Source organism: Haemaphysalis longicornis, unplaced genomic scaffold (genome assembly GCF_048455015.1).
Source record: "Haemaphysalis longicornis isolate Haplotype H1 unplaced genomic scaffold, Haemaphysalis longicornis Haplotype H1 scaffold_1, whole genome shotgun sequence".
NCBI lineage: Eukaryota > Metazoa > Arthropoda > Arachnida > Ixodida > Ixodidae > Haemaphysalis > Haemaphysalis longicornis.
The window spans coordinates 301,091,160-301,158,400 of record NW_027526203.1 but is presented as its reverse complement, the minus strand read 5'-3'; the positions used below and the strand labels follow the sequence as shown (position 1 = coordinate 301,158,400).

The 67,241-nt window shown below is 47.0% G+C and overlaps 1 protein-coding gene across 3 annotated transcripts; it reads left to right on the top strand.

Annotated features, from left to right (window-relative positions):
• Window positions 1-9,179: 9,179 nt before the first annotated feature.
• Window positions 9,180-49,276, top strand: LOC144149261 (G2/mitotic-specific cyclin-A-like). 3 transcript variants are annotated; one of them, XM_077680824.1, is made up of 8 exons: window positions 9,181-9,591; window positions 21,463-21,604; window positions 21,690-21,817; window positions 31,436-31,659; window positions 34,005-34,209; window positions 35,377-35,490; window positions 43,402-43,535; window positions 47,651-49,276. In XM_077680824.1, exons 1-8 carry the CDS (start codon window positions 9,478-9,480, stop codon window positions 47,697-47,699), a joined length of 1,110 nt encoding a protein of 369 aa, XP_077536950.1. In that variant the 5' UTR covers window positions 9,181-9,477; the 3' UTR covers window positions 47,700-49,276. The 3 variants fall into 3 exon arrangements, with proteins under 3 accessions (XP_077536955.1, XP_077536950.1, XP_077536943.1); XM_077680817.1 differs by having other exon boundaries at window positions 9,184-9,591; window positions 21,687-21,817; XM_077680829.1 differs by lacking the exon at window positions 43,402-43,535 and having other exon boundaries at window positions 9,180-9,591; window positions 21,687-21,817.
• The last annotated feature ends 17,965 nt before the right edge of the window (window positions 49,277-67,241 follow it).

Here is a 67,241-nt window from a genome sequence, read left to right as displayed (position 1 = left end):
CTGTACAAAAAAGAGATAAAAAAAATCCCGCCATCTCCACGAAGTGAATGATGATGAGAGGGGCGAAGCTAAAATGCTTATCGGTAAAACCGTGAAACAATCGCCCACACATCATATAAAGACTCAACACGTCAAGCTTTCCACCACTCCGTTGACAAGCCCATCGATGAAGTCGATGTTTGTGGTGATTATGTAGGGCTTGTTTGGGACGATGAGAATCTCCATGGGTAAGTTGGCGAATTTGGTGTGTGACATTTTAGCCACCTTGGCCGTCGCCTTCTGCAGAGCGTCTTGTGTAGCGTACCCCCGGTACGTGTCTTGAGCTCGCAGGCAACTAACGACAACCTCTTCTTCTCCCTCTCCTCCTTGTTGGGTAGCAATTAACGCGTTGAACATTTTAACCTCTTCGGCCAATCTTTGGTTGGCAAATTCCTAGGGGGATCCTGCTACAATCATCATCATTCCGCCGTGTATGGCAGCAACGAGGGACGGGACAGGGCGCGAGCAAGAGTCTTGAGCTCGCAGGCAACGAACGACAACCTCTTCTTCTTCCTCTCCTCCTTGTTGGGTAGCAACGAACGCGTTGAACGTTTTGACCTCTTCGGCCAATCTTTGGTTGGCCAATCCCTGGGGGGATCCTGCCACAATCATCATCATTATTCCGTGTACGGCCAGGACAGGGCCCGAGCAAGAGGAGCTTCGCCCCTAAAATAAATTAGGGAATTACACTCCCATTAGCACTGTACCAGTATTTTCAGAAGCTTTTAAGAAGATAATACTTAAGCGATTCGACGCATTTCTCAACTCAGTGTGATTGCAGATTGTCAATAAAGATTTAGGAAGGGTATGCGCCTATATGGATTTAGGAAATGTATTGCCGTGTGTATAACGCAAGTGAAACGTGCGCGAAGTGGATATTTTTTAAACGGACTCAGCCTGAGAATTCTGCCCCCAGATTTCAAAACATATAGCCACCAGGCATAATAAAACTCCGTTGAGTTTCCAAATAATTCTACCGCCACAGAAAGCACAAAACGATGGGGATACTGAGGATATATATATATATATATATATATATAGAGCGAATCGGAAAATGGGAAATGAGGGGCTCCGTGAGATAAGACAGAAAATAGGGGTTGGCAGCCAAGAAAACCTCGGAAAGCAAAGGGGAGGTTGTGGTGGGTCATAGAAAGAGATGAAGAATATTTTGAGTCGAAAAGAAAGTGGTGAAAAAATGCCCGCCGGGTGGGATCCGAACCCACGACCTCCAGAATACCGGTCTGGTGCGATAACCACTACGCTACCGGCGGGGCTGTTTCCCCAGCACTTTCTCGGGTATTTATGTTGAGGTATTTTTGTTTCCTGCACTTGCAGTTTCCTGCACTTGCAGTTTCCTGCACCAGTTTTTTGCCTTACCAGTTGTAGTTGTAGTAAATATAAATACCCCAGAAAGTGAAGGAGAACACAGTCGCCCATATAGCCGAATTGGTAAGGCATTCGAGATCTAATCGAAAGGCGTGGGTTAGGCCCCCACTCTGGGCGCGTGTTTTTCTTTCTTTCTTTCTCACGTAATTAATAAAAAAATAATGTAACGGCTCTAACGGTAAAAAAATAGTCTAACCAATCCCCTATACCTTCTTTGGCTTTGTGCATCTTTGTGCATCTTAAATTTAAGAATAAGGGACCTTATAGGATGCACAAACTGAACAAGTCTGCTCGCGGCGAGCTTAAAAAAGGAGTTTTTTCCGGACGACTCATGGCCGACTTTGGATTTTGGGATGCAGGGATCTTGTAGATATGGGATTGTCGATTTAACTACCAGCGCGAACACACATTCCTAGCACAATTTTCAACACCCCATCAGCACCTTTCTCGCATGTGCAACTTTTTTTATATTCAGGAGGGCGATAACAAGATCTAGGCCATCACTTTGGCTTTTAACCAAATCTATGACTCACGTCACTATCTCATGACTATAAGCAGGGAGCAAAATTTCATTTGTCCCACGTAATTCCCCTCATCGAGTCATTTATTCTGATACCACCCACTAGCGGCATCACTTTGATTTAAACCGAATCCATGGCTCACGTGACTAGCTCGTGACTATAACGAGGAAGCCATTTTTAATTTGCCCCACGTGATTCCCCTAATCGAGACCTTTAATTTGATATCTCGCAAGCCATAGTGGCATCACTTTGACTTTTAACTCAATCTATGACTCACGTGACCATCATGACTATAACAAGTAAGCAAATTTTAATTCGTCCCACGTGATTCCCCTAATCGAGACCATTAATTTGATGCCCCACAAGCCCTAGTGGCATCACTTTGACTTTTAACCGAATCCACGACAAACGAGACCATCTCATGATTATAACCAGGAAACGATTTTTAATTTGTTCCCCATGATTCCCCTCATCGAGGCCTTTAATTTGACACCTCACAAGCCCTAGTGGCATCACTTTGACTTTTAACTCAATCTATGACTCACGTGACCATCATGACTATAACAAGTAAGCAAATTTTAATTCGTCCCACGTGATTCCCCTAATCGAGACCATTAATTTGATGCCCCACAAGCCCTAGTGGCATCACTTTGACTTTTAACCGAATCCACGACAAACGAGACCATCTCATGATTATAACCAGGAAACGATTTTTAATTTGTTCCCCATGATTCCCCTCATCGAACCCTTTAATTTGACACCTCACAAGCCCTAGTGGCATCACTTTGACTTTTAACTCAATCTATGACTCACGTGACCATCATGACTATAACAAGTAAGCAAATTTTAATTCGTCCCACGTGATTCCCCTAATCGAGACCATTAATTTGATGCCCCACAAGCCCTAGTGGCATCACTTTGACTTTTAACCGAATCCACGACAAACGAGACCATCTCATGATTATAACCAGGAAACGATTTTTAATTTGTTCCCCATGATTCCCCTCATCGAACCCTTTAATTTGACACCTCACAAGCCCTAGTGGCATCACTTTGACTTTTAACTCAATCTATGACTCACGTGACCATCATGACTATAACAAGTAAGCAAATTTTAATTCGTCCCACGTGATTCCCCTAATCGAGACCATTAATTTGATGCCCCACAAGCCCTAGTGGCATCACTTTGACTTTTAACCGAATCCACGACAAACGAGACCATCTCATGATTATAACCAGGAAACGATTTTTAATTTGTTCCCCATGATTCCCCTCATCGAACCCTTTAATTTGACACCTCACAAGCCCTAGTGGCATCACTTTGACTTTTAACTCAATCTATGACTCACGTGACCATCATGACTATAACAAGTAAGCAAATTTTAATTCGTCCCACGTGATTCCCCTAATCGAGACCATTAATTTGATGCCCCACAAGCCCTAGTGGCATCACTTTGACTTTTAACCGAATCCACGACAAACGAGACCATCTCATGATTATAACCAGGAAACGATTTTTAATTTGTTCCCCATGATTCCCCTCATCGAGGCCTTTAATTTGATGCCCCACAAGCCCTAGTGTCATCACCTTGACTTTTAACCGAATCCACGACTCACGTGACTATCTCATGACTATAACCAGGAAGCGATTTTTAATTTGCCCCACGTGATTTTCCTAATCAAGGCCTTTAATTTGATACCTCACAAGCCCTAATTGGTACCACTTTCACTTTTAACCGAATCCATGACTCACGTGACTATCTCATGACTGTAACCAGGAAGCAATTTTTAAATCACCCCACGTGATTCCCCTAATCGAGACCTTTAATTTGATATCTCGCGAGCCCTAGTGGCATCAATTTGACTTCGAACTCAATCTATGACTCACGTGACTATCTCATGATTACAACCAGCAAGCGATTTTTAATTTTTCCCGCGTGGTTCCTGTCATCGAGACCTTTAATTTGATACCTCACAAGCCCTGCTGGCATCACTTTCACTGCTAACCCAATATATGACTCACGTGATTATCTCATGACTATTACCAGGAAGCAATTTTTAATTTCTCCCACGTGATTCCCCTAACCGAGCCCTTTAATTTGATACCTCACAAACCCTAGTGGCATGACTTTGACTTTTAACCCAATCTATGACTCACGTGACTATCTCATGATTATAACCAGGAAGCGATTTTTAATTTGTTCCCCATGATTCCCCTCATCGAGATCTTTAATTTGATACCTCACAAGCCCTGCTAGCCTCACTTTGACTTTGAACCCAATCTATGACTCACGTGATTATCTCATAAGTATTACCAGGAAGCAATTTGTAATTTCTCGCGCGTGATTCCCCTTATCGAGACCTTTAATTTGATTCCTCACAAGCCCTAGTGACATTACTTTGACTTTGAACCCATTGACTAATCAATAAGTAACTAATCAACCTAAATTAGGTAATTAACTTTCGGGCCCTACTGCCTCGGACAAAACTCGCGGCAAGCAAAGACAGCGATCGCGCGCAAAAAAAAAAAAAAACAAAAAAAAACAACGTGCCACAGCTGTGGACATCTTGCCCACAGCAGCGGCACGTTCTTTTTTTTTCATCCACAACTTCCGTTTTCCGCCACTACGGCAAAAAAACGGCGCTAGTGTCGCGCGGCAAACTAAAGCGTGCCGAGGATAAAGACGTGCCGAGAAAGTTTTGGAACCATGCAAAGGAACTAAGGAAAAGGACCGAGAAAGTACAACGTCATGTCATAAACGGTGAAGGCCAGGTACTAAAAGGGGCAGGGGCGGTAGTTCGCATTAGCTCATTTGTACAAGTGAAGTTCAGAAGAACGGAGAGAGGACTACAGCATTTAGAGAGTGAAGCAACTGAGGTGCGTACAGATAGAGAGCTAAAGTTGGAGAATGTAAACTGGAAAAAAGCCGAAGAAAATGTTCCAGCTAATACAGCAACAGGGACGGATGAAATTCCTATACGGCTGGTCAACCTACTGGGTCCAAAAAGCAAGGCACAACTGATTCGAGTAATCGAAAAAGTGATAAAAACTAAGCAAGTGCCGGACAATAGGCGTAAGAGCAGGATGAAGATGATATATAAAGGTAAAGGAGACAGGGCTGATGCCAATTCGTAGAGGCCTATTACAGTTACCTCAGCTATGCAAGCCATAAAAGCGGAACTACAGGCGTGGATAGAGGGGAACAGCATACTGGGAGAACTACAAAATGGTTTCAGACGAGACAGACGCTTAGAGGACAATTTATTTGGCCTAACCCAATGCATAGAGGTGTCAATGGCTCAGGAGCGACCATTATGGATAGCATTTCTCGATATAAAGGGAGCCTACGACAACGTAGATAGAGAACTTCTATGGAGCATACTTGAGCGGGAGGGATTAGGCCAGGACATTATACAGCTGTTGCAGGGAATTTACAATGAGAGCAAGGTGCAAATTACCCGTGAGGACCAAACCTGCACGGAACCGGTAGTCACAAATAGAGGTTTAAAGCAGGGTTGTCGTTCATGCTGTACATGGCTAGACAAGAAAGAAAGCTTGAAGGCAGTAAAACAGGTTTCAATCTACGTTATAGCCGCAAAGGACAGGAAGTGAAACAACATATCCCGGGACTGATATATGCAGATGACATAGTACTACTAGCAGATAGCAAACAGTGTCTGCAACAGCTCACAGATATCTGCGGGGAAGAAGCCACTGAACTGGGGTTAGAGTTTAGCACTGCAAAGTCGGGAGTTCTAGCTTTTAATGACAACGCCCGTAACGAATCGGTATTCGTTCAAAAAGCAGTAATACCGTGGGTAACGGAATACAAATATCTGGGCATATGGTTAAAAGAAGGTCAGGCGTATCTAAACACTCATGAGGAGCATTTAAGAATGAAAGACAGAAGAAACGATGAAGCACAGAGCACTGTGGGGATATAACAGATATAAAGTAGTGAGAGGAATCTGGAAGGGAGTAATGATACCAGCACCCACCTTTTCAAACGCAGTAGTGTGTGTCAAATCAGAGATTCAATCAGGGCTAGAAGTAAATCAGAGGGCCGTAGGTCGATTGGCATTAGGAGCACACAGTAAAACAACAAATGAGGCAGCGCAGGGAGACATGGGATGGGCATCCTTCGAAGTGAGAGAAGCACAGAGTAAAATATGTTTTGAAGAACGACTTAGAAATATGGATGATCAGAGATGGGCGGCCAAAGTGTTACGGTATCTTTACATGAAAAGCATGGACACACAATGGAGGAAAAGAACCAGAAGGCTTAGGACAAAGTATATGAAACCTGGAAGTGCAGGGGAAACGACCAAGGCAATAAAAAATGAAGTGAAACAAACAGAAACAACGACCTAGAAAAAGAGGATGGATGCGAAGAAGTCCTTAGATATCTACAGAATCGGGGAGCAGGAGATCACAAGGGAAAAATTATTCGATAATACCAAAGGGAGTGCATTGCTTTTTGAATCCCGAGCGGGTTGCTTGCGGACAAAAACGCTTATCCGCGAGCCGGTACAGGAAGAACTACGCGCAGGCTGCGGAAATGAGCCAGAAACCATGCGACATATTGTAACGGAGTGCAAAAGTATTCGTCCAGTCCTCAGTGATGAAGCCATCCAGCTTCCGGAAGCCCTTGGCTTTAAGGTTAGCGTAAAAGTGAACTTTACAGCAGTAGAGGTTAGTAAAAGAAGGTTAGAATGTTGGTGGGAAAAGAGCAAAGAACAATCTGGGAAGACATGCGAACAAAGAAGTCAGACTAGCACAAAAATCTCGTAAAAGTATTTTCTTTTTATTTTTGCATTATTTTTATTTATTTTGTTTGTATTTTTTTTTGCGAGGTGATTGTACAGTGGCGTTGCGACTAAGGCCGCTGTTCAACGCCACCCCGTTACAAAGGGGCATAGAGTTTCTTACAGTATACACGAGAGAGGAATCTGGCGCTAGCGTCTATTCGGCTCACATCAAGGTCGTCAACCTTTTCTTTCCTCCATGAGGTCGTCTGTGTCGTCATGGACCGCCATTATACATCGCGCTCGCCTTAGTTTCATCATTGGCTTGGATTTAAACGTTTTAGTGACCGCAAATTTAAACAAAGGGCCACAAAACGAGAAGAATAGTGTTTAATTATGTAAGTGGAAAATAAAAACAGGCTGTTTTAAAACTAAGAAAAAAAGAAGTAAAGCGTATTTTTGCCGGAACGGTTGTGCCTGCTATTCCGCAGGCCAATTAGTTACGAACAATGTTATTATTTGGGGGGTTACTCATTAGAGACTGTGATTTTATTAATTTTACCATTATTTCAAAAAATAAGTTGTTTGAAGAGTTTCGAAAGTTTTTTGAGCGTGCCTATGAAAACGTTGCCTTCGTGCTGAACCGGTGCACCGCGACCGCCAGCTAGTTTAAGAAGAAAAATGAAAAGGTGGCGTTAAACAGTCGTGGACGATGACAAGATAGGACGCATACAAGCGCCCGAATCTGGGGCCCTATTCTCGACTGCACAAATTGCTGGCAATTCTGGCAATTTGCCGGAAGTCTTTTCTGATTGGCTTTCAATTTTGGTCACGTGCTTCTGGTTGACAAAGCGGTTGTGTGTGCTGTCGTCATTTTGACGTTTCATGTCGTTTATGGACACCCGTTCTAAAGTTCGCCTTATTTCTCGTTACTAAAGGCGCATAATTCTTGGCCGGCAATGAAAAACCAGACTAAATGCAGCGGACATGACAACGTAAGCCTGTCTTTGCTATTCAACAACAATACTGCTTGTAATACACACTCCCTCTGTTATTGGCTGAGAAGTCGTGACGTAATTTAAACAGTTGGCGGGAACGATTACGTCATGCATTGGCAACTTTAGCCTGCGTAAAAGTGACGTAATGCTACGCAACAGCTATGTAATGCTACAACAGCTATGTAATGCTACGTAATGCTACGCAACAAATAAAAATTATTTGTTTGGCGTAACCGCAACATAAGAGGGCAGTACAAGCCTCTCCATGACAAAGAGAACCCAATGCATGGCATTTGTCCATACTCGTCCTAGTAAGCTGTTGGGTCACATGATCGAACTCAAGAGAAAAATAACAAAGAAAAGGGACTATTTGGTTCATTACAGCGCTGATTGAAGTCGAGCTTGACGAATGAGTGAATCGGCGACATCGGTGCGCTCCGTGGTTATCAGGCGTAGCGCTTCGCTGCTCTTATGTGTCATAGAAGCGATCGTCGCGGCCGTCTTTTTCTGTGATCACGCCATAACCTTGTAACATAGCAGCAGACGATGGCGTGGCGGCGGTGGCGGCAGGGAAGGTGATAACGCAACAAAGCTTGCATTGAAGCAGAGAGCCCAGCTATGTTACTAAAAGCGATTGAAAGAAATAACTAGATACGGTAAAAAAATTGCGTGAAGTTCTTTAGCTCGACATCCGCCTTTCGCTCGCTTTTGGATCAACGTTACTCGATCGCCTTGTGTTGTTGACGCCAAATTTAACCTCCAGAAATGTGTTTTTCTTGTCAGCCTCAGCTACCGTCTTAATTTTTATAGTACATGCGAAGTGTTTTTATATCTTTCTTGCACAATATTTGATACCTTGGTAGCGATCTTTATGAGTGACTCGTCAAATTACACTGCATGTCGTCATAACTATAGGTGCAGCACGTCACTGATTGCTTACGTCGTGCTTACGCAAAAAAACATGGGCGAGTTGCCGGCAATTTGTGCAGTCGAGAATAGGGCCCCTGCCGTATCTTGTCTTCGTCGAAGTATGTTTTGTTTGTTCTTTTCGTCGGCTGCAAATTTCGCGGCGGCATATTACCGTATTACCCGCTCAGTCATACGTCCTTCGACGGCGGCATGAGCAACGTCAGGTGCGATCACGCATTGCCTGCTGTTTCTCTGAACACGGCTACCACAGAAACGGGAGGATTTCGGCTTCCTTGTAGCTCGTAAACGTGTGAATGCATAGTGAAGAAAGCAAATCCCAAAAACCGCTTAAGAATCCAGTTGTCATGCCAAGCCCAAGACAAAAAAGATGTATTCCCATGAACCCCCATGACGACATGGCTTACGAGGCGCAGTTTCCTCTCTAGTATACTTACTAAGAAACTCTATGACAAAGGGGAAGCCACTAAGCATCATCATCAACTCCAAGTTCCGGTCCCTATAGGGCCCCAAGTTGACGCCAAAGATCACGGCGATACGAGCCACTACCTAGCGCTTTCATAATCAGAGACGGTGGGGCCTACGAGTATACCGTGACGCGCAGTTCTGCTCGCAATAAATGCGTCTAAAAAAGGGAGAGGAGGCTACAGCATCCTTTCCGCGCTAGCTGCTACGACGTTTCGAGTTGATCAGCGGTGGCCGATAAGCACGCACAGGAAGCAGCGGCGATCACCTCGACCGGCGCGTTTTGCTATGCGCCCTCCACGACTGCGGTTGAAGCAGACACCCCACCAAGGGGCGTCGCCGGCGCGAAGGAACTTACCCTAGTGCGGGACCTTCAGTTACGCCGACGCGCCATTATGTCATTTGAGCAGGTCACATATTTCGAAATGGCGCCAGCGGCTCCCAAGAGGAATCGACGCACCCAGGCTGCCACCCTTATGGAGAAGAAGTTCTTCGATCGAGACAAGCAGGTAAGGCCACCGGGCGCAAACACTGTCGCTTATGTTGTCCTACGGGCCGCGAAAGCGGTGGCAGCCCGTGTCCCGGTACGGTCATCGCAGAACTAATTATGCCTAATGTGGCAGAATGAAATGACATCTAATTACCCGCAGTTTGGGATGTTTTATTACCCCGTATAATTACAAGTCGCTGTTCAAACCTATGGCACCACGGTTGACCGAGCAGTTTGGAAAGCCACACTGGTTTCGTAGATACGCTTCAGAACTAACTTGCGTTATTCATGGTTGTTAACGGTGACAAATTGGTTCGGTGAAAAGCATCCGACTGAGACTGGAAGTTTCGAATCGATGTTAAGTCGTAGTTTAAGCAACAGTAGCTTGTGACAGACGTTGTCGAATGTTTGCTGAAGCGTGGAAAAAATGGAGTAAATGAACGATCAAGAATCATGTTTACCTTGTGCGCGAAGAATGCCAATGGAGTTCCGCATGAATATGATTTGCGAAAGCCATGCTGGAGTGAGGGGGAAAACAAGTTAGATTGAAGAAAATTTGTTAGCTCTGAAAACAAGACATTTTTTGCATGTAATCCTAGTAAGCGAAATGAGACGATAATTGAGAGGGCAGCGGGCCGCATTTATGAAACTTTCCATTATAATGGGAGGGAGCACTCATTAGTATACTTAACAAAAAGTTAGTAAAAGTAAAAATAATTTTTTCCCATAAAGAATTTTAGGTTAATTCTATCCCAACATGAGTTCGTAACATGAGAAGTTCTGTGAAATGACATCGTTAGGAATGGAAGGCACACCTTTCATTGGGAGTATAGTCACCCCTGCTATCAAGTTAAGGTAAACGCGGGTTCGATTCCAGGCCGCGGCGGCCGCTTTTCTGACAGTGGGGAAAAGCGAAAACGCCCGTGTGTTCAAGATTTAGGCGCACGTTAAAGATCCCCAGGTGGTCAAAATTAATCCGGAGCTCTCTACTACGGCGCACCTCATCGCCTGCGTTGCGTCGGCGCGTTAAACCCTACAATCAATCGATAAGTATTGGTCGTCGGTGGCGTTTGTGACTCGACAAAATGTTTTGTTGGTTGTAAGCATGGTTTGTAGGCTACCAGGGGCAATTTATTTTTGGCGCTAGGACTCTTATACCCTAGTTACACGGCGGAAGTAACCGCAGTTAAGTTTAACCGTGGTGACTAAACTTTAACCGCGGTTATCACAAACTTCGGTTTTGGCTGTTGCACGCGAAATTCCAAGTGTGGTGACCGCGGTCACTTGGTTGTGATCGTAACAAAAATAAATTACACTTTTAACTTCACGATAAAAAACAGAGAAGCCGTGTAGACAAAAGATGTCGTTAAAGTCGCTTCAGACCCAAACGCATCGCACTCACGCGCGGCGAGAAGGGCTTCCCCAACAGCTAGCAACCGGCTTGGTTTGCGTAGGTCTGCTCGTTGTTGGGAACTTTCGGCTTAGCATCGCGGTGGATATTTCACCACCGCTATCTCTACAACTGCGAATTACAATCGATAGCATAATTTTTCACCGCACTAACATCCACTTTCTAACACGTGGAAGTTATTTTCCGCGATAAGATTGATTTCGAAGAGCGGCAATAAACAGTTGCTGCCGTGGTCTGGGCCGGTTCGAGCCGCTTGCAGTGCCGTGCGGGCAGGCGCGCCGGCGTGTTTGCAGGCACGGCCGACGTGCGCGCAGATCGTTTCCGAGTGCTGAAAACGCTTCACGATTGCCTGCTTTATCCATCTGTTTGGCGGACGACGCGCGGAATTTGCAAATTTTGCACGGCTTTTGTCGTGGTCGATCGGGTGGATCGGGAAACGAGCCGCTGTTGACTGGCAGTCGCGCTGATTGCGAGAGCGGCGCAAAGAACGCAAGCGCCTCTTGGGGCAGCTTTGGGGCGCCCGCTATTTGAGAACCTCCGTCTCCTCCGAACGCCAGGTGATTTTTTAAAGACGATAGTCTTTCTTGGGCTACTTAAACCCAGAAATTTTGGTCTGTCTGTCTGTTTGTCTGTCTGTCTGTCTGTGACTCGATTCAGCCACCCGGCCAAAGCAAAACAATGCCTGCGCAATAGTCTTATATAGTCACAGCTAAATCTACCCGTCTATGTCCGGTGTAATGTTCATACTTGTCAATATTGTTGAAGAACAAAACATTACACAAATATGAGACAACAAATCAATAAAGAAGTGATATTTGCAGTGTTTCTTTATAAAAAGATCAAACATGCTTGAATTTGCGCAATTAAATGCTTCATCAACAGCAGAAAAAGAATTCACTCCGCTGTCGCCCGCGCCCCTATTGCTTCTGGCGCCATTTTAAGAAATCAACCGGCAACAGTTACGCAAGGTTCCACTAGATAGGTTCCACGTTCTGCTTGCAACGCACGTGGAGTAGAGAAACGCGGTTCTATAAACGTTGAAGTAGGGCGCCTCGATTAACGCGCGTCTTAGCCGTACGGCAGCGTTCGCATCGAGACACCCGGTTTGGAGCAGTGGAACGAGGGAAATTTAAAAGGATTTAAGCAAACCTTTGGCGTCTTTACCTTGGGAGGAGTGCGACGCAAGAGGAACAACATGAGAGGTGAGCGGGAAAGCGAAGGGAGGCATTTACTTCGCGAAATCCGATAAAGACTATCGTCTTTTGACGGAATTTGCAACGAAAGGAGCAGATACGCGGCCAATTTTTTTTTCGCCTCCGCTGATGCGCCGCCACTTGCGTCCGCACTGACTTGTGCGATTTCGAGCACTACGGCTGCGGGAACTGCGGTTAGCGTGACCGAACTGAGGTGGCCAAGCTCAGTTTGCATTAACCATGGTTAGCGGGGTAACCGCAGTTTCGTCTGTGCCCGTCTATCTAGGGTGTTGTATACGTTCATCTGAGACAAGCTTGTCACGTTGCAGACTGGGTTAGTAGATTGTTTAACAGTCACCCGGTACTGGCGTTTTACTTTTTTTTTCGATGAGAACGTTATACCACGGAGTATGGAAGTTAAGCGTCATAGCGGGAGCAGGTATGCATTCAGTGACGAGTTCATAGACTTTTAAACGGCCGTGAATTTGACTCGAAAGTTTATTGCGGAGAAATTGGTCCTGTTGATAATATTGCGCGAGCAATCGATGGGGCATGTCAGGAAAAATTTTCGCCGTTGATCCGTCAGCAGCTAAACTAGTGACCCTCTATTAAAGAACGGGAGAACGTGTGGCTGCGGCGGCGTTGCTTTCGCACCGCTGCCGACGTTGCTAGGGGTACGTGAAGTCGAAGCGCGGCTCCGAACCTGCCTCTGCCAACGCACTGGTCGCATGCTGTCTCGATGGGTCCAGTGGTTCCCATCACCACTGACACCTTTGCAAAATGCAGACTGCAGCCAGTGCAGTGCGACCAAAGAGGAAGGAATGGGAATGGCGTCGACGAAATGCCGATACTGGTGGGCAACAAAGGGAGCGGCAGACAGCCAATGCCGCAGCTAAATGAAGAAAACGTGACCACCGCGACGGTGAAGCATGGTTGTCACAGTACCCGCCGCGGTGGCTCAGTGGATAAGGCGTTGCTCTACTGAGCGCAAGGTCGCTGGCTTGATTCCCGGCCGCGGCGGCCGCTTTTCTGATGGAGACGAAAGTCATAATTAATCCGGCGCGCCTCATCGCCTGCGTTGCGTCGGCGAGTTAAACCCTACAATCAATCATCAATGGTTGTCGCACTGCAGTGTGCGAGGGGCAGGCGAGAAACGCCGCGTTGCGGGCTGCTGAAGCCGGAGCTAGGCGTGCGCATCGGGCCGAGATCCAAGTTGGCGCGCGCGAGGACGCTCACGCATTCTTAATGATCCACCAGTGAATCTTCCGTTAATTTGGGCCGAGGTTACATTGCACATAGCCTTGCACTGACCTCAGTGTATCTGCCATATTGGAGCACTCCTTAAACAGGGGAAGGTCGTGAACTTCTCGGCCGCTATTATCACGAGCAGCACCAGGGATGCTGAGAGTACTCCGGAAAGGGCTATGGTGGCGTCACATCCACGCTATGTGTTTATAACCATTTATGATCCCTTCGGCCTGGAAGATAAATGTTCGAAACAAGTTCAGGGCGCAATGCTAGGACCGGGTCAGCGATGTTAGAAACCGACTGCGTAGTTCTTGGTTCATTTGTGATAAGCTGCGTCAGGCAAAATTGAACGGAAATTCAGAATTATTGCCAGTGAAGAAAAGCGTGCTAAAGCTTGCGGTCAGTTTTACTATTCGATACTGACGCTGTGGAAGTCGTCGAGGGAAATTAGGATGTGCTTTAACAATACGTCACCTCATTAAGTAAATCAGAGATCAGTAATGAAGAATGATGAGTAATTGATGGACGATAGCACCTGCATCAAAAATCCTTTGGTGACCTATCGGCACAACAGCCCAGACCATTTCTATATCGTTAGGGGTATAAACAATGTTGTATTTATCTTCGCATACAGCCAGTCGAACGCCGCTACCGTGTCGTGTTTGGGATCGTGCCGCAGGGAAGTGGCCTGCCTAATGAAATGGCTGATGATCCTGTATTTGTGGATGCAGCAATGTCTCGATGAATACTATGGTATCCAAATGCCAGGTGCCGATTTACAAGCATGCAAAGACATGATACATTAGGTTAGACTTCCCCTGCCTCTAATCTTTCGACGCATGTACTGATTGCGGCTGTGAAATGCTTGCTATATATGCGGGCGCCCGTTCATTGATGCTACCAGCCAAGCGATGAGGGGTTTGTGGCAGCTAACATAATTGAAACGAACTATACATTTTTAGTAGGATAATGGTGGGGTAAACTATAGAAGTTCCGAACGGACATGTAAACGTATGCGCACCGCACACGGACCTATACCGCCGTTAACGCTGCGAAACACTTGTCATGCAGCCGATTTTCTGACAGGACACCGGCTAACTGGACAAGCGACACTTCCGCGACCTTGTTTGTAGAGTTATACATCCCCAATTTTTCACGAAAGGCTTACTATGAACCGTAGCTCGTGCAAGTCCGACCAGACGCGAACGGCACACGGGAGCGGGGCCGAGAGGCATCCCTGCACCACCTTGGAAGGCCGACACGTGCATACTGTTGGGAATCAGCCATCCCGACGCTGTCAGTGCACTCTTGCGACTGGCCATCCGAACGCTATCACCGGTGTAGCGAAGTTGCCTTGCTCCGTCCGCTATCGACACGGCGCAGAGCAGAGCGATTAAGTCCTCGAGCCGACAAAAAGTTGAAGCAATATTTATATACAGTATGTACAAGGGCAACAAAAGCATTACATGGCTCGCACAGAGGCGACAGCACGTCTCCACTCGGTGCCTCCGAAAAGTGCCGCGCTCGCTGTGCTTCCGGGCGGGTCTTATACCCACCGGAGTCCGTTGCAGCCGCAAGAAGTTTGATTAACTCCAATCAGGACTCTCGCTAGCCGAAGTTTGAATCCTACGAATGGAGGCGAAGCGATTGCGTCAGCCGAGCCGCCAAGACGTGGAAAGGGAATGCGACGCCGTCGCCGTCTCAGCGGCGCCGTCTCCAGGCATATAGCGCCGTGTCTGCCACTGGCGGTTTTGCCGACGCGCGAATCGGCCCCGCTGTCGGCGCGTCGTCCCGTGCAGCAAATTTGGGCTGGGCGCTCTGGCATTATAGGCCTCCTGCAATGCCCAGGGGGCGCTGCGCAAGCGGCTTCCGGGCAGTACTTCCGGGTAGTACAAAGCTGCGCGGGTCCCATAGGATCCCGTGTTGACAGAAGCAAAATGAGCTCGATGCTCCCGATTGTTTTGCGACACGGTCACAAGCCCATCCCCGACGCGTCCGATCTCTTCCGGCGATCAACTTGGCATTAGGGAAAAAAGCTTTGCAGCACTCAATACGTTTACATCGCCGACGAAAGTGCCGAGACGGTGACGGCGCTCTACCACTCGCAGGTCCACCGATCGATGGTCGCATGAAGTGGAATTTGAACTGAAACTTCTAGTTTAAACTAATACTCTAGGTGACAAGGACTTTTCAACGACAGCCAATCAAAAAAAAATTACACCATCTTCTCGTAGGGGAACCCTGAGTAGTATGCGAAGCAGCCACGGGGTCGATTTAAGTGCCCACTAGTTTTCAGTTCATCGTTTCCGTTAGGTTGAGGTACGTAGCTACCGTTATATTTACGTTTCGTTTCCATGGTAACTACCACACTTTCCACTTACCGGAACTACGAACTGGGAAATTGCGTTGACCCCATGGCTGTTTTGCATACTACTCAGGGTTCCCACTACGGGAAGATGGTGGAATTTTATTGGAGGGGGGTGGGGGGCTGGGGTGTTAGAGTGGAGAGGCATTAAAGTGAGAGTGAGAGTGAGAGTGAGAGAGAGAGAGAGAGAGAGAGAGAGAGAGAGAGAGAGAGAGAGAGAGAGAGAGAGAGAGAGAGAGAGAGAGAGAGAGAGAGAGAGAGAGAGAGAGAGAGACGTTGTACGTGGTATGAGATTCTTTAAGCGTTCTCATCATGTTCAACGTAGGTGACGTCGAGCTGTGGTTGGCGTTCCGCTTTGATTATGACCGCCTTATGGTCTGTGAAATGTAAAGTCAAGGGCTGTTGTAGTGGATGAACCCTAAAGTTGCTGAAGATGAGGTCGATGCACGTTCCCCGGATGGTCGTGGGCTGCTTGCAATCACGGCGGCCCGCCGAGACTCGCCGACGCTCACCGCTGCCGACGACGATGAAACGTCGAAGGCGCGTGAAGCGTGCTCGCCTCGTGCCGGCCCAGGAAGACGCCGGCAACACTGTCGCTCCAGGAGCCCTTAAAGGGGTGACAGTCTGTCAAAATTTTCTGGGCTACGCGAAAGGTTTCTGGGCCGCAAATAATTCGAAGCGTAAGCTTAACATTTAACTTTGACCAAAATATTTCATGACAGTAAGAAAGGTGTTTTCTCCAGCTTTCCGGTATAAAAGATTTCAGCCTCACACGAGACATAAGCTTGTATTTTGAAATTTCTGTGGCCTTAGTACTTTCGCGATGGCCTAGAAAATTTCGAGAAAGACTGTACTTGCTCCGTTTTACGTGTCTGGACGAGTATTGCTGCCCTCTTTGCTGGTCCGTGGTGTATACTGCGTAATCTTGGAGATGCGCTATGTCCGTAGTCGTTTCTCGTCTCGCAATGGTGATCGTCGTGTTCTCGGGCGCGATGAAAGACGTAGGCTTCTGATGGAGGCGAAAAGCAAAAACGCCCGTGTGTACGAGATTTCGGCGCACGATAAAGATCCCCAGGTGGTCAAAATTAATCCGGAGCCCTCCACTACGGCGCGCCTCATCGCCTTCGTTGCGTCGGCGCGTTAAACCCCACAATCAATCGAAAGACGTAGGCTGGTGGCCACGAAACGAACGACCGTTCCACTGCCGAATAACTGTTAGTAGGTTCAGAGGATACTTAGGGGCCTCCATCACAGGACTCCCAGTCTCCATTTGATGCCATGGCACCGATAGATTGGCTTGGCAGGGCCGGGTTGTCGCTCGGTGTACCGGTCCAGTTGCCGAGGCTCTGGTGCTAATTCTTCTTGCGGGTTTTCCTTTTCTCTGGTTCTACAGCCTCTTGTCGTTCAAGCGCAGCGATACGGCGTTCCATATTTTCGGTCACGGTTTTAATTAGGTGCTCAATGCGCCCGAGGTGAAGCGATGCTGCGGTCCTGAAAGTTGCCTTCGCTGCGATGGAGGGCGTCGCTGTTTCTGGGGCTTGCTGTGTAGGCGTCGCCTGCAGCGTGACAAGGCGGGTTAGTAATTTCTCGATGCTACGCTTTGGGGGTGAGCCGTCTGCATCTCGAGTTGCTTTTTGAGTGAGGTGTGCGTTTTCCAGTTCTCGTTGTTGCATGCGAGGCTCATCGCCAAAGTGGGTATGGGATGGGTTGGGCTGGCAACGGGAAAAAAAAATCTTGAGGCTCCGTAATCGGCAAGGCAGCTGTGAAAGCCCAGTTGCTGAGAGAAAGAGAGAATAGTCTTTAATGATGCCAGAGAGTCCTGTTTAAAAAGTCTGATCAAGTCCTGTGCTTCGCAGGAAAGACAGTACGTCACTGAGAGTTAGGCCTCTAGACAGCGGAAGACCCAAGGACACTAAAAGGGACGTTCTGGCGGCTCTATACCGCGTACACTCACATAGCACGTGGTTCAAGTCCTCGCGCACGTCACAAAGAGTGCACAAGGGGGAATCGGCCTGTTTCGTCTTGAATCGAAAGTAATTGGTGTAAGCGACATTTAGCCGCACACGGTGAATAACCGCTTCGTCATGCTTGGAGAGTCCTTCAGGCATCCTAAAGGTCCCGTGCGGGTCTATGGAGTGAAGCGGCGCGTAATTATGCGGCGCAACAGCCCACATGGATCGCTGAAATCTCCAGGCAGCCTTGGACGCAAGGGCAGAAGCGTCTTTTCTGGAGAACGGTATCGGTATCACTGGCCCGTGCAGATAATGCGCTATCGATGCCGCAGTGTCCGCCTTGACGTTTCCAGTTATACCGCAGTGGGCAGGAATCCACTGAAGCTCTACATGATGGTGTGCATTTAGAGCTTGTAAGTGCAATGCATGGATGTCTAAAACAAGCTGTTCTTTCGGGTACGATTTTAAGCACTGAAGGGCCGCCCGAGAATCCGTGAAGATTGCCCACTGACGTGCTGGTTGCTCGATGATGTAGGCGAAAGCAGCCCGCAGAGCGGCAAGTTCGGTGACCATGGATGTCGTCCTGTGGCTAAGCGTTGCGCTGAAGGCGGTACAGGAGGACGGAAACCAGATTCCTATAGCCGATGAGCTAGCTGTCACAGACCCATCGGTGTATAGATGGGTGTGGGCCCTGTATTTTTCGAACAGCAGTTCCAAGGCGAAGAACTTTAAGGCAGGGGTGGCGATATCCTGTTTGCGGGTAATGCCGGGCACTCCAGTTGTAATTTGCAGACGCGGGTACATCCAAGGCGGTTGTAGCGACGGAGAAGGGTGCTGGAAATGCAGAGGCAGAAGGTCTTGCACTTCAGTGGCTGAGCTGAGTGCTAATGGGTGACCTTGCTGCCGTGCTGCAAATCTCAGTTGAGCCCGAAGTACCTCCTGCGTGCCAAGAGCAAGTGGTGCCAGTCGTCGACACTCCACCATAGTTCCCACCGTGGATGTGGTCTTCGGAACTCCAATGCACACCCTCAGGACCTGCGCTTGCATACTTTGCAGGGCTCTGGCATTTCCTTTTGAGAGGGGAGTTGCTGAGGTGCACGGGTTGCTGATGGCGAGCCTTGTGGGGGTGTAATGCGATGATAGCGGACGGCAGGTTTACACTTGTGACGAAGGCTGGCGATAAGGAAGCATCTCTGCACGGGCGAGGTGCTCTCGCGCATGGATGGGTGGCGAGGGAGGGCGGCGTTCTTTCGGCATTTTTTGCTGGCCGTTTGGGGAGCAAGTCCGCCTAATTTACACTTAGGGGTGTGTCGAAGATCAGAACACAGTATAGGTTTATTACAACCCGGAGAACACTGGCCCGAGCCGGCCCTCAGCTCCAGGCACGAGCCACGCGGGATCCCGGCTCGCTCAGCGCGTCACGTGAGCGTGCAGGCCGCATTGCAGCCAAGCCACTCGATGTAGCTACTAGCAGAGTAAAGCACTGAAGGACTCTGCTACTGCCTACAACAGAGTACAGACGTGGTCTCCAGCGGGGTCATGCTAACGGGCACACAAGCCCCGTTGTTACGTGGGACAAACGTCGCTTCGGTGCCCGATGTACCCCGACATCGGTCCGTGTGGGCGCGGATGTTGACGAACACGTCAGGGCCTTCAAAAGTCACTACTGCGGAGGTCTATTTGCCGACCATTCGTGCTCGCACGAAACGGGGTCCTGACGGCGGAAAGGTTTGCACGTAGGGTAGAACCGTACAGATCCCTGCACCTAGTTGAATTGACTTAACATCCCTGGGAGCGTCTGCGAAGTCCGTGTTAGGCGTATTCGCCACTATTGGATTTTAGCAGGCGTACCGGATGTTGACGGTGCTCGTAGACTTCCGGTGGCGTGTGGCGTCTGGCACTCAGCATCTATTTCTAAGAGCCGGGATGCGCCACTAAACTCGTAAAAACCCATTGCGCTCTCCTGTTTGTGGTGACGGCTGCAGCCACCTTGGCAAGGCCTACAGGCATCGGAAGGTCCTATGGGGTTGATACTGGTTTCAATAGATCGGGCGTACCCGCCGCGGTGGCTCAGTGGCTAAGGCATTGCGCTGCTGAGCACGAGGTCGCGGGTTCGATTCCCGGCCGCGGCGGCCGCTTTTCTGATGGAGGCGAAAAGCAAAAACGCCCGTGGGTACGAGATTTCGGCGCACGATAAAGATCCCCAGGTGGTCAAAATTAATCTGGAGCCCTCCACTACGGCGCGCCTCATCGCCTGCGTTGCGTCGGCGCGTTAAACCCCACAATCAATCAATAGATCAATCAATAGATCAACCACAATCAATCAATAGGACAAAAGGTGAGGATACGACGACGCTCCTCATATTTCGTCCTCGTCAATTCTATTGTCAATTGTACCTTCGCGTATGGGTCATACCCAATACAGGGATCAGTCAATCATCAGTGGTTGGAGAAGAGGAAAAAATACGTTTGTTGTCAAGTTGCGGGGTGCTGTATAAAAATAATTTAAAGTGGTTGGAAAGCATTTTTGGATTCATAAACAAGGGTAAAAATAACTGAAATTGTCAAAGCGAGAATAAACAATTCAATGATAATTAGAATAAATTAGTATTTTCAATTACGGAGTGTCTAGAGTTCCGTTCGACGGCACTCCAGCTCAGCATTCCATGCAGGCATGGCTAGAATGCCGTCCAGCAACAATCGAATATTTAAGACTGGGCTGATACTAGTCCACGGTGTCTGCCGTTGTGGTGTAGAGGTTCCGTCTCAGGTTCCTTTTGTTGAAGTCGGTGGTTCGAGCCCGGTTCGCAGTACGTTTAATTTTTTTTACATTAAGTTTTCATCATACTTTTTATGGCTTCGATTATATCACGTTTTAAATAATTTTTGTCACTTCGTTTGTATATGTTAGGTTAGTTTACCATACGTTATCTTAATGGGGGCGATGTAGTGCCAAACGCGGCATTTTTTCATCGTAATGACGGGGGAAGTCGCTTTAGGTGTGTGCTTCCAGTACCATCGGACGGCACTCTAGCCACAGCCTTCAATTTCAGGATTGCAAAGCAAACATCCCGGTGGCAGAACCCCAGATTTCTAGAGGTAGCTCTATGCAGTCTTACAATTGGACACGCGCACATCACATACTCCTATCTTTTAACGACAAAAACAGTACACACCGTAAACAATGTGTAACACCGACAGAAAGCGCCATTTTAATGACATATACATCCATTACGTCCTGTTGCAGCCATCACTATTATAATCACTGCCCCATGTTTTGACACCAAGGAGTTTTTAAATACTTTGCTGATGTTCACTTTTTTAAAACGAAAATCATCCCATCCACAATCTCATTTAGCCTCACGATCCTTGGTAAAGCAAGGACAGTGTAGTGAGGTTTTTTGAACACTTACATTAGTAAAAGTTTATTGTAATGTATTTTATTACAGGCCGTATTTTAACATCTCGTATCACCGCTGTCATAGCGCTCTTTTGCTTTGTTGGCCTCACGCCATCTTGAATCATCATCATCGAACTGAGCTTGTGCAGGCCCACCTGAGCCTCAGGGGTGTCCCCAGATGTGAGAAACAGCCGGTTTGGAAATGAGTTATAAGGTACTGATGCCATTATCCTGCGTCTGTCCTGTGGCCATTTACAGTCATCTGTGTACAGCGCAGCTGATGACATGAACTGATGTTCTGGTCTACCAAATTTCTCGCAGGTTCTAGAAGAGCTTCCACGCAATGGGCCAGAACGACCTGCAAGGGACGACGCATTCCTGGCCCAACAAGCCACCGCATCGTACCCGGTGGGTTTCTCAGCTCCCATGCTGCCCGACGGCTGCGTGGAGCACAACGATACAGGCGAGTCGCCGCGAAAGAAGCACAAGCGTGCAGCACCTCGGAAAAAAATTTAATCGTATTCATTGTGCCTTTTTTTGTGCAGCAGCAGCATTGGAATCTCCGATGGTTGTGGACACCTCTCCCCGTACACACACGTGCTATACGGAGGCTCGACAGCGTGAAGCAGGCAGTGAATATGCGCAGGACATATACAACTACATGCGGAGACGTGAGGTGAGTAGCAGACACTGCGGCTCGGCGGTGTTCTCGTTCTTTACAATTCTCGTCAGTTATGTGCAGGCATACAGCGTCGCCGAGCAAAAGTGTCCGGTTCAAGCTCACCAAACAAATGGCCCGCCCTTTTTCCCAGATGGGCCAAAGATAGTAGAAAAGAACAGCAAGGCCGCGTATCAGCTTGCTTCGGTCCAAATGTTTTCTGTGACGCCTGCCACGTAACCACATCTTCTCTCTCATCCTTCCGCACCTCATGCTGTTATTCGCCTCTCGCTCCTCCCATGATGAACGCAACAGAGGTTCGCTATCACACTAAACGTTTTTACACCCTTTCTGGCCGGAAAAGGTTCTTGTCCCAGAACACTTTTAAAAGGTGTTTTGGATTTAAAAAATGGTGTAAGGATGAAAAAAAAAGGTGTGCTTGTGAACACCTTAAAATAAGGTTGTAAGACTGCTTAACAGCGCACCTACGCGTGCCTGTGTGATTCGGCTGAGCGCGCAGCACGGCATACATGTGGCACATTCAAAACGCACAAGTCGCACTCAGACCACAAATTAATTGAGCAAGAAAACCAACGGCATGCATAGAGAGAGTGAGTACATGGTTACCTTAGAAAGGCATCTGCTCTTCTTGTTTTTGTGGCCAGCAAAGAAATTAAGTTTGATAGTCAGTGGGCTTGTCACAAAAATCAGATATCTTAATACTAATTTTTAAATGACGTATTTTAATGTGAGCAGTCAAAAGTGAGCATGCCGTTTTCCAAAAACTTTTTTTAATCGTGAGGTGGTTATTACGTTGATTCATGAAATTTTATTAAATGCCAAACACCTATTCCACGCCCTTTGAACACCCACCGGGAGGGGTGTTCATTATTCCAACACCCTTTTTGCTACATAGGTGTAAAGCTACAAACTAAGGTGTTGGAAACTAAGAGAAAGGGTGTAAAATACCTCCAAATAAGAAAGTGTGAGACCAACTAACAAAAAGGGTGTAAAAGACCTGCAACTTTGGAGGTATATTTTCTATGAGCGGATGAATGTTTTGTACATCACGGTTTTTCAAACAGTATAGATTCGCATAATTTATTACCAGCGTACCTGTTTGATCTTGAGCTTGGTTCGGCTGCGTTAACAAGAATAGCAAGAAAAAAACTCCGCCGCCCGTAGAGGGTGCAACACCGCAGATATTCCTACTTGATTGTCGCAAAAGGGGCGCATGCGTATGCGCACCTCTTATTATACCATTTTAAATGTGATAGTCTTTTTGAGCGACTAACACTCAAATTGGCGCAGCTTGCACTGGTGGTGCAAGGCTGGAGAAACAGCGGATCTGTGGGTCGACCGAGCTTGTTTCCCCCTTGGATCCGCTGGATTCAGCGTCTAAAGCTCCGAGACGAAAGGTCCAACGAGACAAAAGGTCCAACAGTGGCTATTCCGTCTCGGTGGACCTTTCATCTCGTTGGACATTCAGGCTCGATTGAACCTTCTGTCTCGGTCGATCTTTCGTCTCGTTGGACATGCAGGCTCCTCCGTATTATATGAACGTCCGAAGGACTCTACAATCACCTTCACTACCAAATTCAGTAAATTAATAACGAGAACGTCTGCGTTTCAGATGCGAGTATATAACTTCGCTTAAGTACACGATAGTTTAAATTTTAATGTATTGGCCTTTCCACGTGTTCAGGAAAGCTATTTCCGAACAGCTTCAAGATGAAATGACTAATTTACTAGATGTATGCTATCACTGTCATATCGACTGAAGAGCGCCCACAACCAACATTTTTGCGAATGCGCTGGATTCTCCTTTATGCCTGTGTGTGCCTGTGTTAGGGTGCGTGATATTTATTACATTCCTCTTAGCAAGAACGCCCCAATCGCCTATCTAAAAATTAATATCTTCCTACGAACGAACTCAAGTTCCTTCCCGCCGCATCGACACGTGCAGCACTTAAGCAGGCCTACCTGAAATCTGCGAACATTCACTTCTTCAATTGTGCACTTTGCTATTTTCATTTATAATTTAGATGGGTTTGCGGGAGAGCACAAGTCCCCTTTATACCATTCAAATAACTTCACTCTTTCTACCTGGGAGCCTATTCATAAATATCAGAAATTGCCCCGTTTTACTGCGCTGCCTTTCGATCCTGCGCAAGACTGCGCAATACCGGCCTCACCAGAGTGAATGTATAAAGCCTTGAAGGCTATGTTTGGTTCGTCTGTGATTGTTGAAGTGTTTTAAGGGACTGAGTAAGTTAAATAACGGCGGGATATTGACCCTCAAGGGCGACAGTGCAGTGTATTTACGCCACCCTTTTACAAAAGTGTTGTTCTCGGGCCTCGATTTCCCAGCGACCGACCATTACGCTGTTGGGACGGTGGTTCGGTGAATGCCTATCGAGTTTTTTATTGCAGCTCCAAGACGAAGCTTCGCGATTCATTTTTGTCAACTTCTTAAGAGCGGAAGGTACATATTTCTTTGTAGAAATGCGGCGGCACGTTTTAAGCGGTCTGTGGGACGTCTGAGCCCGTATTCGACGGTTTAGCGGACGGCAATACCTGCGCGATTTGTGTTGCCCATGGTGTCGGCAGAGGGTTGCGAATACCCGCCAAATCCTTCAAGCATTTAAATGTGACTAACTGAATCCAAAAAGCGCAAAAAGACGGGACAAGAAACGATGGCACACGGCACTGTTTTTTGCACGTCTTTTTGTGCTGTTGCGAATTCAGTTAGTATGTACCAAATAGTCCAAACCACCGTTCAAACGCAGTCCAAATATGACGAAGAACGGATTTCTTTTTTTCGGAAAGCAGGAATATGCACCCTCAAAAAAAAAGAAATGACCATAAGCATATGCGGACCACCTGTGGCGTTGTTCCATACACATCACCTTGTGTATGGAAGTCGAATTACCTCAAGGTGAAGGTGAAGTGATTTGTAAACATGGCGGGATTACTTGTTGAGATTATAGTCTGGAGTCCCTAGACTAGGTTTCGACCACTCTGGGTGCGTTTACGTGACTTTCTTAGTAGAAAAATTAAATTTAAAGTGTTGTCCTAATCTCTGCATCCTCCTTGCCCATTTTTTATGACGTTTCGTATGACGTTTACTCTTGTAGGCTCAGTTTGACTGCGCCCACTGCGGCTCGCCGACCCTAGGCCGGCCGCCCGCGGGTCGTCGCAATTCATTGCATAAGGTAAAACTAAGCCATGACAAGAATTGTGTCCGGAAGAATGTGGCTTTGTTTGGCTAGTTTGCAAAAAGTCCGAGTCAATGTATCTCTACGCTAGCGCACATGCAATACGTATATTGGCTTACGACGCTTCACTGAGTTCACTTCACGGGTGCTGTAAGATGCATTTGCCCGCGCGACTGGTACGCTAGTAGAAAATCTAAGGCCAATAAAAAGTGGGAGAAGATTCACCGAATTTAATGTAAGTAATAAGTCAAAAAGTCAACTAATACTCTTTTTGTAAAGCGTAAATCCAAGGTACGGGCAACACTTCTTGCGCAGGGTGAGCTAGCAACAAGGTTAGCAGCGCGATCGCACATCTGCGATCTCTTTGTTCCTGCCTGAAGAACGCAGTCTCTAGTGAAACATCTGTGGAGATTTGACGGACGCAAAAAAATTTTCCTTTAAGCTACTTACATCAAAACTCTTAGTGAAAACATACTTGCGCGACAAAGGAATGTCTATCTCTTGCTTGAATAATTTCCGCTGATATCAACTAGAAGCCATTATTAGTTGCTTTGTTTTGTGCCGGGTTTTTGGGATACTTTGCAACAAACTGTTAAAAGGGACATGGACACGTTTACGTGTGCATGTCCCTTCACACAATGCGGCTCTTTCCTTTTCTAGATACTGCTGGAGTGCCCTATGATATATTTTTTGTGATGGGATTGTATAGCTTGTAGAATTGCCGCATGACGTACCGGCATGCGGAACTCCCCCGACCAACGAAGTCCGCTTTTTGGGAGCTGGCTGCGTTGGTGGAGAGCATCTACGCGGAGGAAAGTTACCCACCAGAGTGGCTGCACCTGTTGGACGCGCGTGTCTGCTTGAAGTTTTGGCGGCTGCCTTATTGTAGCTGCTGTGGTGTTATCCTTCTTGGATAACTGCAAACTTTTGTATTGCATAATAACCGCAAGTTTTCCATACAGAAAAGAAAGAAATGTGGCATGGACGAGTGCTCTGAAGTACTAAATCCAGTGCATCGTAGCAAGGGGTTCGCATCTCCGGTTGAATTTGTTTTTTTTTTTTTTTTTTTGGGGGGGGGGGGGGGTTGGGAGGGGGCAGTTTATTTTTATTTTGTATAGGTAACATTTTATCTACTGAATTCACCATTTTGAGCTGCAATCATCGTTGCATTATGAGCGAGTATAAAGACTGCGTGCAGACAGACGCTGGCGAGTTTTCGTTGGCGTGGTGTTGACATATCACCGGCAGTTTGGAGGCACAGTGCAGTGCCGAATCGGTCGACTGCTGGCCTCATGCGATTAAGACACAGAGCGAGCAAGGCAAACTCCGAAGTTGAGGGAGAAGCTGAGCGTCTCCAATGCTGCGAAGGGCGTGCAGCCCCTGCAAATGCCTCAGCTAGTGAACGTTACGATTTTAAGCGCGTCTGGCATCCTTATCTGACCTATCATATGCAGCCGACAATGACATCCAACCAGCGATAACGTTAGACGCCAAGCATGTTGCTGCGGGCAACCAAGACCGAAACTGGTTTGAACAACTCTCCAAAAATAAACAACTACATTCCTATACATGTGCTTGTTGCCAGTAGTAGTACAGCTACTTCTAAAACAATAACATTGACAATAATCTGCGTATACATAAAGTTTAAAATCCTGGGCATCTTCCAAACACGTCGCGTGACGTTTCCTGTGAGGATAACTTGTCTTGAAATACGATTGGACGCTGCTTAGCGTAATAAATTTCATGCATACGCAATTGCGCTTTTGCCAATGCTATTTTTTAGAAAAAACTTTAGTGCTATTGGCATGAAGTTAAATTGTAAGAATGTAGTTTTGTGGTACATTTCGTGGGGGTTCGAGACAGTTTCGGTTTCGGTTCCACCGTGCAATACGTCTATGGTTTCTGACGTTATCTGTAATCGCGCATTGGTCATACTTCAGAAATCTACAGATCCGCTGTTCACATGTTATTGACTTCAGAAATGGGCCGTATAAACTTCCCTGCACCGTTTCAAGCTAACAAGTATCGTTTCATGCCGTTAGGCCGAGCCGAGGTGGACGCATTGGCTGAACTCCGGTGCTGCAGTTCATCGGAGATGGTGAATCGTGGGGCGTCTCTCCCGCAGCTACGGATCTCACCTGCATGCCTTTTCTGCGTACTATCCGTCGCATCGTCGGCGGATCGGGCAATTAAACATATTCGGCCAATAAAAAAGGCCTCTACCTCTAGATTTGAACCCACACTGAATGCCAATGCTTCGTGCTTAATCAAATGAGGCTTCGGTAACATGCAACGAGGCTTACAAATAACCAGTAGATTTGTTGAGGCCCACCTCCGTCATATCAGTCATTTGCGACATGTTTTTAGCGGCAAAAGTAGGCGAACACAAGAAAGAGGACAGGACAGTGCTGTTTACTTGTTGGATTGCAGTACTTTGAGCTGCTAAGCTGAGCATTGATTGAATAACGTTTGTGCAGTAGCCTTTACCCTGGCCCCCGCAAATATCTGATGAGAAGCTATATACTACGCGTTTTCTGGCAGAATTATCGAACGAAAATGTGTGGTCGTGGTGAAGACGGGTCTGGTGTTTCACCCTGCGAAATGGTAAACGGTTTGCGATAAAAATATTCAGTTGGTTTCATTTCCTTATTACGTTTATTACTTCACTTTTAATTTGCTTTAGATTTTCTACAGGCGTACCCGTCGCACACGCATGTGCAGCTTACGGCGAAGGGTTGTACGTCAATTATATGAAACAATACTTGCTCGCTAGAAGCGGTCATCATCATCATCATCATCATCATCGACCTACTCAGGTCCACTGCAGGACAAAGGCCTCTCCCATTGACCTCCAACCGCTCGTGTCCTGCGCTGCTCGAGTCCCCGAATTTCTTTTTTCATCCGGTTTATCCGGTCCGTCTCTGAAGTCAAACATGTGACTAGGGGGTCATGGTGACACCTGAAGTATGGCTAATGCACAATCACAGATATCGTTGGAAACTATGGGCGTGTTTCACGGTGAAACCAAAACCGACAGTAGTTCGAACTCTCTGAAAATAAACTACAATAACTTTATTCCGACACATACTTGTTGCGAATTGCCCTAAAGTATTTCCTAAAAAACATTCTTTACACAAACGCAGGTGCGCATGCATGAAGTCTAAAATCTTGGTCGTCGTCCATTCAGTGCAAGATGGGTTTGCGTCATTTCGCGTTACTGCTGCAGTTGTTGTGGCCGCCGCAGACCTCGCAGGGTATTTTTTCTTCTTTCGAATTTTAAAACTCAAATACGGTATTAGCGACTGCATAAACGAAGAAAACCATGTTTATTTGGGCCCGTCTATGCAATGCAAAGACACACTACTTAAAAAAAATAAAAAAAGTGGTTGGTTGCTACTTAGTAACCAATTTATCGGGTGTGTAGTAATTTAAAAATTCCAACTCGATTTTTTTCTTGTCGTGTGCAATGTTCACAGTACTCTTCATGGGCTCCAAGCAGCTCAATGATTGGTGAAAAATGGAGAAAGTCACAGATTGGTGTGACGATTTGGCGCCGATCTCAGAATAGTGTAACTGTGTTGCAAACATTGATAGTAGAAATGCACTTATATAACAATCTCATTCTAAACCATTTTATCTCTAGAATATGACAGGTAAGTGCATGAATAAGGTACTGCACTAGTGAACACGAAGTTTCGGCTTGGTTCCTGGCAATGGCAGTCGCTTTTCCCATCAAGTAAAAACAAGGCAACAGAATGATAAAGTACCATAAGCAAAAACGTATATGTACCTCAAGTATTGAGCACGTTCAAATCAATTAGGCGTCATAAATTAGTCCGTAGCCTCTTCTCCCCCTCCCATGGCTCTCCGCAAAGCCTCGCAGTATCTTTTACTCGGAAATTTCCAGTTTCAACTGAATGTTAACAATTTGAACATGTTTGCCATCCTCGGATCACTTTTCGCCTTCCGCCCATGTAATACACGACTGTAAAATAATGAACAGTTCTGTTTGAAGCTACGGAGCGAAAAAGTTACAGGTTAGTTGCCGATGCTGAACTTATTCAATTATGCATTGCGCTGTCTCTCGAGCTGCTTTTGCCTGCGCGTTAATTCCCGTCAAGCTTAACTTGAATCAACTTTTTTTAGTGCACCGGCCAACTCAATAGGAGGTATTCGTTGAAAAGTTTAGCTGTCAATTTCTTCGCTTGGCAATACTGGAAACGGACAGATAAGGCCGATGCGCCATGGACATGGCGTGGCTAGCTTGGCCACTGCGCCCGCACGTCGAAGAAAAAAAAACACCGTCGTGCGTCGTCTGCTCCGTTTCAACCCGATTCTCAACGGTGCCGTTAACATAGATGTTATTAATCGCACTCACATTGGAGTCGTTGCATTACTTTGCGTTCAGCGAGGTATAGTTTGTAACGTGCAACACAATCATGTGCTTAGCACGGACAAGTACCGCCACCCGCGGAGCCCGCGGTAACGAGTGACGGCGCACTCACACGGTTGCCTGCATGCGCGCCTCGCCAGTGAATACAAGCAATAGGATCGATCATGCGTTGATTTTAAAGAAAATGGCAAGTGCAAGAAGCTTGTTTTTCTAGCCTACGGGAAATTATCCAAATATGATTATCTGACAACCTTGACGTGTATTTAGTGACGTGTATTTGGGTTCCTCACTCTGTGTGTGAGGAACCCAACGGATTAGACCCTGACGAATTGCAGTACTCAAAACGAAACTTTATTGTTTGTTTTATTGACGGACGATATTGCTGAAATTGTCCACTGAACATCGCGGGACAATACGCTCACGTTTGTGCTGGTGAGCCCGAGGTAGCGGGTTCGATTTACGGCCGCGGCGGCCGTTTTTCAGATGGAGGCGAAAAGCGAAAACGCCCGTGCGTTCGAGATTTCTGCGCACGTTAAAGGTGCCTAGGTGGTCAAAATTAATCCGGAGCCCTCCGCTACGGCGCGCCTCATCGCCTGTGTGGCGTCGGCGTGTAACCCCCCACTTAATCAATCAATCAATCGATCGATCGATCGATCGATCGATCGATCGATCGATCAATACGCTCACGTGCAACGGGTTACATGGACGCAAAACTGAGTCCTACAGGAATAAGAATAACAAAATTGTCAAAACGGTCAGTTAAATTTGATGGGGTAAAATTTTACACAACTGTTTGAAACCCATGCTGTCGAGGAGTGGATTATATACGTAGCGAGCTGAAGTCGTTGCCCCTGATAAAAACAAAAAAAAAACTAAGTTTGTGTATACGGGCCGAGCGTCGTTGGCGGATAAGCTCATCCAGCGTGTTTTGCTGAGCTTCATCCTGAAGAGGTGGGCGTCATTTGAGGCAGGTGATGGTGCCCATTGCAGCCCTGTTAATTGGTTCAGGTGAGACCCACTCCGCGTGGGTCGTGCGTTGGAACTGACTGCTAGAAATTAACTTCGGCTTCGTGGTGTGCACTAAGCCCGGTCAGACTACGGACATCTGAGTGTAAAGAATTAGACATTAACCGCCATTCACCGGATGAAGGTTCAGTGAGGTCGAGCTGAGAACCCGGGCACAGAGTCGACGTCCCTACACCTTGATATGTCAAAGTAGTTTCATCGTAGTACTTATTGCTTGTAAGTATAAATAAAGTTGAGCATAATGAACCTTGATGAGGTGAGCGGAACCGTAGGGCGTGCGCACTTTTCATTCATGTGCAGCTACATTCGACTTCTCGTACACGTCTACGGCGAGAAATAGAACTTGTGAGCACTCGGGAATGTCGTTCGTTCGCCATCTGGCGATCAGATTATGAAGCTTTTGTTTTTCCTTGTAGGGTGTCGTTCGACACGCCAATTAAGCCAGATGTGATGTGCCGCGTAGCAAAATAGCCCAAGCATGACCTTCGATAGCACGCGCATGGGCAATCGCGGAGGCCTAGGTCGAAGCGTATGTACAGAGCCCGAGGCGTGTCCTCCGCTACACCGCTTCAGCACAAGTTAGCGTGGCGCCGAAGTAGACGGCTTCCACTGTTTGTCGAAGTGCCTGATATACAGCTAAGGTTGTCTCATGCAAAATTGAGGTGCTTTCGACTGAGTGGTTGTCACTCCAACCGTAACTTTGAGCAGTCATTACAACAACCTAAGGTAAAGCTCAAGTTCGCTTCATCTGCCCACACTTCTAGCCAGACCCGCACATTATGCCTGCTACACAAAAAAATGACAGCCGACATTATAGGCAAACGAAATGTTTCACCCCACTATCATGGAAAAGTCTCGACCAGGCATTGGGCGAGGCACTCTTCGAAAGCCTGGTGTTTGTTTTAGCACGGGGTGCTACTCAATCTTGTAGATAAGGCAGCCGACTATGCTGATGGTGCTCTCCTCCTCCTGCTCACCGCTTTGCCGTTCTCTCTCCAGGAAAGGCTGACGCCCAGGGGAAACTACGTGCGGACGCACGCGCAAATCACCTCTGGAGCACGCTCAGTGCTCATGAACTGGCTGGTCAAAGCAGCTGCGGATTTCCAGCTGAACGGAGAAACCCTCTCCCTTGCAGTGAGCAACGTCGATCGGTTCCTGTCGACTGTGATCATACGTCGGAGCAAGTTGCAGCTACTCGGCATTGCATCTCTTCTCATTGCTGCGTAAGAGCGATACCCGCACTCGTGCACGTGTCACACAGGGAAAGCAAGGGCAATGCGCACATTGCATAACAGCGCGCTACCGCTGTTTGTGTAGGTCGAATTGTTAGCGCACGTTGAGTAAAGCGCCATTGTACTGAAGTAGTTTCAAACTTGCAGCCTACCAGTTGTCTGCGGTAAACAGTAGCATTTAAGCATTAAACCTGTTAAAGCTGGGTTGGGCAATTTGTTTCATGGTGCTTTTCTGCGAACTTATCCGCTGAATATTTTAAATTTTGCAATATAAATAAAACTGCGCATGGCAAGCATTCTCAGGTTTCCGGGGGGAAAATATCTCATATATACTTTAGGAATCAGCACTGTGAAAGGCCAGTGGAAAACTGACTTTTTCCAACTTTTTCCGTAGAATGGAAGGCGGCCAGCCCTTACTGAAAAAGAAGTGATTAAAAGTTAGCAACGTTGGAACTTGCAAAAGCAGATCATAGAGAATTTCACAAGATCAAATCCAAGAAAAAAAGATTAGAGGGAATACAGTAAAACGCATTTACTATAATGCAATGTCATAGGAGGAAAAACACATCAACGTACAGGCGGGAGAGGGTGCAGTAAATGAAACAAAATAGATCGAGGATACTTAAAAGAAGCAGGAATTATATGCCTAGAATATCTTTGGGGCTACTGAGAAATATTTAAAGTATAAGCCAGGATTACTCTTCATTGAAAGCAAACAAAAACAAAGCAACATTCAAATAAAAACGTAAATGTCGCAATGTATTCTAGGGAATTGATCTGAGCTGTCTTCCGCAATCAGCATTTCTTCAATGTATTTTTAACTTTTATATTGTTGTGGGTATAGAGCGAATGGTAGGGTGCAGGGCATTTCATATGCCGGTGCCTGAAATCTATCAGTTTTCTGTTTGCCAAACTGGTACTGGTTAGATTCGGAAAGTTATAAATCCAGGTTTCATTGAATGTACTTCATCTTCAAATTCTGGGTACTGAATTCTTGAAGACTATGTATGTAAATGGCTAATTTCCCACCGTGCATGTTGCATTGTGAGCAGGTAACACTTGTGGCAAAGCTTTGGGGTGACCCGCCGCGGTGGCTGAGTGGCTAAGGCGTTGCGCTGCTGAGCACGAGGTCGCGGGTTCGATTCCCGGCCGCGGCGGCCGCTTTTCTGATGGAGGCGAAAAGCAAAAACGCCCGTGTGTGCGAGATTTCGGCGCACGATAAAGATCCCCAGGTGGTCAAAATTAATCCGGAGCCCTCCACTACGGCGCGCCTCATCGCCTGCGTTGCGTCGGCGCGTTAAACCCTATAATCAATCAATCAATCAATCAAAGCTTTGGGGTGTTTTCATACGGTATAATTGTTCAGTCCTACGTAACATTCGTGCTTGGAATTAACATTCCGAAAGAATAAGCCTGGTGCATGCCGCATGACAGGTGCACGTGACGGCACGCGAGAAGAACAGGGGGCACGCGGAGAAGAGCTTCGATCCTGGAGAAGCTGCCGCGTGAAGCTTGCCTGTCGAAGTAATTGGCGCCAAAAGACGAAGACGGGAAAGCGAAGGGAAACATGATGTAGCCTTGAAGAATTCTGATAATCGCTAAGCTTTCGCCCTCAAACCCCGTGAAAAGGCTTAAGCGCCGGATAATTTTTCTTCGCTTTAATTAGCTGAGTTTCTTGCTTAATCGTCTTAATTAGTTTAATCAGCCAACCTGCGAAAAGCAAAAACGCCCGTGTGTACGAGATTTCGGCGCACGTTAAAGATTCACAGGGGGTCCAAATTAATCTGGAGCCCTCCACCACGGTGCGCCTCATCGCCTGCGTTTCGTCGGCGCGTTAAGCCCAAGGAGATTGTAGAACCACCTTGGTTAAGCCCCACAATCAATTAAAGAATTAGCTAACCTGCCCCCTTTATTTCGCCTAGCTATCCTCCTAAATCACTGAGTCGTCCTGTCTAATCACCTAGTCATCCATCGTAATTCGCTGATTAATTCACTTTATTAGCATAATTATTCTTAAATTCATTTGATACACTTATTCACTATTATTCACATTAATTTATTTAGTCATCCACGTGAATTCCTTTCAATTCACTCTAATTTCTCGTAATCCCACCTAACGTCCCCGCTAATTGGAACTATGGTATTACTGGGCTGGTGTCCTGTGTAGTTTACGCTCGTTTACGCTTTCCGAAAGCGGGCGGAATTGGCAGTCAGCGCCGTTCTCCAGAGTTCCTAGTGATAACTACTGCATGCAGAATGTGCAATGAAGTAGACACCAAAAGCGGTATGGTGCAGTGTTTCTTACTGTTCGTATCTTTTGTGCTCGCCAATGACAGGAAGTTTGAGGAAGTTCTTCCACCGGAAGTGCCCGACCTTGTGGCCATAGCTGCTGGCGCCTACTCCAAAAAAGAACTTGTGCGGATGGAGCGACAGATGCTGAAGCATCTTTACTTCGATGTTGCAGTCCCAACAACATACTACTTTTTGCAACGCTTCGCAGAAGTTAGCCGTGCTGCAGATGTGGCGGTCTACCTCGGTCAGGTAAGCTCGTTTCATAATAAGCTCACCCAAATCATAGGCCATTTTGACCACGGCGCTTCTTGTGATCGGCCTGGTCGACTAAGGCGAAGGCCACAGAACTAAGAACTAAAATTTCGGTATTTTAAAGCAAAAATAGTGACTTTTTTTTCTGAAAAACCACAAACTCGTTTTAAAGGGGCTTTAAACGGTAATGGTAGATTCACCTATATCAGAGCACTATATACGTGGGTAAGACCTAGAGTACAAATATACCAATCGCTGTCGACTAACCTACAAACAGCTGTTTAATAATGCATACGGTGTCAATGAACCAGAAGGGCTATCACATTACAGGAGATTTTTCAGAACTATTTTTTACAGATTGTGAAACGACTTCCGGAGCTTGTTTAGGCGTCTTTTCAAACATTTTAAAACATAAACTGTGCGAATTTTCGGAGCAAATTCGCAGCTGCGGTGCCTCTCGTGCGGCAAAACCGTATATTATCGTTTCCGGGGCAAATTGCCGAATGTTTGGAACTGTAACTTCTGTGAACGCCGCTTGACATTTGGCACTTCGTCGCCGCAACGAAATATATCGTTTTGTCTTACAAGCGGCGCCGCAGCTGCGAATTCGCACGGGAAATTCGCACCATGTATAACGGGCTTCAGACCTTGTGAATTTAAAATATATCTTGCAACTATTCCTGCTCGTGCGTTTAGGACACAACCTTCAGTTGTGAACACTGTTGAATGGATCGCTTATTACCATATCGGGCAAGTATTGTTAGGCGCGATATCCGTGGGATATGTATGTTACGCACACACGTGAGCGTTGGGGGGGGGGGGGGGGGGGGGTGCGTGTGCGCTCGTCAGATATCGTGTTTACATACTAGGTGACACACTTCCGTTAGCATTGTTCGTACCCACGCTGGTCAGTTGTGCGAACGTTAAACCTATCCAATAAACCAATCTCCCTCCCTCTCTCTCTCTCTCTCTCCTCTCTCTCTCTCTCTCTCTCTCTCTCTCTCTCTCTCTCTCTCTCTCCTTCCTTCTTTTGATCCTTTCTTTGTTTCCTTCCTTTCTTTCCTTCTTCCTTTATTCCTCTATATCTTTTTCTCACTCACTTTGCGCCAAGTAATCACAGAACTGGCTGTTTGAAAAGTCTCCTGCTTATTCGTTTGCTTACAGTACTTGTGTGAGCTGACCTTCACAGAGGACGATCCTTACCTGCAATACCTGCCCAGCGTTGTTGCCGGTGCTGCTCTTTGCTTGGCCAACTACACGCTGGACTTACATCCATGGGTGATTAACATTTCTTTTTCAAGTCATGATTACGAACTCTCGTTCGGCAGAGTACTGTGCTATCTTCCCATATAGCGGTGCATGTAGTCGGTGTTACATGTCAGATCCCTAGATAGCCTACTTTTTACCCATTTCCCACTACTTATGGATAATAATCCAGGGCTCATGCGTAGTCGTTAAATAGGTATACGAATTATTTAAAGAAGTGCTGTAACTATTGCAGTCGCTTGTCGCGGACCGCTGTGTGCGCGCTGCAGCGTCAGCCATACCACATTTCTGAAGAACTCAAGGCTCCCGCATTCGGATACGCACGTTGCGAGCAGAACGGCTTCCTCTGCCTCATCTTCCAGGCTTCAGCCTCATCTTGCCATGCCTCAGCCTGCAGTAGCCACCAAAACCATCGCTCCCGAGGCGGCCACGAAAGCTGTTTCCCTTAGGAGTAGGTTTCGGACTGCGGTTTTTTTGGCCCTCGAAACTTTATTGCGCTGCATTTAACGAAGCCATACAGCTTCGAAACTAGCTTAAAGTGGGATACAGTGCCAACATTCATGTTTAAAGATCCAATGACTCATCAGTGGCTTGACAACTGGAGGTTTCACTCGCCGTTCTTAATTGCGACGTAAGGCGTGCAGCCGCACGTCATACAGTCGCCGACCGATTTTTTACACCGCAGCTGTTTAAGCTTGAGTTCCATCCGTGCCTGGCGTTGTTCAAAGCTCGGCGAAGCAAAGGGGAGAGGAGGAAAATGCTAGGCCAAGAAGAAAGTGGAAGTGGCGAGGCGGCAAGGAGCCGACGAGCAAATCTGGGGAGTTCGCGTCGTGGCGCAGATGTGCGGGTGGGGAGGCACGCGTCGTGTATTGGCTGTGCCTAGTGATGACGTAATTTCTGGCATTCAGGTGTTCTCCCAATTGAGAGAGACAGCGTGCGCTCGGCTGAATCATTGTCTGATCTACCGATAAGATGGGCAGACCTAAGAAAAACCAAGTTCAACCTTGTGAAGACCGCCAGCTCTGCGGTTTTCTCAGTCATCGCATCTCAATTGCGAAGGTGATCTGTTTTTTTTTCGGACCCTCAAGAGGCCGAGATAGCGTCCGGAAAATTGGGAAGTCCGAAAAAAAATTCACGCAGAATAGTCAGTTTGCAAGGGTTAAGGCTTGGGCGAGTTGGTGCATGATTATAAAAGGGGAACAGCGCAAACTCAGACAAGACACAAGAAGAAGGAGGTGACAAACACGAGCGCTGACTTACAACTGAGGTTTATTCCTTGGCTTTTCACATATATATGCCAATAGTCAAAAGCACAAGAAGAACCAAAAATTTCACGATAGGAGATACGAAGCCGCTCGTCACGCTTCACCGACGCCATGTGCCACAAACACTAGCTGTACTATTGAGGGACAGATAATTAATCTCTTTCTGCGAGAGGGACAAGGAAGGAACGCTAACACATTTATCTTTTCTGCGCAATATTTCTGCGGCTTCAATTATTTCTCTTGTTATTTTATCTTTGTGTCGTGAAATGACCTGCGTTTTTTGAAATATTGGGGCGCAGTCGCGGCAATGCCGACAGTGGACACCTAAGTGGCCACTAATCGCCGTATGTACGTTATAATTATGTTCTTTTAATCTTTCATTTAGGCATCGTCCAGTTTGGCCTACGTACGTTTTCCCACAAGACAGCGGAACGGAATAGACGACGCCTTCAACACATTCAACAAACCAGTTTTCGTGCTTTACAAGACAGCGCTCAACAAGCTCCCGTGTTTTCCGCTCCCAACAAGCTTTCCTCCATGTGTTCGAGAGTAAACAAAACCAAAAGAACAGTGCAGTCTTGCTCCGTAAAGCACGAAAACCGGTTTGTTGAATGTGTTAAAGGCGTCGTCTATTCCGTTCCGCTGTCTTGTGGGAAAACGTACGTAGGCCAAACTGGACGATGCCTAAATGAAAGATTAAAAGAACATAACTATAACGTACATACGGCGATTAGTGGCCACTTAGGTGTCCACTGTCGGGATTGCCGCGACTGCGCCCCAATATTTCAAAAAACGCAGGTCATTTCACGACACCAATATAAAATAAGAGAAATAATTGAAGCCGCAGAAATATTGCGCAGAAAAGATAAATGTGTTAGCGTTCCTTCCTTGTCCCTCTCGCAGAAAGAGATTAATTATCTGTCCCTCAATAGTACAGCTAGTGTTTGTGGCACATGGCGTCGTTGAAGCGTGACGAGCGGCTTCGTATCTCCTTCTATCGTGAAACTTTAGGTTCTTCTTGTGCTTTTGACTATTGGCATATATATGTGAAAAGCCAAGGAATAAACCTGAGTTGTAAGTCAGCGCTCGTGTTTGTCACCTCCTTCTTCTTGTGTCTTGTCTGAGTTTGCGCTGTTCCCCTTTTATAGTCAGTTTGTTTTGCGAGCGGCTTGAAAAACCAGGCAATCCGTTTCTACGGGGCGCTACGTTGCCGCACCAATAGGTCTGCTTGCACGTCGGCGACGGTGACGTTCTGGCTGTTTTAAACAACCCAAAGCGCCATGAGGCCTCGCGTTAGTTGAGAACTAGTTGACAGCACAGGCACTGGCTCCTCACTGCCGAAGCCCGATTCATCTTCCAGCACCTGGCTAACTATTTCATCGTCGGTAAGTTCCGCACAGAGCTCGGTCTCGCTGTCAGCGTTAGCGAACTGCTCCAGTGTCGCTTCCACGGGAACGGCGCCTGCAACGGGAAGCAGATGAAGAGGGCTGATAAGGTTGCTATCGTCAGGCCTTTCACGTCTGAACGTGGAACCCGCGTGGCGGAAGCAATTCCGGATTGTGATCTCGGTCATCGCCTTCCATCCGTCTGAAATCGTATGCCGAGTGCAGCGACGTTGTTTGCGTTTTCCGCAGCTTTGGACTCGCGATCAAATGAAGAAGTCCGGAAAATCAGACGAGAAGGGTTTCAAGCGTCCGAAATTTTGGCCCGTGTTATACATTCACTATGGAGCGTGTGACGGTGCCATGGGAGAGTCGGGACATTCAGACAGGTTGGGACAATAGGGCATCCGAAAACTGTCGGCGGCTGTACAAGTATGGAGGAGTCCCGTGTTATGGGAACATAGAAGTTATTTTGCAAAGTAACACTTATAACAGCATTTTTAGATAACTAACGTGCTTATATCTCCAGGCAGCGGCAGAGCCGTGAACGCTTAGAGATTAAGGTGACGCGTTGCGGAGATAAGGTCACTGGTACGATTTCCGGCTGCGGCGGCTGTCTTCCTGATAAAAGCGAAAAACAGCCATAAATAAGAGACTAATAATGCATAAGTGCATGATAAATATCACAATTTCGTCTTAATCTAAGGAAGCCCAGTTCTAGCTTATCGCTTGAAGCCCAGATTCGAACTTCATTTCTAAAACCCAGACGAAAACAAACGCGCCCTTCTCGGCCGCCTCATGAACTGTCGATTAGCCACATGGGTTTAAAATAACTAAGATATCTGCTTCCTCAGTTTTAATAAAGACAAACAGCCGTCCTGACGCACTCTTCTCGTTGAATATAACCTACATGGTTCCAATAGTAGGTTACGTTCCACCGATACTGATGTCAGCGGCGGGTCGGGAGGTTGTTGAAATGAAATTTATTTATGAAATCAGTGCCACCATGTGATTTGACGAAAGGCCTTCGGGAACAAATGCGTTCAAGAGCAGGCACCCACCTCATCGTTAACTGTTTGCGAAAGAGAACGTAAGAAGGTAAGTTTTGAACATTCATTTCATCAAGATAGTCAAAGCATAAAATTTCGTGAACTTCAAGGGGAAGTCAAAATACATGCCTAAACAAACGTTGTGAAAATTAGTTTGCATGCTTAAGAATGTCTTTGAAGTATGTAAAAATGTCTTTCTTTGCGCGAACAAGTTTTAAATCATTGTCCATCTGCATGTGGCTCCGTGCGCTACAGCTTATCTTACTCCATGGCTACAGCTTTTTGAGCTTGAGTTGTTGCGTAGAGCTGACTATGGATAGTGTGTAGGGACTATTTCTTCAGCGGAAATGGTCAGCTGCCAAAAATATTTCTGCCTGGGTCATTGTTTTTCTCTTTTTTTTTTTTTGCACAACCCAAGCGCTCACGGGGGCCCGAAATCGACCGAGAGTGCGCTCTATTCTCATACGGTCTCATAGGGTTCAGGTTACCGATCGGGGAGGGCAATTAAAGGCGCCACGTTGAAAATCAAATGCTCTTTTTTACAAAAAAAGGGTTTACATTTCTAGAATCCTTTTGGGAAGTTGCTTGCGTCCTCTTCGGTAAGAATACAATATTCCTTTCGTCCTGGGTTCGATCGGCGCCGAAAAACTTCCTAAACGGGGCAAATCGAGAATCTCAATACATTTGTGAGTGACAGAAAACGTTAGAAATACCCCTGTATGGATGTCCTCCCGAGAAGAGAAAATATAAAAATGCTTCTTTCTGGGAGGAAGATGGTTGAAACTCGAAGCTATATCCGATACAAATTCAAAGTCCACAATTCAATCAGCATAAGTCCAAATCAACGGCAACTCTGAGCTGACCTATTGGGATTTTATGATTTTCTATCTATATTTGTGATTGGGTCATCTGAATTTTGTGATTCGGTTATCTCAGCGTTGTCGTTGATTTGGACTTAGGCTACTTTGCATTTGTATTGGAAAAAGCTTCGCGTTTCATCATCATCATTATCAGCATCACCACCTCCCCCATAATGTTCTCTTTGTGGAAACCCATACTGTAAAGTCAGCTTTCCTTCAGTGCGTTTTTTAACCACCACAAGTGACATAGTAAGCTTTGCTTTAATGTACGAGATTTCGGCGCACGATAAAGATCCCCAGGTGGTCAAAATTAATCCGGAGCCCTCCACTACGGCGCGCCTCATCGCCTGCGTTGCGTCGGCGCGTTAAAACCCCACAATCAATCAATCAAGCTTTGCTTTAATATCTACAGCTTATTGTATAACTGTATAATGGAGTAATTTGGATATTTTGCTTTAATTGCTCAGCGGAGGATGCGCATGTCATCGGGGCTAGTTGCTACGTTTGCAGGATTGGGAGCCCAGAGGCGTTGTGCGTATTACATTCCTTCATTATATTTAGTGCGTATTATATTCACGTATTCCTTCAAATGCGATGTAATCGTTGTAAAATACGGCCTATGGAAGTTCCTTTATGCATAATAAAATATAGCTTAACCTGCGAGGATGATATGAGTGTTCAACAGTTACTTTAGAAACGTTGTTTTCCTATTATCCCTTAAAGTTCTGTTTTACATTTTCAGGATTGTCCTGCCTATCTTGCAAGTACAGTCACGCTCACTATGACCTACACCGCTCATTAGTATTCACAGCTTTATATTACCTTTGTCTGGCACCCGGGGTTAAAGACCAAGTGCGCATTAGAACAACTTCCTAATGAATCAAGCCTTATCCTAACGTATATGCCCATAGTCATTGTTTCGACGATATAATCGTCTGAATACTAATGAGCGGTGTAGGCCATAGTGAGCGCGACTGTACCTCCGGAAGGCTTCGAAAACAAGAACGCCTGAATAAGGTGAATAACGAAGAAAACGCAAATTTGACCAACTTCAGGTTGCTAATCAAAAAGCAAGAAAACTGGTGTGAAGAGCTGAAAGTCTAAGCGATGTGATTGCCAGGAGGAAAAAAATAACAGTTGCGACTACTGAGGACGTGCTTGAGCCGCAACTGAAGCTTCTATTGCCTAAGCAGCAGGTGGCTGTGAAGCAATGCATCGAAGCTGCGCGACCCCGCAAGGGCACCTTAGATGACGGTAGTAGCGACACCGCGCACTCTGAGCCCGTGTGGGTTGGACCCACCCACGCCCTAGGCTGTGCGTGGCTTTTCCGTTTCCGGTTGAAAAAGGCATCCTGGTGGCTGAGCCAAAGTTGGGGTTGTTTTGGACCTTCATGGCCCCCTGGCGGAGGCAACTCTCCACTTTGGCCCCCGCTTCTCGTAGACGGTGCCTCCAGTCTGACCCGTCCTGGGGGGGATCAGCCAGTCGCCTTTTTTTATCCTCTTCTTCACTCTCTCCCTTTCCTATTTTCTTTCCTAGCACTGTCCTGTCGTCTTTTTTTCTCTTCCACATTTCTTCATTCTTCTCCAGGCGGTGAGGGTTAACCCTGTGTGAGGGCACCCCCCTGAATTCCGGCCATAGAGTTATGGTGGTGAGGTACAGTTAACGTGTGCTGCAAAGCCACGTTCCCTTGTTGGGCTCGGTGGTGGGCGACTGGCCTTGCCACCGAATTGATTCCATGCTCTATGGCTACCTTTTCCATTCCCGCAAAATACCCTGACCGACCTCCTAAAACGGGTCGCACCGAAGCACTCCGAACCCAACCACCTCAGCAAGCTTTTGGCAAATACCTACTGGTACTCTACCAACTAGAAACCTATCACTGACCTGACTGTCTTCTTCATTGCCAAATGTATTGAAAACATTGTTGTGGGAGACTGCAATGCCAGAAAGATGCCCTCTGGAGACCTCCTTGTTGAAGTTGTGCGAAAAAACCAAAGTTAGGACCTCCTGAGCAAGAAAAAATTTCCAATTTGACCGTCACCGTTACGCCACACGCACGCTAAACACTGTGCAGGGTGTTATTTCCGACAAATAACTCCTGCATGAGACAAATGATTACCTCCTTGAGGGACTGTATGACCAAGGTGGTGTTGGCATCCATGGAATTATAAGAGATGGAGCAGAAATCAAAACACGACACATCATTCTGACATTTTCTAGCTCTACCCTGCCCGAGACAGTGAAGGCAGCTTTTATTAGCTGTCGTGTACGCGCCTACATTCCAAACCCGAGGCGATGCTTTAAATGGCAACACTACGGTGATGGAACTCTAGCTGGCGGTGGCAGGCGCACCTGTGCTAAATGCGGTGAAATTGATCACTTTTCTGATTACTACCAAAACATAATCATAAAATGTCGGAACTGCAGTGGCTCAAACGCTGCATACCCACGATCTTGCCCATCTTTCAAGAAAAAAAAAGATCATTCAGATCAAAGTAACCGAAAACATCAATTTCCCAGAAGCACGCCCAAAAGCACATTGTTTTTGGCTCATCCTATGCAGACGTCGCTCACCGGGGGTTGGGGTTGGGGTTGGGGCAGAATTCACATAAAATGCACCGCGATATTTAAAATTTCGCTACTCCGTATGTTTGCGCATTTAGCAGTTGGACGTCTTGCAGGACAAGTTGAAGCCCTCCGCGCGCAAAGCAGCCACGTTTCCTGGCGGCCAGCTATACGGCCAGCGCGCTAACGACCGGCGCCTTGTGGCGGCTGACTACAGCGCAACTACTATTTTTTGCGTTCGGCCCATGTAACGCTTAGTATCCTGCACCGCAGTGGCTGAGAAGGTGGCAAAATCGCTGTGTTCGTGGACCCGAAGTCACGGGCTGTGTACTTACCTGGCCGTGGTGGCTCTATCTTTGAAGTACCGTGAAACCAAAAGTGCGATTGTGTACGACATTTCGGTGCACTTTGCATTAGCCAGGTCGATCTACGTGAATCGTAGTCTTCGACTACAGCGAATCTCGTATACCAGGTGATTCTTTGGCCATTTGAACACAATTTGGATTTTAATATGTACCGGGTGCTATTTCAATCTCGCGTTGTTTTCCTCCCGATTCAAAAACTAGGATTCTCACAGCTGCCTTGTTAGCTGTGCACTCCTGCAGTAACAGCCAATTTCAATGCAAACAGTGCATTTTTGGGGAACCGGCACGCATGTGGCTAGAGGCGGCCATAGATGGAGATGGTCGCGGTACTTCATAGGCCTAGTGCTGCCTCGGTACGCTACAACAGCCCAAACTTGAATTCTAGTTGGCAGTGTGTCTCATGACCCTGAAATGTGCTTAAATGCTAATGTTTGCAGGGCCAAGACCTGATCACGTATTCGGGTTACCATGTTCCTGACCTCCGGGACTGCATCTATGCTCTCCACAAAAGCTTCTGCAGTGCACCTGGTTGTGTCCACCAGGCCGTGCGTGAAAAGTTCAAATCTCTAGCGTAAGTGCGTTTTCCTCATCGTTTCACATTGTAGATGCCCGGGCCCGATTTGTCTACGAAGCAGCGGTGTGCAGCTGTGCGCAGGAGCTCGCATTGGGCACGTAATAACGACGTGAGGCGTATGCCTAACGCCACTAGACCGGCTTCAACTTCCCTTCACCATTTCCGACCATGAAATTGCCTCCGAAGAAAGGGCGATGCCACCAGGGGCGAAATTCTCCAAAAAGGGGGTGTCGTTTTGAAGCGACGTGGTAGCGCCATGCAAATGCATGCTGGGTTCTTGGGCTGGGTGGTCGCTTTGAGGTTGAGGAGAAGCGAGAATGGCTTTGCAGAGGAGCACTGTAGCAAAGGCGCAGTGCTGCCCCCCCCCCCCCTCCTCCCCCGTTGTTTTGCTTGTCGCTTTGCGCCCTTGCTACAGCACTCCTTTGTAGGGCCATTCTTGCCCCTCCTAAACACCTCAAAGCGGCGCCCCAGACGAAGAACACATGCGTCAGCATTGCGCTACCGCGCCGTTTCAAAACGACGCCACTTTTTTTCAGAAAAATCGGCCCCAGAATCCTCCTTTTTTTCACATGAGAACCACTTTTCTACGTGGGAAGAAACGCGTAGAGAATAGGAGCCCCGTTCTCACTAGCAACCAACAAAAAGTGATCCTTTTTTTTTTACCTATACCCACCTTCAAATTTTTGTGCCTGCGTGCATGGACGCTTCCAGCGCAGAATTGAAACGTAACACTTGTCAGTAATAGGAACGAACACCCCAGGTTTCGAAGCGAGAATTATAACCACCCAGCAACAACCCCTTCACTGGTAAGAATTATATTTGGGGGCTCACCCACGCTTCATGACGTTATAAAGTCTAAAAGTAGAAAGAACCATTCCTTTAGGTTTGTATCTATCTGTATATGTATCCACCTTGGTAGTGAATATGAAAAAACAGCGCTAAAACGGGATAAAGAACGTGACAAGACTGGGCGCTGTCTTGACAAGAACGTGACAAGACTGGGACTCAGCGCCCAGTCTTGTCACGTTCTTTGTCCCGTTTTAGCGCTGTTTTTCCATATTCAGTTATGTACCAACAAGCCCGCACCAACACACTTTTTCACCTTGGTAGTATTGCATAAAGCCCTTCAGTTTTGTTTGATTCAGGCTGGTTTCTCTTTGCTGCTTCAAAATTTATTGTTGTTTTTAACCCCTTTCGCATTTATGCTCTTTGTTAATAGTTGGTGTAATGTATCGTATTGTAATGTCACAATAGCTTCACTAATTAGGATTGTTTTATTCCCTATGTATCTCCTCTTACTCAGTGCCCTGTAAGACATTTTAATTATTTAATTAAATACATAATTAATAATTTGTTATAATAATAAATAAATGCATAAATATCTCAATCGGAACAAGAAATAGCAAAAATGCAGACCGTCGCCAGAATAAACTCGAAGTTCGTTAGGTGTAAAACAATCACGGTTTCTTATAGCCCCATTTTTAATATTACTACAGCTTTAGAATATCTACAAGACACCCTTTTTGAAGCAGCTTTGTTTTGAAAGGTAGCCTCATGCTACTACTATGAATAACGGTCTTACCATATTTCACTCCCCATAACCTCGTCTTTCGTAACGTGTTTGTTTACCATTGCCTTACAAAAAATAAGCTAATTGCACACCGGCTAAGCCTCACTCACTGGCGTACGCATGCAAGGCCAAGAAAACCACGCCCCCCACCATCCTTCGGTAGCCACCATCCTCCGGCGCTGGCTATACACCCCCAAGCACTGGAAACAAAAAACACCTGAACATAAATACCCCAGAAAGTGGAGGCTAAAGTAGCCCCGCCGGTAGCGTAGTGGTTATCGCACCAGACCGGTATTCTGGAGGTCGTGGGTTCGGATCCCACCTGGCGGGCATTTTTTCTCCACTTTCTTATTTTCTAAATTCTTTATCTTGAGCTACTACATCCTCCCCTTTGCTTTCCGAGGTTTTCGTGACTGCCAACCCTTATTTATGTCTTATTTCAACGAGCCCCTCATTTCCTATTCCGATTCGCTAGATACATAGCGAGGGCCTCTGTTCTGGCAGTCTTGGTGCCATAGGAAGCTTAAGAGGGTTCAGCGCTGGTCGACCACTCTCGACATGTCGTAGACGCTCGAGTCACGGCCCGGGGGTTAAAAAGAAGGTCCCCTTCACCCCGAGTAGTCCAAGTGGCGCTGGCTACCACCCCATTTATAATCAGGTAGCTTCAGAGGAAACGACAGAAAATGGAGCAACTTGAGAACAAAATACACGCCCTAAAACCGCATAAAGGAAGGTGCAGTGCAAAAATGTAAGCAGATTGGCTTGGTAGCACCAGTCACGGAATATTTTGCGAAAGCGGGGATATATTCCCGCTTATGAAGTGCCGTCCAATGTATACCGCCCCGACGTATGCGCTACTTTCTAGGTGGGTGTGTTCAGAATACGCACGCCGAATTCAGCGTACATGCACAGATTTCTTAGGGTCGACTCTTCTTGATTTTGTGCTCTTGTACTGTTGTGAATGCTTGCCCGTGCCCCAACATGAACAAAGCTTTTAAAGCGTTTAATGAATCACTGCAGGCATGCACCCCTTTGCTATACTATTATGGGTCGTAGGGATTCCGAACAACCTAGTGTCTCGGGTGTCTGTCTACCTAAAAGGTCGAAAACAGTATGTCGGCGTCTGTGGACAGACCTCACCTCATACCCCAGTGAATTCCGGCGTACCGCGTGAGGCCAGCGAGACCACTACGCCCCCACCGCAGTACAATGCGGCGAAGAAGAGCAAGGACTACAACACCCAGCTACAGGCCGTCCAGCAGGTTGCGGCGGCCCTCGAACGGCAGCGGCCGGAGTGCGACGCGCGGAAGGGGGTACGATCCCCCCGACCTCGTAGAGCGCGCCCGGGTGCGGCTCAAGAGGTGCTATCGTAACGACGTCGCGGCCGCGTCACGGCACCTGGGCCCCTGTTAAGGGCGCCCCACCGTCTGCAGGCCCAAATAAAGTTTATTCTCTCTCTCTCTCTCTCTTCCGGCGTACCGAAGAGCAGTGTTGTAGAACCGCTTTTGTTGTTAATAGCAATGATATTAATGCTATTATTGATCCGGTTAACTTAGTGATGATCTTATTATTTTCACTGATGATTGATTGATTGATTGATTGATTGATTGATTGATTGATTGATTGATTGATTGATTGATTGATTGATTGATTGATTGATTGAGGGGTTTAACGCACCGACGCTACACAGGAGATGAGGCGCGCCGTAGTGGAGGGCTCCGGATTAATTTTGACCACCTGGGGATCTTTAGCGTGCGCCGAAATCGCTAACACACGGGTGTTTTTGCTCTTCGCCTCCACCAGAAAAGCGGCCGCCGCAGCCGGAATTTAAACCCGCGTCCCTGCGGTCACCAGCACAACGCCTTAGCCACTGAGCCACCCCGGCGGGTCTTTCACTAATGTACAGACGCCAGATCGACAATTCTCTCAACACTGCACTTAACAATATTATTTCGTGGTGCAACAAATGGGGCATGTTGCTAAATTTTGATGACTCAACAAAAAATCCCATACAGTTTTCCTATTCAGCAAATAGCCAACCCTTAAAAGAAGTCAGTAGTATAAATACATGGGCTTAGCAATAAAAAAATAACGAGTGGCGATGCACACATCTCCTCGCTTGGGAAACTATTAGCATATAACACTTTAGTGCGGTCAAAGGTAGAATATGTTTGTATCGTTTTAAATCCGCTTACGAAATCTAAAATTTATCCCAGTTGAAAAATTCTAAGACCAGCAGTCTGTTTTATCTACACTTTCGTCGTGGTGTGTCAGCTTGGAAGCTAAGCAAGGTAATGAAATCCAAACATTGCAATCCCATCTCCAGCTTCTCCGCTTAATGGCATGACATTTACCATCTCTCCTTTTTAAAGCGAAGTTTCTTAAAATCACCATGGCGTACATTTGTCCAGTGAACGACGATTTCACTGTCCAGCCGACAATATAGCGACATTTTCATCTTGAAGGCTTGAATTCTGCCACCCATTCGTACTTCCGTTGTTCTGCGCACTAAAACTGCACCTCTCATTTTTTTGCCTTGCAGATACCACGGTGTCGCCAACGTAAAACCCACGTCAACGCTACCTTTCTAAAGAGGCTTGAGCACAGCCCTTCGGGAAGAAGTCCAGCATCGCGAAAAGCGTCGGGTGTCCTGCTGTTTTTGTTTGCGCACATTTCTATAATTTTGGTTCGAGCTTTCTACCACGAAAGATGCTTTTAGGGCGTGGCGCGGTGTTTTATTGCCATGCACAGACTGGGGAACATCCCACTGGGCGGCAGTCTTTTGCTCCGCAGACATTGATGGCTCAGGCATTGAAGCCCTGCAGGGATCGCTGTCACTTTATTGCCCACCTTTAACTAAATGGTAATTTTGTGTGCAGCAGTTTTCTTATAGCAATTAGAGGACTCCACCACAGGCAGTTACTATGCAAGTGCGTCATGCCAGCTGGCCTTCCATTTCATTTTTTATAACGAGACACTCCCGTATGGCATAACGACGAAGTTGAACAAGCGGATTGGAAAGGGCCACAAGCTTTTGATCTCACCTAACCTGGTAGCGTTAGAGTAAAATTGTGGGGAGGGTGAAGTGAGCAGTTACAGAGCGGAACCAGAAGACATGAAGGTGACATGAACACGCAGGTGTAACCGGCCATGGTACTGCGGTGATTAGCGAGAAAGAGAAAAAAAAAGCTTTAATACTGAAGAGCTTAGGCCAATTAACGGCTGGGCTCGCTACTTCAGAGGGGTTTGAATGCAGTGAGGCGAAAAAAGAAAAGGTGGGAAAGGAGGCAGAAACAGCAAATAAGGGGAAGGATAAAATAAAATAGGAATGAATAAAGTTTTAAAAATGACAATAACACAAAGAAAATCTGAGAGCCTCAAGGTTAGAGAACCTCGGCCAATCCTGCACCAGATAAGTCAAGACAGCTTTTGCCTCTAGCACCGCGTCAGCGTGATTACGCCATAGTCAAATTTTATTGTAAGCAGAAGGTTCAGTACTTGGTTAGGATATACAGAAGGAAGTCCCGAAGTCAGACTGCAACGGGACCTTCTACAAAAATAGATACACGCGATTTCACAAAGTGCAGCAAACAGGAGATTCGAGTAAAAGGGGATTTTTAACATAAATATCTAGACAATTGTTTGTTCACTGCCACCACATTGTAGATGTTATGCTCCAAACCGCGAGTGAACTAAATACACAGATAAAAGCTCCGAAGAACAAATATCTACGAAACTGAACGAGACAATGAGTCAGTTACTACTATATGTAAAACAGTAGTACAAACACTTTGTTTTGAAGTGAAAATGAGGAAAGTGTATAACTTGAATAATTTTTTACCCTGAATGTGGTTTGTATCCCAGTCACTCCAGTATATATATGAACAGAAGTTGTGCATTTTGTTTGAGATGAGATTTCAAAGCAATTTTGAAGGACTGCAGAGTGTTCAGTGCCTTTTTTCCTCCAGAAGTGCTTTCCAATTGGTAGTTGCTAACAAATGGGCTGTTTGCCTACCGTAATTAGTTCGAATTTTAGGCAAGGTTAAATTACCATTCGCTGAAAATCTCGTGACGTTGGGGTTGGAAAGGAATGAGGAAAGAAAAATGACCTGGGTACGTAGTCTATTAATGGCTCAAGAGAAGGAGATACAGGCTATGCCAGCCGATTTCACAACTGTTCAAATGCAGTGATTTGTCAGTAGAGGCTCGGCCTGAACAAGGTGCAGAGTCGATTCGATGATCCCAAGCGCTTGATTCTGGATTGTGTGTCCTGCCGTGGCAGGACGTTTGTATGTGTTGTTCCAACAGCTGATGTACAAAGTAATATGAGAGTGAGCAAAGGAATAATAAAGAGTGGTGAGTGTCTGACGGCTGAAATAAGGTCGGCCTTTGATGATTATGCCACATGACATTTCCTTTTCAATGTAAGCAACACGAAGTTCTGAGTTGTTTGCTGTTGCAGAGTGCTGTGCAATGTAAATTGAAGAAATGGAAGTGGTGTTTTATTAAAATTAAATACAACAAATTTAGTTTTCGATGGATTAATTTATAGCATTTTGCTCGTACACCAATTGACTACATCATTCAGGGTTTAATTTCGTCAGTAACACCGTCATACTTGTCCTGAGTGATAATTGTCCTCTCGTCAGCTTACAAGAGGCATTTTGAAGAAAACCAATTGCGTAAATCATGAATATAAATTTAAAATGATATTGGTCATTGTATAAAGCCTTAAGACGCACCTGTTTTTAGTAGCGGGATTAGAGTCAACTCCGGAAATGGAAGTGACCGGTGTCCTATCACACAATTAGCTTTGTAGTAATTGCAGAGGTGGAACAGTTACGTCAATGGGTTCTAATTTTAACTGCGAACGTTACTGCTGAATAAATCGATTGTGAATGGTGTCCGCAGTTAAACGCGTGCCCCCTTCCCCTCTAAAGCGTGTGACGAGCAGTGGGAGGGGGCGCTGGGTAGCTCGGATTCGGGAATCCAAATCTCCCTGGTGAACCGAGCCACCGCTGTCCCCGTCAGGTTCATGCCACCGGCCACCCCGCCATCTTAACTGCCTTGTACAATAAAGTTTCTCTTGTAGACATTCTTCACAAAATTGTACCCCTTCGCTCCCTTAATACCCTGATCGAAGAGACCAAGCTACGTCTTAAGGAACATCTTGAGCAGTCCCCCCAAGGCAAGGCTATCGGCTCATGGGACTATATGAACAGTAAATTCGACCCCACTTGTTACCCATTGTCCCTTCCGCCCTGGGAGCGCCCTGCGATTGGCATCCCTCGGCGTCACCCTATACCTCGGCGGCAGGTGAGAGCACGCGAGTTGTACGTTCGCACTATCCAGAACGACAAGATGGAGAACGAAGTCGACATCTTCACGGACGCCGCCGTGCGCGGCAATGAGGCTGCGATTGCATGGGCATCTGCGTACGCCCCCTTGCTAAATGGTTCCCGGAAGATCTCCAATACATATTGCCTAGCAGAAGAAGCTGAACTTATGGGTGTCCTGGAGGCTGTCCATTCCATCCGCGACCATTGTGACTCACTCTCTTCCCGGAAATTTCGCATCATTACGGATTCTTAAAGAATTGAACCGAACATTTTCACCTAATTATACGGCCACGAATATACTACATGCCATCCGAGACCTTCAACTGGAAGGCATCGCCATCCGCATAGTCTTGTCCCCGGGACACACGCCTGGGGCACATGGCATCCACGCGGCTCACACCGCCGCCCGGGAGAGACTTGACGCACTTCCAGTGGTTTCCAGTGCCCCATTGCAACACCTACCATGACCAGACTGGCAACTTTACCTGCGGAAATTCAAGGCAGAGAGTCGCAAGAGGCTTCAAGATACCACCCCGGTGGGTGTACTGGGCCCGCTCAAGACGCTCACACGCTCAGGGGAGGTGGTAGCTAATAAGATCTACGCTAACATGGCCATAACCCCTCATGTACTACATAAATGGACCCACGGAGCCAGCTCGCACATCCAACGCTGTCCATAGTGTGATGAGAAGTGCATCCCTAACCTGTATCATTTAATATTTTATTTGTTTATTTATTTACACATACTGCAGCCCCTATTAGGGCTATTGCAGGAGTGGACATACAAATGATCAGGTGATAACAAGCAGGAACAAAAAACACGAGCGTACGGCACAAATTTGTGGTTCACAATACTACACAAGATACAGAATGAACAAAGGCAAGACCAAAGAAAGCAAGAGAACATGGAAATCTCAACTTAACACGCATGTGATATTGCACTCAGAAACTGCTCTAAAGGGAGCCCGCGGGTATCGCCGGGTAGCAAGTTCCAGAGCTCAATAGTGAAAGGAAAAAAAACTATACTTAAACAAATCAGTTTTGGGGTGAAATGGCGCAATATTTAGCGCATGTTGACTCCTGGTGTGAACAGAGGGTGGTGTGGCAAACTGCAGATACCTGTGAAGCGACGGCAAGCACGGCTAATTAATCAAGGTGTACAGGAATTTTAAGCATTCTGAATGGCGCCCAGCAGATAAAGGAGTTAAACCCAAAGGTGCCAAGTTGGACGTAGGCGATAAATCGCGGTCATATCTTCGGCAGATAAAACGGACGGCTTTTTTTTTTGTATGGATTCTAATTTTGCAATGTCGGACGCTTTGTGTGGATTCCACACGACAGAACCATATTCGAGTAATGGCTGTAATAAAGTTTTAAATGTTAAGAGCTTGGTTTCTTTTGGCGCTACACGGCGAACGCGCTGGAAGTAACCTAATCTCTTCAGGGCTTTATTATATGTGATATCAATGTGCTTGGTCCAGGACATGTTATGAATGAAATGAAGGCCGAGGTACTTATATTCCGTTTTTCTTTCTAAATGACAACCACCGAATGAGTAGGGAAATAGATGAGCGGATGACCGAGTAGAAAATGTCATGCACACAGTTTTTTGCAAATTTACATTCATTTGCCAGGTTTGGCACCAAGTACAAAAACTTGAAAATGAATTGTTCAGTTTTGCTTGATCCTCAGCAGAACTAATTTTTTGATAAATCACGCAGTCATCGGCGTATAGCCTAATCTGAGATGTTATGTTACCGGATATGTCATTAATAAATAATAAGAAAAGAAGGGGTCCAAGTACCGAGCCCTGCGGAACACCTGAAGTTACATCAGCGGTACTGGATGCCGTTGAGTTAAAAAGTACATACTGCGAGCGGTGCGAGAGAAAACTAGATATCCAATCTACGAGCAGCGGGTTTTTTAATATGTAGTTAAGTTTAAGTAAAAGTTTGGAATGGAGAACTGTAGCGAAAGCTTTCGATAAGTCAATAAAAATAGCATCTACCTGATAACCCGAGTCAATGGATTCAATAACATCATGACTAAATTCGGTAAGTTGAGTGATTGTACTAAAACCGCGTTAAAGCCGTGTTGAAACTCGTTTAGAATATTATTAGCTTCCAGGAATTCTACTATGTGTTTGTATATGACGTGCTCTAATATTTTGCATGAGTGAGATGCCATGGAAATAGGCCTGTAATTAGACGGCGAGGTTTTGCATCCGGCTTTAAAAAAAGGGAGCACTTTAGCAAGTTTCCATGATAATGGAACTGTTGCTGTTGCTAGAGATTTTTTGTATATTACCATAACGTAGCGGCTTGTACATGAAGCATATCGTACTAAAACGTTGATGGGAATATTATCTGGGCCAGGGCTTTTTTGAGTGTCTAAGTTAAGTATCAAATTTAGGATGCCTTCTTCAGATAAACATACGTCACCAATTGAGGGTGCAGGATTGGTCAGTGAAAAGGTAGGTGTTTGCAAATTATCGATGGTGAAAACAGATTTAAAATAAGAAATAAATGCATTGGCTATTGTGACAGGGTCGCTTGTGGATATGGCACTGTGCGCTCTTCAAGACCGGTCGCGAGCCACTATTGGACCTCGGTTCTCCACCCGGAGATGAAGAAGCGCATCTTCAACGCGTTCGAGAGGACCCCTCAGTGCTTGAGAAAGTTATTGAATACGCAATAACCAGTGGTCTCTACAAGTTGGTGTAATAACCTGGACCAATACCTACAAAAAATCGTCGCACCTATCTCTTCACAATTTTTGCGAACTATATGTGCATGGACTTTAAAATGCTATCCACCATTTCAAGTGATTGAACCTTGAACAGTGTTCTTTTTCGATTATTCCCTCCCTTCCTTCGTGTCCCTCTCCTTTTCATGCCCCCTCTGATAATAAAGGCATTACTCCTCTCTCTCTCTCTCTCTCTCTCTCTCTCTCTCTCTCTCTCTCTCTCTCTCTCTCTCTCTCTCTCTCTCTCTCTCTCTCTCTCTCTCTCTCTCGGACACATGTTCGTCAAGTAAGCACACCCACTTAGTGATATTGGCCAACATTGGCCACAAAAAAAAAATCCCCAGCGTTCGCCGTATCGTTACAACCCTAGCTCGGGCCGAGAAGGACACGTCATAGCGTAGGCCCCTCGTTGGATTTAGATATAGATTTAAAATATGGTATACTAAATGGTTACTATTGAAACTTGCTGGGAGATATCTCCATATACGAAGGAAGCCTTCTACACAGTTATCCTAGCTTTGAAATTTCGTGTCAGTACTCCTTTAAAACGTGTCCACCAATACACTCAAGAAGCAATGCTTTTTCTATTTAATAAAATATGGCGAGCAGGATGTCTTCCTAAATCCTGGAAAGAATTCATTGTTGTCCCAATAGTTAAATAAGGGAAGGACACCGGTTTAGCAGCCACATACAGCCCAATCGCATTAACAAGCTGTTTGTGTAAGCTTTTTGGGAAAATGAAAACAGACGCCTTTTTGTAAAGCGGAATTTTAGACATTTCTCAGGAGGATTTCCGGTAAGGAAGATGCACGACTGATTCCCTTGTGGCCTTTGAGGCTTACGCACGAGGTGCACTCGCGCATGACTATCTTTACTGACCTAGAAAAGGCCTACGATACCACGTGGCGTTATGACATTCTAATCGGCCTCTACTCATGCGGAGTTTGTGGCAACATGCTAAATGTCATACTATCAAGCCCACAGGACCTTCCGAGTGAGACGTGGCCACGTCTTATCACGCCCGTTCACCCAAAAAAATGGTGTGCCGCAGGGAGGTGTCCTGAGTTCACTTTTCGTAGTCAAAATGAATTCTTTAAAGAACATTTTACACCGCTCTCTCTTTTACTCTGTATAAGTGGATGATATTCGGATTAGCTTTAAGTCTCGCAATATGGCCATCTGTGAAAGACAAATTCAACTTTGAGTGAATAAGCTTCCCAGGTGGCCAAATACAGAATGATTTTAAGTTTAGCGGTGGCAGAATGGTTTAAGTTTAGCAGTGCAGTTGACTGAACTACGCAGACCCATGTGTGACTCTTGATGGAAAAATGGATGGATGGAGATGGATGGATGGGGAGCATATTTTTCGGTGTGCTGCTGGATGAAAAATTATGCTTTATGCCGCCCATGAACAACTACGAATAAAATGCTTGAAAGCTATAAATATTCAAGATTCTCTCATGTCCATCGTACAGCACTTACATAGCATGGTTATTGATAGTTTTCAACAGCCTCGTCAGATCGAGAATTGATTACGGTAGCCAAGTGTATCAGTGAGCCCAAAAAGCTGCTCTGAAACTGATGGATCCTGCCTATCATTCAGGCCTGAAGTTGGCGATGGGTTCTTTCCGTACGAGCCTGATGGAAAGCTTTTATATGGAATCTGACATGTAGTCACTGGAAAGTCAGCGTGCCTTCACAGCCTTGTTATATCTTGTTATAATAACCTCGATCGTAAAACACCCATTGAACGTCTTAATACACGACACAGCCACTGTATCTCTCTTCCTTAAACGGCCTTCACTTCCACGGCCAATGCAATAACCGCGAACATTCCAGCATCCAACATGGACACCTCTTTTAAAGACGTTTGCAAAACAAATTTTACGGGTGTCATTGTCTCCTGCAAGTTATCGCCAGTAGTGTGCGACATGTTTTTTGCAAACATAGACAAGAACAAAGCTCCAAATGCCTTGATGAACCAGCACTTTTTAAGCTCCTTCATATATTTCTTCTCGTATTGACCACCGACACAAAGTAGTAACATTATCATGTAACACCAACGCCTTCTTTCAGTCATTTATTCCTCGGACGTCACAAGATTGGAACCGCCTTCCCGGACTGACCGCCGCAATCGAAGACAACCATCAGTTTCGTGCAGCACTAGCTTACATTGTATGATTAGGTCCCATCTATGTTTGTACTTATCTGCTTACTATTTTTGTTGCTGTTTTCTAGTTTTTGTGTATAACCTTGTTACCCACTCCCCTCTGAGATGCCTCTCGGCCTTGAGGGTACAAATAAAAAAATAAATAAATAAACAAGCAAGCAAGCAAGCATGCAAGCATGCAAGCATGCAAGCAAGCAAGCAAGCAAGCAAGCCAGCAATCAAGCCAGCAAGCAAGCCAGCCAGCAAGCCAGCCAGCAAGCAAGCAAGCAAGCAAGCAAGGAGCAAGCGAGCAAGCGAGCAAGCAAGCAAGCGAGCAAGCGAGCAAGAGCAAGAGCGAGCGAGAGCGAGCGATCAAGAGCGAGCAAGAGCGAGCAAGAGCAAGTGCGAGCAAGAGCAAGAGCGAGCAAGAGCAAGAGCGAGCAAGAGCGAGCAAAAGCGAGCAAAAGCGAGCAAGAGCGAGCAAGCAGGAGCGAGCGAGCAAGCAAGCAAGAGAGAGCAAGCGAGCAAGCGAGCAAGCAAGCGAGCGAGCGAGCAAGCAAGCAAGCAAGCAAGCAAGCAAGCAAAGCAAAGCAAAGCAAAGCAGAGCAAGCAAAACAAAGCAAGCAAAGCAAGCAAAGCAAGCAAAGCAAGCAAGCATCACTGTCCACAGTTTCACTCAGACGCATCCAAAACAAACTTTGCCGTATCATGGGCCGTACCCGGACAGAACTTCGCTTCAAAAACACTGAACCCGCACTTCAGAATTTTCAGAGGTGAAGCTATGGCATTGCAATGGCCGTAGAAAAGATAATAAAAAAGAAAATGGCTCGCTCTGTCATATACACAGATTCTCTGAGCGCAGTGGCAGCTCTGTCCGTAGCGACGACTCATAAAAAACAGTGTTCAACTTTAACATAATTATGTCAGCATAGTCTGTGGGGTTGCAAATCATTATCTGCTGGGTTCCTGACCATTGTGGGATAAGTGGAAATGAGGCTGCTGACAGAGAAGCAGCTGCTGCAGCTCTTCCTACTGCAGCTCTTCCTACGTCTGTGCCTTACGCTGACATCAAACCACTGATTATAAGGTAACTCAGTGAAATCGGGCAGAAACATTGGGACGCACAAACAGAAAAAAAACTTCACGCAACTAAACCAAACATATGCAGCCACACAACAGAAAAGCTACACAGATACGTTGACGTTGCACTAGTGTCACTAAATAAAAAGCGTAGCTTATTTTCTGACTCTAGGTCGCACTACGTCGTTTCAGAATTGGGCACACTCATGACACACACAGATACCTTTTGAACGGAGCGCCACAGCCAACTTGTATCAAATTTAGAGGCGTTCTTTCGACCCGCCGCGGTGGCTCAGTGGCTAAGGCGTTGCGCTGCTGAGCACGAGGTCGCGGGTTCGATTCCCGGCCGCGGCGGCCGCTTTTCTGATGGAGGCGAAAAGCAAAAACGCCCGTGTGTACGAGATTTCGGCGCACATTAAAGATCCCCAGGTGGTCAAAATTAATCCGGAGCCCTCCACTACGGCGCGCCTCATCGCCTGCGTTGCGTCGGCGCGTTAAACCCCACAATCAATCAATCAGAGGCGTTCTTTCTGTTCGCCATGTCCTAGTTGAGTGTGCAGAACTCGAAACACAAAGACGGAGGCATTTCGCCAGTCTACACACAACACATACCACTACTCTCGGCACGCTTTCTCTCAAAGCAAATACCTATCAGTTACAGAAGACTCTTGGACTACCTGGCCGAGGTTGACAAAAAAATCTTATTCATCATAACCACAGCCTGTCCCTCAGTGATGAGGACAGTGCTGAGGGCTTTTCCGTGATGCTCAGGGGTCTTATTCTTTTTGCTTTGGCAAAAACGTACTACCCGACGCACACTGATATTAGCCCAAATTTTTTTTGCATCTCCGAACTTCTCTATATTTACTTTTTGCTTCCAAATCATTGGCCCTATACACCAATTTTAGATTATCACCTTTTCACCAAAACACGGCTCATCCAACTCACATCAGACACAACATACTTTGTCTCACGCTCTTTGACCTAGTAGCCCTTGCGCCATTAAACACAATGATGACCAATCATCATCAGTAGCACACGCGATGCCTTATTTCCCCCATCGTAGAGTACACCGAGGACCATGGCGAATCCGGCCAGCCTATTTTAAACAAACAGCTACGAGTGAATGCAACATTACGGCGTAATTGGTGCCGGACGCCCTCAGTTTTTGTTGGCATGCCTTGCGGAAGCCGGAAATTAGTATGAATCAATCTCATGATGGTGCATGTGTCTATTCAGTTGGTTCTGCCAAGTTGACAGCTGTAGTTTCAACCCCCAAGTCAGAGACCGTGGTCCTTCCGTGTTGTTTGAAATACAGAATTGTAACGGACACCATTAGACTGTGCGCGTGAATCAATCTCATGATGATGCATGTGTCTATTCAGTTGGTTCTGCCAAGTTGACAGCTGTAGTTTCAACCCCCAAGTCAGAGACCGTGGTCCTTCCGTATTGTTTGAAATACAGAATTGTAACGGACACCATTAGACTGTGCGCGTCTTTCGCAGCTACATCAGAGATTGTTCCCCTGGATACCAGACTCCAGAGTGACCTCGCAGCCATTAAAGCGAGATTCTGGGCCCGTCTCGTAATCTGCGTGTGTGCAATACGTTTAACTCGCTCACAAGTTCATTGCGGCGGTGGGGTGGTTACACTAGTGCTTCTTGTAAGGCAGGCCGCGAGTCTGTGAAGATTACCCACTGCCGAGAGAGAATACTGCTTATGTAAGAGAGTGCCGCCCTAATAGCCCCAAAGTAACGGTGAAAAACGTCCTATGACAGAGTTCCTTTTATACAGTAAATTTCGCCTACGGAATCCGCACAACAATCGCTGACGGATAGGAATTTACCAAGCCACCTGCGTACATTTGAGGGCGGCCAAAATAACGCGTGCTGAACTTCTCCAGCGTGAAGCAAAGCAAGACTGGCGCACGCATAGATTTTTGCCTATTCCTGGTATGATGACGAATACATTCCACGGGGAAAACATGCATGGCGGGAGAGCATGCTTATTGAGCCGATGGAAGTGGGCCTGTGGGAAGCTCCGCACGCGAGAGGCAGACAAATTTGCTAGAGAAGTGGTTCTCGCTCATGCATGGGCCGGGGACCCCTTGTTGACTTGTGGTAGCAAAGAGGGACCTTGTATGGGGGGTACGTAAGTAACTTCATAACTGGAGCCTAAAACAGGTCGATTTAATTTACAAAAGTGCCCCATCACCTCTTTTTACACAGTTCATCAATTCATGGCACAGTCGCGCTTACAGCTCCATATCTGCGGCCACATTCAACCTCTTTCTCTATTGGCATTTCAAGTATGCAAGCCTCGAAAAGGCAGGCTCACTACATACTCCGAAGATTCACGGCCATCTCATGGACAAGGGGGTGCATTCCTGGAGTTCCAAACAAAATGTATCAAGGTCATCAGTGACAAACTGCTTTCCTCACTGTGTTTTCCTATAGCTCTATCAACTAATTTTCCGCTTCAGCACGTTCGTGCGAAAAGTAATTTGCATAAGCTTCAAAAGCGGCCCCAAACCATGTGTCCACAGCAGATTATGGAAGATAGGCCTTGATTTGGCAACTTAGTTCGCTCACATGGGCCGTGATTTTAGCTCTGTCTCTTGCAAATACAGCCCCGGACTCTAAATCGCTGAGCAGCTAAAAAGACAACAGTTTCTGTTAACCCGGCTAAACCAACTTTCAAGCTTTTTACACAAGCCCCGTGCTGCTTTTTATTAAGAAGGAAAATGTGTTGACTGAAACGATTTTTGTGCACGTTACTGCCAAACTGCGAATGTGTCACGGCTGGACTGGCCGGCCCTCCCGAAACGTTCCGTAATTAGGATTTATGGGAATACGGGGTTCTTGACCTGGAAATACGGGGTTCTTGACCTGTCATGACACCAGGGCACAATAAATCGTGGCGTATCTCTGAGCAACACACAGTGCATACTCTTTAGTGCATTCCCCCCAAAATAGTGCGTACCCTTTAGTGCATACCCATTTTGAACTCTCTAACACTGCCAGAAATGCCAAATCATTCTCCGTATAAATTCCGTATGTAGGAAGTATACGGAAAAGATACGAAATCTCATTTTGTTATAATTGGGCGATAGAAACATGAAAGCTGTGCCAACCGTTATTTTTGTGAGAAATTAGGATTTCACCGGTTTTGGAAATTATATCGCCTTTAGTTACGCATCGGCACGCTATACGCCGTATGAACTCCGTATTCCCATAATTCCGTATGTACGGAACGTTTCAGTAAGGGGACACCGAAGAGCCGGTAGGTTTAAAAAAAATATGTGGGGTGTTCGCGGAACCAAAAACAGGCCTCGCGGACCCTCCAGGGTCCCCGGACCGCCATTTGAGAACCACTGGGCTAGAGGATGGTCGGCACATCGAGCTACATGACGGAGGCTGGTGCAGAGGGATTCGTGAGCTTGCAGAGTCTGGGCTGTCAGATATCTTGCTTCACAGACAATTCCATTTGTAGACTTGCACCTTGGAATCCCCAGGCAGGTGCGTAGAGCTTGAGCCTGTACGGTCTCTAGCAGCCTACGACTCGTCTCGGTGAAGCCAATCAAGGCTGGGAGGGTTGTGCCGCAGGAGGCCAAGAAAAAGCGCCTTAAAAAGCCGCAACAGTGAAGGCATCGATCATCCCGAATTCTTTCCTGTTAGTATGCGCAAAATGGGTACAAATCAGTGGAGGCGGTCGCTGAGGCTCCGGATATGGGGAGCTCAAGAGAGTGAACGATCAAATGTGATACCAAGAAATTCTTGGTTGGGAATGTCATTTGAGTGTCGTTTATGACCAGATGACAGCAGGATACATCCTTTCTGGTGAAACCAATCGCAACAGACTACTTGGAAGAAATTACCAAACCGCAGTTGCTCAGGTAGCTACAGTAACAGCAGCTAGTCGGCTCCGCACCTGCTCCGCTAGACGCTCAGTGAAATGTACTCCGTCTTTAGGAAACGCCTGGCTTCGGCCCGCACGGTGCACTTCCCGACTGATGTCAACCACCTCAAAATTCATTGCTTTAGCGAGCATCCAAATTTCCCGGTTCGCTTCTACCACTGCCCTTGCTACGTGGACTCTTTTACTCTCGACATCCGGCACCGTCCAGACCGCGATCTGGACGTCATCCCAAATCGCCCTGCGTTCACTGACCCCCTTCGCCACCTGCTTCGCTATGCCTCGTCCTTTTCCCTGAAACACGTCGTTTACTCCTCCCATTATCCCCACTAGGTGCTTGTCAGTCATTGTCTCCTACACCTGCTTTTCCGCCTTTGTCATCTAGTTAACCGCCTTCCCGGGGAGCGCGCTAGCCTTACCTCTCTGGTCCTTCCCTACGAGAACGCCTGCGTCTTCACGGAGGTTTTCTCCGTATGCATCGCCGGGGTCCTCCTTGCAGTCCGCCGCCATGAAAGGGCACCGCAGACCGAGTGACGCTGCCTCCGGAGACCCCACCATACCCCCCTCCGGTGCTAAAAAGCGCTTAGCTGCCCCTTCGGAGGGCTGACCATCTGTGCCACCAGTACCCTGCGACGACTAGAACACTGGTGATGCTCCCTCTTCCCAAGAAGACGATGCCACGATCGTGGGGAGAAGGAGAAGTCGTCGCTGAGCTGTCTGACGCAGACGAGGAAGACTTCAAGCTGATGAGCCACCGTTAAAAGCGTACCGTCTTACCTAAAAAAAGCGTTAAAAGCGTACCGTGGATACCTGTGATCATGTCCCCGCCTAAAAGCGCCCAGGACCTCATGAAGGTGAACTCTATCACCCTGTTCTCAGAGTTTCAATCTTTGCTGGGAAAGGCTTCAATTTGGAGCAGATTCACTGCTCAAGATGCCTTGCTTCTCGACGTAGCCACGGATAACGATGTGAATGCTTTGCTGCGATGTGACCGGATCACCAGGATTACAGTGTCTGCCCGCCTACGTCACTCCTACGTGAAGAACACGTGCATTATCAAAGATGTGCCCAAGTGGTACACGCAAGAGGACCTTCTGGGATATCTCAAGCCTCAAGGGCACTGCATTTCAAGTCAAACATCTAACCCTCGACAACAAGCAGTACCCCGTCCAACTTTACGGCCTGGCCCCCGACGACTCTGTCAAAGCCATTATCAGTGGGGTCCCGGCCCGACTCACTGAAGCAGACATTCTCGACAAGATTGATCAGTCCTTGGATGAAGTGCGCACGGTTCGAAGACATGGCACCTCATCCACAGTGGTTCTGACCTTCGCAGGGCCCAGGGTCCCTTACACAGTCGGACTGTACGGCGCCGAATACCCATGCTCAATCTACAGGAAAACTATCCCAGTATGCGCTACAAGTTGTACCGTAGGCCACAGAGCCACGGCTTGCACTCGTCCAACCACTCGCGTCTGCCACCATTGCGGGATCAAGGAGTCTTAACCAAAGCACCCATGCTCGCCTACCTGCGACCTTTGTGCTGGCCCCCACCTGTCCGGGGCACCTGGCTGTCCTAAGCGTTATGCCGAACCGTTTGTTTTTCAGCAAAGATGACTTAGACAAGCCCCTGTCAGCATATCTGATACTTCTCGAGTCTCCTTCCCATTTCGTGGCTGTCATCAAGACCATTCAACAATTCCTTCAACCCGGAGACGCAACCATTCTCGAAGCAAACAAGTCGCCCAGTCTCGAGATTCGAAGCCTTCACCCGACACCCAGTCCAACCTGCCAAAACAAGCTGGGCCCAACGGGTCTCTCCCACTGCTCAACCCCAGTACAACTCTACACCCCCGCAAATCAATCCGAGAATCCAACTCCTTGTGCTGAATGTAAACGCCTTACTCAAATTTGGGAACAGCAAAACACTTTAATAGCCTCGCTCCAAGCTCCCCTTGATGCATTCGAGAAAGCTCACTCCATTGCTACGGAAAAGCGCAAGAAACCTAACCCTCCTAGTCCAATGCCAGAGCCGTGTAACTCACACCCCCCAAAACAGACCCAACAGCCACCACCACCGCCACCCCCAAAAAAATTCCCTCGCACTTCCCCGAGGGGGAGAGTGTGTAAGTGCGAATGCACGGTTGTTAATTGCGCGATTACGGTGGATATCGTGATCTTGGAGTGGAGAGGAGGCGCCCAACACCCGCAGTCACTGAGCGGAGAGAGGAGGAGAGTAGCGCCCGCCGTTACGGCGAGGGCTACACGAGCGTCCTCACGCGTCGGAATGCGGAGCGCCCGCTACGCGAGCGAGAGCTCTCCCGCCCGAAGTGGAGAGGAGGCGCCCAACACCCGCAGTCACTGAGCGGAGAGAGGAGGAGGAGAGTAGCGCGCGCCCATCTCCCCCCGTTGCTAGGGAAGACGAGGAGGAAGACGAGGAGCGCGCGCACCCGCAGCTGTTGCTATGCGGACGACGGCGGCGGACGATTTAGGCTCGCTTAAGAAGTGCATTCGCACTTAAAATCCAAGACATGTTCGCTCAACTCGCTACACAGCTGGCCAGCACAAACCAAGACCCTCAGAATATCAGGGAAGAACATCAGAAATTACAGCAAGAAATTGTATCGCTTTGCAAGCAATATAACTCATTCAGGAACGACGTCACCTCAATAGGCACTCCATCCAGTTCGCTCGAGCACAACTATGACCTCGGCACGATCCGGCAGGACAGTATTACAAAAGGTTCTTTAAGGACCCATATCCGCGCCGCCCCATACGCCCGAAACGCCGACAATGCCATCCCAGCCTCCTTACCTGATGGAGCGGAGACAGCCTGGTCAACCTTCAACGACACTCCTACAATGGAACTGCAGAGGCTTCAAACAAAAGGCTGTGGCCCTTACTCAATTCATCACCACGCTTGCTTCTAAACCAGCGGTCATTGCCCTCCAGGAGAATTCTCACATCATGCTCCCTTGGTATTCGCCCCGAGATCGAACACAGTCGTCCCCTGGCGGCGGCGGGACGAACCGCTCCTAGTGTGGATGGCGCTCTCTCATCGTCTGCTCGTTCACGTTCCGCGCGGCGCAAGACGCGTGCTGCACACGGTAAAATAACCAATATGTGTTCTTGTTTGGCAGTAAGCAATGACACAGTTACCTATGCTTGCGCATTTCCTCTAGAGACGCGATAATCAGCGGCCGTTGCGGGTTAATGAGCTGGTTTAATTCCACGAAACATCTTCACCGTGGTAAAATGTGTTATAAACATTGCTTCGACATATTGCACTTTTCTTATTGATGAGTGCAGTCGTCTGCCGTTTCGGGAACGTCAAAGGGTGCTTTTTGAAGGTGGCGTGGTGGTTATTTAAAGGATAAATGTTAAATACACGAAACAGGTAAGAAGCGACAAGGCCTGTGCATACCCGTGCATTCGCCGCACCCTTTTAAAATTGCGCTGGGTCCTTATAGAAAGAACAAACAAACAAAAACAATTGCACTGCACACGACCCGTGCGCTATCGCCCATACATTACTGGGGACGTATTTTACACCCGCAAGCGCCTGTGTGATCGAATTCTTCCCTTGACTTTTCGAAAATAAATACCATTTTTGGACAGTCGTTGCTTATACTGTGTTGCTAATTTCACGCATTATTTAAAATACGTTACTGTAGATGAGCAAGAGTATTTCGGGGGGATTTCTCGGTAAAATTAAGCAGTTGTGAGTTTGCGCCGGTCCTGTGGCATTTCGTGTGTCATTTTCATATATCCCATTTTCAAATCCCGACATGAATCACCTTGTCCACTCAGCATAACCAAATGCCTAATATGGTCACGTCTTAACCTCTTAAGGTAGACATAAGTTTAAAGAAGGGAGAAAAATCGCGTAATATAATGCACGTTGTTGCCCACATTTGTGAAGGGTGTGTGCCGTGACTCGCTGGATTTTTTATTTATCCTAAAATGCTTGATTTCAACACAACTTTCAAAAGGCGAGCCTCAATTTCTGGACAATCCCGGGCCAAAAGGGGGGTTAATCAGTTTTGAAAATACTGGCGTCTACTTGTTTTGTGTACTGCTTTTTCACCGCTACGGAACACGCCGCCTAGCGTACTTTCAATTACTGATAACCAACGTTTGGCTTTTCGCGTTACACGCTTTCTCTTCTCGCTGCGCTTGGAACGTTGGCAGACACCCCCCCCCCCCCCCTTCCCAAAAAAAAACTATATTCACAGAAAACTTTAATCCGTGCCTTTTTAGCCAATCCTCAAGAATGAAATGCCAAGACAAAAGCGTGCATGGTTCAGTGTACAACACAAAGGATTTACCGGGAACCCGTTGCGCTGTTTCGTAATGAGAAATAAAAAGGGAACGTTTTACTACATCTGCAACAGGGCAACTTCATTTGCCATCTTTATGGTTCGTAAGCGACAGAACCCAAGGCAGCATCAACAACACAAACGGAAGAAAACCCTATGGACACTCCATTCACGATGACCGAGCTGGTTACGGCAATCAGCCAATCAGCGTCAGCAAGCGCGCCAGGACCTGACGGCATTACATGTTCCGCGCTCAGAAACCTTCCTGACAACATCCTAGAACAACTACTTGATTGGTTCAATGACATCTGGCTTAATTCCTCTATACCACCGGAATGGAAGGAGTCCTGGGTAATACCAATTCCTAAGCCTGGGAAGCAACCAGACAAGTTGGAAAACTTGCGCCCCATTTCACTTACTTCAAATGCCTTCAAAATGATGGAGCGCATGGTTCTTAACAGGATTCAATGGCACCTGTAAACTACTACCGAGCTTGGGGACATGCAAACTGGGTTTCACCCAGGCCTTTGCGCACAAGACAGCCTGCTTCTTCTCCATTCAACGCTAAAAGAAGCTCGTACGTCGGTTGACCCCAGGATCATAGTAGCAATTGATGTACGGAAAGCTTTTGCCTCCGTTCCTCATGACTCCGTCGTGGAAGGAGCGCGACGCCGAGGCTTATCAGGAAAGACCATTAAGTTCATACACTCTTTCTTGAAAGAGCGAAGCATGCGCGTCAAGCTGGGCCGGGCCTTTGGAAACAAAACAGCAAACCGAATAGGTGTACCTCAAGGGGCAGTGCTGTTTCCAACTGTTTTTAATATGGTCATGGTGGACCTTCCACCTATGCTGGACAAGATTTCAGGCATATCTTACACCATTTACGCCGACGACATCACCATCTGGTCGACGGGTGGCTCACTCGGCGAACAAGAGCAGGCTCTGCAACAAGGACTGAACATAATCACTGAATTTATGAAGTCAGTGGGTATATCGCCTTCTCCAGAAAAGACAGTCTTTGTAGTGGTAGCCAATGCCCGCCTTCGCAAGCAGCAAGTGGAGGACCACATCAGCCTATCTATGAATGGAGTGAGACTGCAAGCAAAAGAAAGCGTTCGTATTCTCGGTCTCCTTGTTGATGAAGATGGTGGATGCGGAACATGGATGTCGCAACTTCTCCGCACGTGGAAGAGCACAACCCACCAAATCAAACGAGTCACGTCCAAATCATAGGGAACTGACGAGAGCTCTCTACGCACACTTGTAAACGGTCTCCTGATTTCCAAAACAATGTACGGCATCAACCATACATACATCACACAGAAAAACTGACAGAAGCTCGAAATCCTGCATCGTGAAGCTCTGCGCGTCGTAGCAGGATTGCCAAAATTTACAGCCAAGGACGTTCTGTACGCACAAGCGCAAGCTAATAGACTTGACGACATAGCCGAAGACAGACGGATTGGACAATTTCAGCGTCTGGACAGCACAAATGCAAGCAGGAGACTTCTCCTCAGAGCTAGTTTCGAGCTTCCCGGCAGACATCCGCACGAGCTGCCGGTTCCGCCTTGGGAGGACATTATTGTGACAATGAACAAGCCACTGCAAAAAAAATGTCGGTCACGACAACCCAAGACGAAGGAAAAGGAAGGTTAAATATCACCTCCTAGAACTAGCCAGTGGAGACAGCGATACACCAGCAAATCATACCCTGCATGCCTACACAGACGCCGCAGTTGAACATGACCGCGTCTCACTGTGCTGGTACAGCCTCGAAGACCGAAGCGCAAATGCACACGTGCGCTTTGTCAAAATTTCCAGCCGAGAAGCCGAGCTACGGACCATCCTGCTTGCCTTGACTGAACATGCAGGCAAACATACAAGCACCCTCGGCCCTCCCGAACGCATAATAATTTACACTGACTCAATGGACGCAATTCGAGCCATTGGTTCACGCAAAACCACTAGCCGCACTGTCCGCAGAATAAAGAAATTCATTGCTGAATGCCAATAGAGTGGCCTGCAATACCAAATCCGATGAGTCCCTGGACATGAAGGGATTGAAGGCAATGAAGAGGCACACAGAATTGCCCGGGATCAACTTCGTATTCACCCCGAGCAAGACTGTTCAGAACCCGCTGATCAGATGCGGAGGCCGACATCGATACAGAGGACGGTGCTGCTTTGGCAAAGGCCGAGCGGAAGGCAGTTCTTCAAAACAAAATTCCGGAAGACTCCAACCCGTTGCCCGCCGGATTCAGTCGATGGGCAACAGTGCGGCAAAGGCGTATAAGAACGGGCACGGCCCTTACGCCTAGCACGGCTCACTATTTCTTCGGGCGTGGAAACACGTACAGCTCTCCGAACTGCCAGAAATGTGGTACCGGTGCCCTGTGCAGTTCGCGACACCTCCTGTGGGAATGTCCGGCACTCATTGTTCCTAGAGAACGCTGCCTAAAGACACTCGGCCCGCTACGACGAGCAGATACGAACTTTGGGTCAATCCACTTGGAGCCCCACCTCACAGGAAGCACCTGCTGGACACTGCTGATTTTCATCAGAGAAGCCGGCATTGAGGACTGCTTC

Coding starts and splice junctions, on each gene's coding strand:
- LOC144149261 (XM_077680817.1), top strand. CDS start 9,478: ATGTCATTTGAGCAGGTCACATATTTCGAAATGGCGCCAGCGGCTCCC. Junction 9,592..21,462: donor TCTTCGATCGAGACAAGCAG/GTAAGGCCACCG, acceptor AATTTCTCGCAG/GTTCTAGAAGAGCTTCCACG. Junction 43,536..47,650: donor GAAAAGTTCAAATCTCTAGC/GTAAGTGCGTTT, acceptor TTTGCCTTGCAG/ATACCACGGTGTCGCCAACG.